Raw genomic sequence first — 71,735 nt, 5'->3', positions numbered from 1 at the left:
CGGGCCGCCATAAATAAAACACTATTCACTGATCCACAGAGAGTCACTGAAACACTGATCACTGACCTGCTGTGATAGAAAAAAATACTCACTCAATTACATTATATCTTTGCTTTTTGTTGTTGTTATTGTTGTTGTTTTTTAAATCAATTTAGTTTTGCTAAGGGACTACAAAACCCATTCAGAAACACTTCCATTCTAGGTTTTACACTGCGACATTTATACTGCGATATACCGTTACCGTAACAGGATTCAGTTTATACCATGATATGAATTTTGGGTCATACCGCCCAGCCCTAATACAATTACTGTTATAGACGGTGTTTAATTTCTAAATCAGGATCACTGAGAGGGTTTGGTTCCTTCAGGTCCACAGGGCCTTGAGCACATGGACAGCTTCACCTATAGGTGCTCACAGTTAAAACTAAACAAAACTCTCATCACAAACAAGAAATCATTTATTTACATTTATTGATATGAGGATCTGCATATAATCATTCAAAATCAGCAGGGTAAGGTGCACAGAAAAAGTTTGCAGCTCTCTCTACCAGCAGGATCTGGCACAGATTAAGTCCTGGTTATACCACCATAAAATAATTGTATTTTGAAACAAATGCAGTATCATGACTTAACAAAGTTGCTTCGGTTAAACTGTATGACCCTGCAGCTCAAGTTCAGAGTGTTTATCTGAACAAGGGTTAGGGTTACTTTGTTCTGAGGCTTTAAGGAATAAAGAAAGAAAAATATCACTAAAATACTAAGAGACCCTTCACTGAGTCCCGTCTCTGACATGATGAACTGTTTGTCCCCTGATTGTCTCAGTTGTGTGTCTGCTCTTGTTTTATTTCCCTGTGTTAACTGCAGATCTCAAACCTTGCTCTCCCCTCCCTCACCACTGACATGAAACAGCAGCACTAAACTGCAGCACAGAGCAGCACTGAGCTCCCCACCCCTCCCTCCTCCTTTATTTACAAGAAATGCCAGCAGTTCTTTTAAGCTCCTATACTGTCCACTGCTCCCCATCACATGAACAAAGAACAGCAGTGTTAAAATGTGTCTGGGTTTAGATTCAGTTGGTTGGAAGTTTTAAGGGAACTCAACATCTTTCAAGCACTTTAATGTTCTTATATAACTTATTCAGTGCTTTCCTGTATTTACAGATGTCATATGCACATTTTTGCTGAGACTGTTAATATATTTTAATGTAGTCCACAAAGGACACAAAAGTCCTACTATTGGGTTAACTGATCTCTTATTAATCATAATCTTATCAAATCAGAAATTAAAAGCCCATTTCTATGAGATACAAACACCGTCAGTTTTGGTAAAATTTCCTTTAACTTACTGATGTTTTTCTCCTCAGAGAATTTCTATGGACCTCAAATAAAATCAATAATCAATCAATCAATAATCAGTCTCCCTGAACTGTTGTGTCTTGCGATCACAACAGTTCACTCAAATTTAACCAGTCCCTGTGAATTCTGCAGGATCTTGCAATTTTTTCCAAAAACTGCAACTCTTCTGCAAATTTGACCAATCATCATTGCTCCTCACAAGTTCTACCAATCACAGCAGTCCACTGCACAAAATTTTTATTTGTTCATACAATTTCATTGCAAAGAATTCCTAACAGTGCAACAAGCATCATCATTTTTCTTTGCTGCTGTGAAATTGCTCATTGCATCATGAAGTACATGATTGCATTTAATTAAAAAAATAGGATTTAATAAATAAATGTAGCAGAAATTCAGAAACATTTCAAGCGTTTTTTAATCTGACCTGATGACACGTTGTGGACACAATATTGGATGCAATATTTTGACTCCTTTGTGAGTGTCCAATATTTCTAAAATTATTTACAAGCTATAATAAATGTCTTGCTGTTTGACATGGTTTCCTATCTATATCTTGAGGAAATCCAGTATACTCTGTCCAATGCTCACCTCAAGTTCCTTGAGGTCTGTGGACCCTTTCTTGATCATAGTGGGTAGGTAGAGGAATCTGGGAATGAACTGTATTGGACTGTACTGTATTCTGTTGTGTTGTGCTTTGATCCAACTCTTTCTGATCCTCAGTCCACCTGTGGACATTTTAGCCACATGTTTTCTGTGAGTAGCGAGTCTATATATATATACATGTGTTTCATTAATAACAATGCCACTGACAGTACCATTTCATGATGTAGGGCAGATGTCAGAAAGAGCCTCAGCGGTCACTTTGCATTTACTTAGAAACTCATTTGCCACCAAATCAACTCATACAGACAACAAACAATATAAATATTGCATTCACAGTACACAAAAATATGTGGAAACACCATGAAAAGCCATTTGAGACATGATTAACAGCTGAAGGGTAAAAAAGACCACATCTAAAAGTGTTGATTTAAAAAAATCTGACCACAAAAAGACCTTTTGAGTCATTCAGTAGAACAATGAGGCATCAATCGTTGCTCACTGAATAAACTTCCATTGTAAACAATCTGTCATGGATGGTCTTCAAAACACAGAACTGTTTGTAGTTTGTCTCTGATTCTCTTTTCCTTCCTCAAGCAGGATAACCCTGACTGAGTCTTCCTCAGTACAAACTCACAGTTTACTTTATTGTCCATGTAGATCAGGGCTGGGCCATCATTTTTCATGGGGGGGGGGGGCACATGAGAACTTGATCAGGCTGCTGATATAGGGTCCTAATTATGGCCAAATCTCTGTGGTCAGAAGTGTTCCATATACTTCTATTGTTTGTTTCCCCTTCTGAATTGTCATGATGAATTATGGGCTGATATTTTGTTGTTTTGTTGGCAATGTCCAAAACTTAATTTTTTATTGTACCATGCATACTGCATACAGGTTGCAGCAAAAGTAGTAGAAGAACATCATAAACATCATGGATGTTCAGCACCAAGTGAATAAAGGTAGAATTTAAAAGAAAAGATACAGTTCATTATCATTACCAGTGAAGCCCTTTCAAAATAAAGGTCTGATAACAGTGTAATGGGAAGCAAAATGCTTCATCTTTTCCATGATTTCCTTGTGGGCCACATAACCTTCATCCTTCAGTGGGCCACATTCGGCCCCCTGTGCCCCCATTTTTCTTTTTCTTTTTTTCTTTTTTTTTGGTGCCTCCTTTACCCAGTCCTTTTCCTCCCTTTCTTCTTCTTTTTTTCTTTTTTAAATTAGACTTTATAGAATTTTTACAAATAAATACAATATCAAAACCAGATCAAGAATTAATCAGTGGGTCACATAATATAACAAGTTACTTACAAAACACACGACAACAAAGAAGCATAAAATTATTAATTGTATCAAATAATGTTTTAGTGGTATCACTTACCCAATTTATTTGCAAACGTTTGTAACGTTCAGTAATATCAGCATATATTCAAATATAGAAAGGGCCTCATCTCGCTCTGCCCAGTCTTTTTTTTTTTTTTCCCCAGTTTGAGAGGTGACCAACCCAGAGAGCTTTTCTTCAGATGGCAGCTGACACATTTTTAACAAAAGCAAACATTAGGTAACCTCTCTGGTCGAGCTGACCAGGTTAACACACTGCTTATTGAGTTTTTTTTAACAAACTGTCAGATGGTGGAAAAATGATTGAAAAAAAGAGGAATTTGGACAGGATGTGGCTTTCTGTGGGTATTTTTGTTTTGCCATTTTTTGACTTCCTCTTTAAAGTGATAGTTCAACCAAGACTGAAATTTCAGTCAATATCTACTAACCCCTGTGCTGATGTGAGGATGGGTGAAGATCTCCAGTTCACAAAACTCTCCTGGAGCTTTAGCAGAAAACCGCTTTGCAGCCAAATCCAGTACAATTGAACTGAATGGTGACCAGTTTTAAAATGTAAAAAAAGAACACAAAAAACTTTGTGCTTGTGTGGTGAAATCTAAGTGTCTGTAGGCTGCGACATTAAGATTTGACACAAAAAATGCAATTTTCAGCACGTTTTTAGCCTAAATGTCAACTGCAGTCTCTCAGTCCTGATCTGTATGCACACACCTGAAGGATATTAGATATTTTTCATAAATGGGTAAAAAAAAGAAACGTGTGAGGAGGAGAGGAATCTTCTTCCTCGGCCTCTAACGCGTGCACACTTTCACCCCTGTATACACACAGTGTTATAAATCTCATCTAAAAAGTCTTACTTGTCATCTATGTAAGTGTTGACATATTTCTTATAGGGCTTTTAAATACTTTTCATTGGTTTAATCATTTTAAAACCCACAGACAGACAAAAAGACTGACCAATAGCACTGATTCATGAAAAAAGACAAACTATGGAGCCATTTTTATTAGTAGTATTTTAAGAGTGTGGTGTTACAGATGTTAATTATTTTTTATTCATGGTGTATGAAGATGACTGAAGGTAATTTTAATAATATATAATATATAATATATATTAGAGTATCTCTTTTAAGGTAAAACAAAGATGAAGAAATAGCATATATTCAAGGTTTTCAATTATATTATGTATTTAAAGTTATATATATATATATATATATATATATATATATGTATATGTGTGTGTGTATTTAGTTATATATTATATTTCTTTGCATTGCACGACTTTCTGAGACAGCCACACAGACAAAACCACAATATTGCACATACACCCCGCATGTTGAATCATTTGCTGTCTTTCACAATTTGGTGATGAACAAAACCTGAAAAATTATTTTAATTTACAGTGAACTCCTCAACAAGATAAAGGAAGTGGAGGAGGAGAGGGACAGGCTGAAAATGAACATGAGTGGTGAGAAAAAAAAAAAACAGTCCAAGCTTTCTGACCTCAGCTTTAGTTCCTCTTTATTTCATCTTCCTATTCTGATGTAAAATTATGTCTCCTCTCTTTACCTCTTTATCTGTAATTTATATTTCCTGAAGTCACCTGTTCCTCTTTTTGGACTTCTTCTAAATCTCTTAACCATGATGCAACGAGTGTATCAGATAACTCTGGATGCAGACACGCAGCAAAAGAAAGAAAGGAGCACAGAGTTCACTTAACAGACAACGTGACAGAAGTCGACTTCTTATCAAATATCACAGTGAGGCAACCAGAGGGATGCAGGAAATGGAGACATCATCTTATGTTAATGAGCGACCAAGACGCTGGCAGAAATACAGTGTTGATGCAAATCAAAGAGGTAACAACACACAGCATTTTATTGTATATGTACTATTAAACAACAAAAGTTTTAGTAGAGTTTTCAGCTACACTAGCAGTTTATATAGGCTCTATATAATATATAGTACTTTCAACCCCGTCTTCTAGAAAAAACATTTGTATATTACTAGTGTCATAGTGATAAATAAATCTAAAACATAAATGCATTGAAGACAAACATTGCACCATGTTTTATATCATAATACAAATGAAACTATTTAATAAATGTATCTGTAAAGTTGCTAAATGACGAAACTGAGCTGTGAATTGTTCACTGAAAATGTCTTTGAAAACTGGCTTGTAGCAATACGATGCTAATGGTTGTGCTTAGGCACTTAAAGCACTTTGTTAAAGGAAGAGTCAGTAGGATTTTCTGAGCTGGACGTAAAGGCATCAGGACATCAAATACCAACATTTTAGTGGGTGAAACGTCCTGAGCTCAGCAAAACAATGAGAAAAAACAAATATTTACAGTCAGAGGACAGAGTCTCTGCAGATACAGCCTCCTCCACATACTTGCAGTGAATCATAAGTGATGATTGAAGGAGATCATGTAAGAAAAAAAAATGCAAATTATACCTTTAAAAGCTTAAGTTAAATATTGTGGTTTTTGGTGAATATATTAAGAGCTGACTTGAAGCATGAGACAAGACATGTTCACTTTTTAATACAAAACAACATTTTTTCTCTGACTTTAACCAATGTGATTTTTATTTATTAAGCATAACCACATTTATATGAGTCTAATGATGTGAACGCTGGCCTCTTGTATCAAAGTGTAGAAATGAAAAAAACATTAAAGAAGTTTATTATCCTTTCATGGGACCTTTAAATTCTAACATAACATGATAACATGCTGTTGTTAGTTTATCTTGTTATGTTTTTACACTGATTCCACATGAGTGTTTTCTGGTTTATTACAACTTGTGTTTTTGTAGGTTTGGGGAGAACATCAGTTATGACATTAGTGCTCACTAAATTAAATTCAAGTTTGCTAAAACCCTCCCCTGAAAAGTGACTGACAGTAGAACCTGTTCCTTGGAACAAAAGCCCTCAGATGGCTTCTCTCTCCCCCTCAGGGGCTTCTTGCCTCAAGTTTTTTTTTAATCTCTAAAAACCTAGTATTTTGCATAAGATCAACTTTATTGTCACATTCTGATGCTGCTTACCCACAACAGAAATGTCCACAGAAATGATTATTTTTATTGTTTTCAGAATGATCATTGCCAATTCATTTTAAATTGTTGGGCCAAAGAGATTTGTTAAAGAAAACTTTCACATATTGTTAAAAAGTTTTTCTTAGTTATTTTTGTTTTTTTGTTAAAACTAATGCACCACCCTACATATGATTCTTCTATTTCTTCTGTTGAGCTCAACAACACATAACAGCCTCATACAGCTGCTGCTGAGGACTTTTAGACTTTTATTGTTGTTATTTTACAGAGAGAAGATGCTGTCACCTGATTTTCCTCGGCTTTGGCATCCTTTGTATCATACAAGCCGCTCTCAACGTTTCTCTACGGCTTGCTTGTGAGTATGATTTTTGGCATTGCACGACTTTCTGAGAAAGTCACAGACAAAACCACAATACTGCACATACACCCCACATGTGGAATCATTTGACATGTTGTTGTCTTTCACAATTTGATGTCGAAGAAAACCTGAAAAATGCTTTTAATTTAAAAACATTTGAAAAATCACTTTAAATGTAACTTTCTGTTTCTCCTGTCAGTGTACTCGAGCAAGGAATCAACCTACTCCAACTGCAGCATAACTCATTTTAGTGAGCAAAACCAAGAGAAGGAGGTGCAGGATTGTGAACAAAGGTACAACAGATTACAAGAACAATCCAACACCTTGACCAGAGACAAAAACCTGCTTAAAAACATAAACAACGAACTCCTCAACAAGATAAAGGAAGTGGAGGAGGAGAGGGACAGGCTGAAAATGAACATGAGTGGTGAGAAAAAAGAAAAAAGCTTTCTGACCTCAGCTTTAGTTCCTCTTTATTTCATCTTCCTATTCTGATGTAAAATAATGTCTCCTCTCTTTACCTCTTTATCTGTAATCTACCCACTATCATACAAACATCTGTATATTTTATGAAGCATTTTCTGTGATGTCTTGTTCTTACTACTCTTCTACAGGCCTTCTTGTGGTTACTAAAAAAACATTGCTGCAGTTTGGAAAGTTAAAGCATAAACTCTTTAAACACATCTACAAAAGCTGTAAATATGCTGGTATTGGAGGCATATTAGAGACAGTTATTGCATCACAGTCAGAGGTTTTATATAAGAAATTATGAGTTATGATTGTAGTTATTATTGTAGATATGAATGTCTTTGTGCAACCACAATTCCAAAAAAGTTGCAATGTCGTGAAAAATATGAAATGATTTGCAAAAACTTTTAGACATATATTAAATTGAATACAGTACAAAAACAAGGTATTTAATGTTCACACTGTTGTTTGTAAATATACACTCATTCTGAATTTAATATCTGCAACACATTTCAGAAAAGATGTTTACTACTGTGATACATCTGTTTTTCTTAACAACAGACAACAATCTGGGTGGTCCTTTTCCTCTTGAACCTGGAGGACACAACGTCCACGATTTCTGAAAACAATCTGAAATGTGAACTCTCCACTCTTTGGTTTTCCCTCTCCCAACATGTTTTTTTAAACGTGTTGCGAGCATCAAATTCAGAATGAGTGTATATTTATAATAACAACAAAGTTCATCAGTTTGAACATGAAATGTTGAAACAAGTTGAAAAGTATCTGCAAGTCATTACATTCTGTTTTTGGTCACATTTTACACAACATCTCAACTTTTTTGGATCTAGGGTTGTAACTGATGACTGTATAGTTGTAGTAGTTGCCAAATGCCTCAGAGTCTAACCTGTGATGTGCTGTTTGTCCCTCTCAGAGCTGAGTGGCTGTGTGTCCCCTCAGCAGTGTCCTGCAGATTGGAGGGAGATCAGCTCCAGATGTTACTTCCTGTCCACTGAAAGTAAAACATGGGAGGAAAGCAGAAGATACTGTCAGAGTAAAGGTGCTGACCTGGTGGTGATCAACAGTGAACAGGAACAGGTACAGTACAGTAAATCTGTGTGTGGATCTGTGTGCATGTGTGTGTAAGCAATTGTTGATGTTGAAGGAGAACTTTTGAAGTTATAGTTACATTTTCTGTGATCTCGACCAAACAGAGGGCCTTGTACCGTCTGGATGGGAACGTTCATCTCTTGTTCTGGATTGGTCTGCGTGACACAGCTGGGACCTTCAAATGGGTGGATGGATCTGTGCTAACCAAACCGTAAGACCTTCAAAATAACTCAGAATGTTTCTATGAGACAGACTGACTCAAATAAGATCATCACAGGTCCAAAATATGAAAAAGACAAATGGAAAACCAACCTTTATTTAATTCACGCACTTTGGGTAGATTCTTTATGAGACATGATCTGACAGGACATGGAAGATTTAAAATGCCTAAACTTAAACAAACACAATGAAAAGTGTGGTCTAGCTGTTAACAATTTCTGAGAACTTTTGATTGAGATTGATTCTGCAGAATCGATATATCGATTCTAATGAGCTGCTCATTTGGTGTCAGTTCCTGATGCAGAAAAACTTGTACTTCAGGTCAGTCTTCACTTTTATGAACACAAGTATAAACTTAAGGGGTTCTCAGTTGTTCCTACTTCAATATATGAGCTTAATGCAACACACGTCTGTGCAAAAGATCTTATATAGTATGAACACATGAATACAGTTCACACCAGAAGCTTAATGATACAATAAGAAACAGTTTTATACAGTATATCTCATGTCATACAGGATCACACATCATCAGGACACTAGACATGAGGGCACCACATTACATAAGCAACAATGTCAATGTCACTTGTCAGTAAATAAAACACAAGCTGTTAGGATTTTATCCAAAGCTCAAGATATCTGTAGCTCCAGACACCCACAGTCAATAAGTAAATAAGTAAATAAACAAGTGAAGGACATTGAAATTCTTCATCAGTTCCTTAAAAAAACAATCGATAATAACTTATCACAAATACGAAACATGTGTGACTGCATTACTTCCTTATGTTTTCAGTACTTTTGTATAATGTTTGTGAAAACACACAACTCTGACTTTTTTATTTAGCTGGTCAATGTCTTATAAGACATGAGAACCGAGCATGCAGCTGTACGGTCAGACACCACCACATCAAACTCAGGAGACAGTGGTGGAAAGAATATTAGAGGTGCTGACTTTTGGATTTCAGCTTGTGACCTCAGGGTTGAATGAACTCCTCAGTACTGATTATTTGGATTTACAGTCTCCACAGGTTGTTCTGTTAGAACAGGTGCGGAAAAAATCAATAACTCCAGGTCACACACACACTTATTGAGATCCATTCATTTATTCCTAATAGTGAAGGTGTGGTTTCTACAAGAAAAACACGTACAAACATTAAGCCACTGTAACAATATAATCACACCTTAAACGTTTACTTAAAAGTAAACAAGCATGATTACAAGTCAAATATTAATAGACACAGGAATATAACATGTACAGTCTTTCCCCTATCCTGGTCCTCAGGGCCCACCGCCCTGCATGTTTTAGATGTTTCTCTGCTCCAACACACCTGATTCACATGATCAGCTCGTCATGAAGCCTCTGCCTGATAGCCTGAAGCCTGATAACCGTTTCTGAGTTTTTGAAGGGTCTGACCTGCCGATTCCGATTTTGGCCGATTCTGATTTTCAGTCTTTCTGTTAAACCGAATATGGAAAGCTCATCTGTGATGGTTTGGGGTTGTGTTAAGTAAGACAGTGCCAAGACACATTGTGGACATGTTCCAGCAGCGTGTCTTCATAGTAGAGTTCAGGTACTAGACTGACCTGCCTGCAGTCCAGACCTGTTTCCCATTGAAAATGTGTGGTGCATTATGAAGCACAAAATACGACAACAGAGAACCCGGACTGTTGAGGACCTGAAATCATTTATCAAGAAAGAGAAATAATTTTACTCTATGAACTTCAACAATTAATGTCCTCAGTTCACAAATGCTGACTGAGTGTTGTTAAAGGAAAAGGGGATGTATCAAAATGGTAAACATATTCCTGTTTCAACTTTTTTTTTGGAATATGTTGTAGGCATCAAATTCAGAATATACAGTACAGGCCAAAAGTTTGGACACAACTTGTCATTCAATGTGTTTTCTTTATTTTCATGACTATTTACATTGTAAATTCTCACTGAAGGCATCAAAACTATGAATGAACACATGTGGAGTTATGTACTTAACAAAAAAAGGTGAAATAACTGAAAACATGTTTTATATCCTAGTTTCTTCAAAATAGCCACCCTTTGCTCTGATTACTGCTTTGCACACTCTTGGCATTCTCTCGATGAGCTTCAAGAGGTAGTCACCTGAAATGGTTTTCACTTCACAGGTGTGCCTTAACAGGGTTAATTAGTGGAATTTCTTGCTTTATCAATGGGGTTGGGGCCATCAGTTGTGTTGTGCAGAAGTCAGGTTAATACACAGCCGACAGCCGTATTGGACAACTGTTAAAATTCATATTATGGCAAGAACCAATCAGCTAACTAAAGAAAAATGAGTGGCCATCATTACTTTAAGAAATGAAGGTCAGTCAGTCCGGAAAATTGCAAAAACTTTAAATGTGTCCCCAAGTGGAGTCGCAAAAACCATCAAGCGCTACAACGAAACTGGCACACATGAGGACCGACCCAGGAAAGGAAGACCAAGAGTCACCTCTGCTTCTGAGGATAAGTCCATCCAAGTCACCAGCCTCAGAAATCGCAAGTTAACAGCAGCTCAGATCAGAGACCAGATGAATGCCACACAGAGTTCTAGCAGCAGACCCATCTCTAGAACAACTGTTAAGAGGAGACTGCGCGAATCAGGCCTTCATGGTCAAATAGCTGCTAGGAAACCACTGCTAAGGAGAGGCAACAAGCAGAAGAGATTTGTTTGGGCCAAGAAACACAAGGAATGGACATTAGACCAGTGGAAATCTGTGCTTTAGTCTGATGAGTCCAAATTTTAGATCTTTGGTTCCAACCGCTGTGTCTTTGTGAGACGCAGAAAAGGTGAACGGATGGATTCCGCATGCCTGGTTCCCACTGTGAAGCATGGAGGAGGAGGTGTGATGGTGTGGGGGTGTTTTGCTGGTGACACTGTTGGGGATTTATTCAAAATTGAAGGCACACTGAACCAGCATGGCTACCACAGCATCCTGCAGCGACATGCCATCCCATCCGGTTTGCGTTTAGTTGGACGATCATATATTTTTTAACAGGACAATAACCCCAAACACACCTCCAGGCTGTGTAAGGGCTATTTGACCAAGAAGGAGAGGGATGGAGTGCTGCCGCAGATGACCTGGCCTCCACAGTCACCGGACCTGAACCCAATCGAGATGGTTTGGGGTGAGCTGGACCGCAGAGTGAAGGCAAAGGGGCCAACAAGTGCTAAACACCTCTGGGAACTCCTTCAAGACTGTTGGAAAACCATTTCAGGTGACTACCTCTTGAAGCTCATCGAGAGAATGCCAAGAGTGTGCAAAGCAGTAATCAGAGCAAAGGGTGGCTATTTTGAAGAAACTAGGATATAAAACATGTTTTCAGTTATTTCACCTTTTTTTGTTAAGTACATAACTCCACATGTGTTCATTCATAGTTTTGATGCCTTCAGTGAGAATCTACAATGTAAATAGTCATGAAAATAAAGAAAACACATTGAATGACAAGGTGTGTCCAAACTTTTGGCCTGTACTGTATGTATATTTACAAAAAGCAATAATATTTTATTTTATTTACAAAAAGCAATAATATTTTATAAATATATATTATCAGTTTGAACATTAAACATCTGGACTTTGTGCCATAGTCAGTTGAATAGGCTGACCAGTATTTGCAAATCATTGCATTCTGTTTTATCTAAGTTTTACTTGGCAGACCTCCAGTGTCATACAAACTGCTGTCAGAGCAGTAATCATTAATATTCTCTATGTCATTTAGATTTTGGCAGTCTGGTCAGCCAGATCGTGGTGGTCCCAACAACGTAGAGGACTGTGTGGAGATGTATCACTTCAACCCAGTGCTGGCCAACTGGAATGACGCCCCCTGTGGAAGCAAGCGACACTGGCTGTGTGAGAGATCCACATGGCAGTAATATCAACCCACTAACGTCAGATTATGTGAATGTACAGATAAATTACTTAATGTGCTTTTGCACTTGATGATACTTGTCTTTGTGGCATATGTTGTGTAACTCTGAGGGATTTTGTGGTACACTTTGTGCTAAAATCGATGTATTTAATGCTTTTTTTTTTTTTTTTTTTTGTAAAGGATTGTCTTCAACAGCTTTTAGTGGGAACTTCCATTTGCAGCCAACATGATATATAAATTTAATACAAGTGAAATGATCAGCTAAGAATCAGTGATGCAGACTATTGTAATGTAATTTAGTCCTCATTTATCCTCTGAGGATGCATTGATTATTTGATTATATGAATATAATTTAAAGTTGGTGCGTGTAGAGTGTTTGTCGCTGAGGTTAAGATGTTCAGCACAACCTGATCAAGATGTTCTGCTGGAGATTTCAAAGCAGCAATTAAAAATCATTCACATTATTCTATTATTAAATAAAAAAGCTTTTTTTGTTTTTGTATTTTTAGTCTTCTTCTTCAGTCTGCAGCACAAATGAAGGAGACAGCAGACAGAGCGAAGAAAAAGAAAAACAAATTATTATTATTATTATTATTATTATTATTAGTAGTAGTAGTAGTAGTAGTAGTAGTAGTAGTAGTGGTGTGTTTTATTTTTTCTTTTATAGAGTTTTGCTCTCCTGTGGAAAAGAAAATCTGTCTGGAGCTGCAACTATTAATTTTCTTTCATTAAAAGATGTAGGGTCATATAGAATTATCTGAAACTTGTCCCCAGCTGACACTGATGTTTATAACAAACAGCTGTAGTTCCTTATTTAGTGACATGTTTAGCTGGTGTGGAAATGATATTACAGCAGAATAAACAACATGATCAATATGATGGAGGAAATCCGACAAGCGACAACAAACTTGGCTACAACTACAGCTACTGCTGACTAAAAGTAAGTCTGACTGTATTATCTACTGTACATCCATCCACCTTCAATCACTTATCTGATATCAGGTTGTGGAGGTAACAGTTCCAGCAGGAGACCCCAGACATCCCTTTCCCACTCTCCATCATGACACACTGACAGTTCAAGACTCTGTACTGTAGTCCTCAGAGAAAACGTGTTGCTGTCTGTTCCATGTAGTTTCAAATATGAATACAGTTGTTAAAATATTGTTCCAAAAGCAAAAGTTATGTTGTCTGTGTGTATTTTGTCCAAAATAAATTAAGTCATTATGTTATCTATTTTCTTGCTTATTGTTTATTTCATGAATAGGATAATTTAGTTCAGGTCACCAAAACAGTGAACAAGTGCAGGTGAGAAAATGAAGTCAGTGCAGCTTAACAGACACCAGAGTGGAAACCTGAGATTCTTTAAACAAAAATTACAGAGTAAAATCCACCAGGAGTAAAATTCAGCATAAATTTGACAGCAGAATTTCTTGTCAGTGCAGTTTTTCAAGAAGGGGAGAGTGGGGCATCTTGTCACATGGGTAGTTATCAAAAGTTTTCTCTCCAAAACCAGATGGAGCTGCGTAAAACAAATCACAACAGTTCCATGTAGTACTCTCTGCTCTTAAGGCTTTCTGTTCTTGACAAACAATGAATCTAATCTGAGGGGAGAACAATTTTCAGAATTTTCAATCAGACAAAAGTATAATAATAATAATAATAATAATAATAATAATAATAACAATAATAATAATAATAATAATGAAATGCAATGTTTGCGTAACAAAATTTGAGAAATTGGTATGATCAGTTATATTGTTTTTGCACAGAATAGTGGAGAATAAATGTGTATTCTGATGCCTAAATTAAGATGTGAAACATTGCGTTTGAAGGGCTTTTCACACTCTATGTAAAATAAAACCTAACAATGCACTAGTAAATTGGGGCACATACACACACATACACAGATGACACTATAAAAGAAGGTTGTACATCTTTATTCTAGCTTTCTATTTGCCAAATAAATTACTCCTCTTATGTACTAGGGTACTGTCTCTGTCTCCTTGTCTCATCTCTGCATCGACTCTCATTTACCATCACATAATCCATGAATGTACGAGATGACCATCCTCTACGAATGGATTCCTTCTCTCACCAGCCATGATCCAGGGCTGATTCCTGGCCTCTTAGCATTCAGGAGGACAATCTTGTGCATCTTGATTCTCAAGGTACAGCCGCTGGAGGACAAACCATTACAGCTCCCACACCACAAACATGCACTGTCACAGCTGGATGACATGATCCACCACCTCCCAGTGACATGAAAATAGTTACAAAGACCACTTAAAAATCCTCTGCTAAACTGTCATTCCAAACTAAGAACAATTAATAAGTTAACATTAATAAGAAGCATCATGAGAATAAACTGAATGCATTAAACACCAACCTCAAACAAATACAGAATTTTGAAAGACTGTCCATTTAAACTCTCACCAACACAAACAACTTGCTTACAGTTTGAAGTTAAAGAATAGGTTCACATGCTTTTCAAATGTGACTTAATAAAAGTAAATTTTGATTAACTAACTTATTCAGTCAGGCAGTAATTAATTATGAAAGTAATCTGATTACAATTTCAAGCAGTTTCAAGCACATCATCCAAAACCCAAGCACTTTTCCAACCTTGGAAACGCTACATCAAACTTCATGTGTTTTCAAGGTTTTCCAGCACCTTTACAGACCCTGTAATTTATACAAAATTCTGAGTTCTGGCTGGGGGGGGGGGGTCAGCTACAAGTAGAGGGGCCTCCAAGGAAAAAAGGTTTGGAACCACTGATCTAGATGGCTTCACTTCAGGCCCTGTGAAGTTTTGGTGACCCCTAGTGGGAGTCTGGACCATCAGTGTATTAGATAACAGACAGCAGAGGGCAGGACATGAAGAAAAGAGGGGGGTGGAAAACAAAGGTTTCCTTGACACAGGACTCTGGAAGCATCTGGACTTCAGAAATATCTTAAAATGTCTGGGTGACGAAAGACTGGAAACAGAAAGATGTCTGGCAGAGGTAAGGGAGGTTAGACTGAGACAGTATATTGTGTTGTCCCTCCATTACACGTGCCCGGCTGGGCAGGTAGCCACCATGGCTACACTCAGCAGTACGCCAAAATATGCCACCAAATTTGGCCAATTTTGGGCTCGCCTTAAAAACAGTAGGAGCGATGAAGCTCCTTCCCAGGACTACATCGGACATCAGACATTTCTTAGAAGTGCACACTTGAAAGGGTGACCCTAAATGGACAGACTGGGACATTGCAGCATCTCTTCAATCAGACATCTTCAATTTGGTGGTGAAGTTCTGGACTGCCAAAGCACCAGACCACAATACTGAACTTAACCTCAAAAGATTTTGTGACATTCTAGACACAAGTAAGTCTCCAGACAAATTTGGAGTATGGTACTTCATACCAACTGGCTCAAGGCTGGCAACAAAAGGGAGGCCACACACAGATATAACTATGAAGACTGTTTTTTTTAACTGAAAAACAAATGAACAAAGTAAACAACTTATGGGATGTGTCTATAAGGAAGTTATCAGTCATGTTAGTAGTGTATGGATGTGTGTAAAAATGATGTATAGTGTGTTGTAGGGTGCAACAAACCAAACAAAAGTAGCAGGCTGACGAGGATGCAGCAGGCCCGGCTGAGAGAGAGAGAGAGAGAGAGTGTGACCAAATGGGTGGTCCTTAATAACCTTGCCTGGTCCAGCCCACAAGGGCAGGTGCCAGCAGGCACTCCCCCTCAGCCCCACCTACCAGGCAACTCCCTGAAAGAGAGAGCATGGTGAGACACAGGCAGGAGAAACTGAACAGGGTCGTCACAAGATGCATAAAGATACCAACAGTCATATCATTCAGATTCCTAACTCTATATCCCTCGGCCCCTACAACGGTTGCATCATCTACCCTGGACAGTCCACCTCCTGTTTCATATGTGGCTCCGTCGACCACCACGTGAAACAATTCCCCACTGTGAAGTGCTGGAGGTGTAACTGCCTCGGCCACAAAGCTAAAGACTTCGCCTCAGAGAGCTTCTGTAGTCTATGTGGTTTAAATGGCCACAAATTCTTCAGCTGCCTGGACTCTTATGCTAAGAAAGATAAGACCAAGCAGCAGCTTGTCTCCATGCCTGAAAGTCAGCAGCTCCAGCTCCAGTTCTGCAGTACAACAGCAGCAGCAGCAACAACAACCGGTCCCCAAAGCTGCAGCCCAGCAGCAGCTGCAGGTCTTTGGCTCTCAATCAGCTGATACTCAACGGCAGCCTCCTCCTGATGACTTCCTCTCTGAATCAGGTGAGGCCAGCTATGATCAGATCATGGACAGTGATGCTGAAAGTCACTTTAGTGAAGATGACCATAGGTACAAGAGCTCAAGTGAGAAACTTGAGCAAACACAGCAGCTCTTGTAAGAGACACCTCACTCTCTCTGAAGACACCCTAAATAATAATCTCTCGAAAAATCAGAATATGTTTCCAACAGACATTGTAAGTCCCGCCAATGACAATTTTGATTTGATATGAAGTATTATTACATATTCACATTAATAAATAAATAAATATTTAACAGTATTTGTGAAGCATTTTAATTAATGCATTGGACTCCCCTATAAATGCCCTTTGTTACATCCCTCACCTCGTCACTAACTTTCTGGTAGACCCTGTTGGAAGATCCCATCTGAAGGCGCTATCCAAATTTCCTCACTGACCGAATTCCCTTAATCTGTATCTAAATAGTGTTGAAACCAGAATATTTACAAAACCCCACTAACTGCTGTTTAACCCATAAATAAACCCAAAGATAATTATAATCAATAAATATACAAATACAGCCGACTCCCAAGTCCCCCTCCTCCTATCTTCACACTTGGTTCTCTCCCGCAACGTTTAACAAGCCACCTGTACCCGGGGGGACTCTTTTGGCTGAACACCCTGGAGTGGACACAAGGAAAGACAGGTGAGTAACAAACAACTAAAACAATGTTTAAACTTATGCACTAGCACACACTTTGTCACAACATTTAGAACGTCTCTTTTATTGCACAGAATTCAGAATGTAATTTAAATCATTCCTGATCAACTATGAACAAATGGAATCTCAACCGATACAGTTGGAGTGTCGTGACAAAAAGTCTCAGAAGAAAGGCCAGTGAGGTCTGGGCTTATTGCCACAACACCTTAACAGTCTTATCAAAAAAAGAAAAAAATATATACAGTTATTACTCTTTTGTCAAAGTTCAGACCATCATTAAAGGTGAATCAAGATCAGTCACTGGAGGAGCAACTGATTCTGCCATATAAAGTTTATTGATCTCTCTGGTATAGAAAAATCAACAAACATGAGCCAAACCCGGGATTAGACTGAAGAAAAGGTTCAAAACACTCTGTCATTTGGAGGCTCCTGGGAGCCTCCTCCCTCTTTTAACATTTCAACTCACATTCAAACATATTTGTGTATCAAATATTCTCTTATGTAATTCATATTGTAGCAAATTCCTACTTGCCACTACAGGAGCCTAATATCACTCCACTCACTGCTCTTTCAGGCAGAGCCGAGAATCAACTGCAGCATCTGCAAGACAACACACAATCACTCATGGTTTAACATGACACATGCTATCAATAAATAGAGCCAATAAATACTCTACAAAATGTGCAAATATGCAACGTGCAAATTGTTCTGTGCAAATTCTGCTAATAAAGTGCAAATATCACTATCAAAGTGCAGAGTGTCATTATTAATGTGCATGTAATTGTTTGTTATAAAGCACAATTAATAGCAAACCACATTGTGCAATATTCATAAGGCAGAAGCCATCAGTCAATAGTAACGAAGCGCTCTTTGTCACATCCCTCACCTAGTCACTAACTTTGTCTGCATGTCTGATGTCTGATGTCATTAAAGGGAATGTGATGACATCACATACCCTGTCCTTTGATCTAGCATGGGCTCTATGATGTCATCAGTGTTAGGTTATAACCCTATCACCATGTCATTATCAACATATTTTGAAGAGTATTCACTGAATCTTGGCCGTCATTTCTCCAAGCTGTCACAGAAGCACGACATCAAGTTTGGTGCCGGCTCTCTGTGCAGTATGGAGGAGGTGGCATTGGCTGTGGAGGAGATCATCGGGCACAGCTCGGAGGTGTTCTTGTTTTTAGAAAAAGTGGAGTCCGTTCCTGCTGCGTGGCGGAGGCGGTCAGCTGCTGCAGGGTTTAATGGAGCTGTTAATATCTCTGGCTTGGGCGGAGCAATGGCTGAGCATCAGGTGGAGGAGAAACAGAGCCAGGATGGTGATCGCACTGAGGTGAGTAGTGAGAGGGAAAGAGGGGCAGGTGAAGGTGTGGAGATGGTAGTCGAGATGACAGGTGAGTTGGGTGAGGTGTCACGTGAGGTGGCAGGTGAGTTAAATGAGGTGACAGGTGAGTTGTGTGAGGGGGATCCAGCTGCTGAGGCTGGAGTTATGGAGGCCTGTGTGTCTGAGTGGACACCTGCTCCTGCAAAGCGGCGCAGTAAACGAAAGAACGCGCTGAATGTTGTGGTGGGCCGTAAAGCTGGTCGACTGGGTAGTAGACTGACTGCTGCAGACAGCAGTGACAGTGCAAGGCTGTGTGTCTGACTGCAGTGAAATGTCTCACAGCCAGACAACTGCCAGTCAGGAAAACAATTTGTATCCTGCAAAAATGTTTACATTGTTCCTGCAACTAACCAAAGGCATGAAGGGCCTAAATCTAGAAGCTCGCATTTTATAACTCAGCAAAGCATCTCATTAAAAACAGAGCAACATCAGATTTCACTGATCAAGAGATATTCAGATTGAAAAAGAGATGATTAAAGTGAGAAAGCAACTTAGTTTTTAATGATGATGAGGCTGTTGGTTTTATTTCTATTTATTTATTCTATTGTTTTTGCTTTTAACATCCCCCTCACAATGGATTCTTTTAGAGTGCGGATGGAGCCAGAGAGGCAAAGAAAAGGGCACTGGTGTTTGACACAGCACAGATAATACATATTGATGTATTGTTTTTACAAGAAACTCACAGTGATGATAGTAATGAGGCAGACTGGAATAAAGAGTGGGAAGGACAGGTGGCTTTCAGTCATAACACCAAACTAGGTGGTGGAGTGGACTTCTGTTCTCCAGAACTTTTACTCCATCCTCCCCTGAGGTCGAGCATGTTGTAAAGGGGAGATGTCTTTTAGCCAAAGCACAGTTTGAGCATCATACTCTGTTTTTTATCAATATTTATGCTCCAACCAACGATACAGAGAGGAAGAGCTTTCTAGAAAAAATTAATACTAGATTGAACTGCTGGGGCTCAGAGGATTTTTTATTCTTGGGTGGGGATTTTAACTGTACTGAGTACGAGTTTTTAGATCGTAACCATGCAGAGCCTCATCCGGCCTCCCAACACACTCTGAAGCAGCTGGTCTATTCTCCTGGCCTTGTGGATTTGTGGAGAAGGATGCACACAGACTGCAGACGGTACAAATGGCCCCACCTGAGAGAGTATAGGACCTCCTTAGCCAGACTTGACCATTTTTATTGTTTTAAGCACCATTTTAATGTTTTTCAGGGGTGTAAAATTATGCCAGCTGGTTTTACTGATCATTCTTTAGTTTTATGTCATGTTGCTATTTAGAGCATTTTACCCAAGAGCGCATACTGGCATTTTAATTTGGTTTTAACATTTGATAAAGGTTTTAGAGAGGCTTTTTGGGACTTCTTTTAGATGCAGGAAAGATGATTTTAGATGTCTTAGGCAGTGGTGGGACCATGGCAATACTGAGATAAAACTCTTGTGTCAGCAGTATACACTCAATGTCACATGAGACACCTGTCGATCTATTAAAGACCTGGAGACTGAGATCGTGGAACTACAAACAATCAGTGATTCCACAGGAAAATGGGGATATATTGAAATCCTCAAGTCCAAAAAAACGGCTTTAGCCAACTTGCTAGATACCAAGATACAGGGTGCACTGGTCCGGTCCCAGGTTCAGAATATCACATAGATGGATGCTCCCTCTAGCTTCTTCTTTGGCCTGGAGAAAAAGCATGGACAGAAAAAAGCAATCCACTCTCTGCTCTTTGACACAGGACAGGAACTCACTGAGCCTGGTCAGATAAGAAGGTGAGCTGTAGATTTTTATTCATCCCTCTACACCAGTGAGTATGAGGAGAATGATGCACTGTTTGAGGGGTTCTACAGTGAACTGTCTCGGGTCTCTAAGGAGACTAATTCACAGCCTGATCGGTCACTACAGATGGTGGAGCTGCCCACTACTCTGCAGAGTATGTAAGGACGGAGGGCTCCTGGCATCGATGGCCTGATTGTTGAATTTTATAAAGCCTTCTGGAACATTTTAGAGACGCTGACATCAAGAGACACTGGCATGTGCTTCAAGTAGAAACATCTTTGAAGGACTTCTGGAAGTGTGCACCACTTTTCTCATTTAGGAGAGCACCTACTATCAAAAATATTATCATGCACAAAAACATGACATCAAATAAAACCACATGGCTGACAACAACTGGTATGTATGGATGTGGTAACTGTGCCTGCTGCAATAATACAACAAATACAAAATCATTTAATCATCCCCAGGGAGGAAAATTCATATTTGGGAATTTATAAACTGTAAGTCGACCCATGTGGTTTACATGTTATCATGTCCCTGTGGGCTAGAATATGTGGGACAGACCAAACGACCCCTTAAACAACGTATATCTGAGCACAAAACTGCAAACGGTACAGACAATATGGATTATTCAACTACAAAACATTATGTTGAAGCTAATCACGGTTCAACCTCTTCATTGAGGTTCTGTGGGATTGAGAAAGTCACGATACCCACTGGAGGAGGAGATATTCTAAAGAAAGTGGCCCAAAGAGAAATGTTCTGCATATACACACTCAACACTATGGCACCAAATGGACTTAATGATGATTTCAGTCTAAAATGTTTAGGATTTTATTTATTTATTTATTTAATTTCATTTCATGTATTTATTTATTTTATTTGTTTGTTTTCTTTTTCATTCATTGATTCATTATTATTATTATTATTATTATTATTATTGTTATTATTTATTTATTTATTTATTTTTCACACGCAAGGCAGAATTTAAAGGTGGTCAGTAATAATGTTCTGTGAAACGTAATGTTATATAGAAGTGAGTTACTGAGGCATAGATAAAGAAAAGTGATTGGTTCTTAAATAATTGGGTCCCGCCCCCAGCTGTGTTCTTTCTCTGACCTTGTGTATATTATCATATTGAACCTGCATAGTACTACAAACGCTCTGATGAAGGCTTTGTGCCGAAACGCCTAAGCGTTTGTTTTTTGTGATGTGAGACAAATAAATAACTGAAATGTGAGTATTTTGTCCTCACAGACTTAAGATGTGCTCCCTTTTTGATTTTTTGGACTTGTTCACTGGATTTTGGGTTCAGCGCTCCACTGAGGATCTCATTGTTGAAGCGGAACCTCCTTCTCTGAATTGATGCACATACTGTCATTACAGTGTTAATGTACAGTGAGCAATAGAGACCTGCTCCCTGTACATGATCTTAGATGACACTTAAGGCCAGCTGCAGTACGTGTTTGAGGAGGGTTACATGGAATAAAAAAAAGGCCATGGACGTGAGGAACAAGTGCTGATGGAGCTGCAGCTCCAGTTACAGTTAATACTGTACACTTCTGTGCTGCGTGATTTTCGGTTTGTGTACTTTTAAATATTTACTCAGGAGACAGAGGCAGCAGAGGTGGGGGGTCCTGCTGTATGAATATCACGCGCTGTTCAGTCATTATATTGACTGACCTGAAAAAAGGTGAGGATTTTCCCTCTAAAATCACAAACTTGATGAGTTGAAGAAGCTCAACAGTCAGGATGTCCGCACGGTGCTGTCCAAGGTGCTGATCCTGCGCTCGGAGCAGAGAAGCTGCGTCTCTGTCTCTGTGTGAAGATCTGCACTTTTAAATGAACAGACTTTTTTTTTTCTAAATATATTCCTCATTATTGCAGCAAAACAACGAGGCTTCATCAAACACACGGACTCTCTGTCTCTCTCGTTCTTTGTGTTTTTTCCCCTCATGTCCTCACAGCGAATTTTAACAGAACAGTAGTCCACATGTGGAGGACTATACTGTCTCCTGTTATCCAGGGGATTTGGCTGAACTGTGTAGAAAAAGATGGGATTCCACAGTTTCAGGGTTTAACCCTTTTTATCGCGCTCTGAGCTCAGATAATCTGACCTCAGAGCGCGCTGGATGCGTGGCTGTGCACACGGCTGCAGCAGCATGTGTGTGTGTTGGAGAGGGAGGTGGACTGTGGACTGTTGCACACAATGGTTCTGGAAGTCACTAATAACTTATTCCGACCTCTGTGAGTTGACCGCATCACTGCAGTTACTGACGCTGCTGCGCCTGTTGGCAGCCTTAATGAGCGGAGTCTCCTCCACCTGCCGTGTGACGCACCTTTTCTTACAGATGAGGACAGACAACATGACAGCACCATCAACCGGAGTAACCGTCGCGTGCCCTCAGCTTCACTGTTGGAAATACCAGCCATGATTTCCCTGATAACTTGCCTCTTAGCGTGCATTCAGGAGGACAATCTTGTGCATCTTGGTTGTCACGGTGCAGCTGCTGGTGGGCAAAACTTTTGTAGCTCCCATATCACAAACATGCACTGTCTGCACAACTGCACAGCTGGACATGAGACACCACCTCCTAGTGACAAGCAAATAGTTAGGATGTCATTTAAAGTCCTCTACTGAACTGTCATTACAAACTAAGACCAATAAGTTAACATTAATAAGAAGCATCATGGGAATAAACTGAATGCATCAAACACCAACCTCAAATGCAGACATTTGAAACTCTGTCCATCTAAAGTCTCACCAACACAAACAACTTGGTTACAGTTTGAAGTTAAAGAATAGGTTCACATGCTTTTCAAGTGTGTCTTCAAACAAAACTCACATTTCCAAAATGCACATTAAAAGAACTGTTGGTCACTTGATCACCAAGAGTAACAAGTTGAAAGTAATCTGTCTGAAATGTCAAAGAGTCATTGTTTCTTACCTTACCTCTTAATGAAAACCAAGTCCTGTCCAGTCCAACTGCATCTTTTGACCCTCTGAAGCTGTGTGTGTCCTGAGTGTTCTAAAGGCTCCCTGTTATATATGGTTCTAACCAGGTTCTAGAATGTTGACGAGTCATCAGAGGAACATCTTCAAAGGAAGTCTGTGACGTCACAGAGGCTGACACACACACACACACACACACACACACACACACACACACACACACACACACACATTGTATTGTTATTGTAAGATCACTAATATAATGACATAATTACATTATTATAAGAATAAATCATTATAACATGGTAGTATGATATAATAGAAAGACTTGTGTCAGGTGAGTAAAAGTATGAGCTCAGCTCTCCTCAGTGTTTTCTTGCAGCTTGTTGTTTGGATGTTGTCTGCTTGAGTTTAGCTGCTGCTTCAAATATCAAAGGTAGTCATCAGTTTATTAGTGGAGTGAAGAGCTGGGAAGGAAACATTAATATTCTTACTTTAACCCTTATGCCCTCCTCGGGCATTTTTGTACATTTTTCTCAACTTTTTTTTTTTTCATTTGGTGATCATTTTGGCTGTGTTACAGCTTGTGGCATGATTTTTTGTAAGAACTTTTCTTTTGTGTAAAATTTTTCAAATCCAGTGTCTTTTACATGTCATTCATACTCCCGTGACGCATTTTGCACCCTCTGGACACCTTTGTGGCAAAAATGGCCATGTACAGAAAAACTGCTATTAAATCATCATACATCAATATTTTTTTCTGCTTTTTTTTCATAAATCACATAAACAACTTAAGACTTGCTTAAAACTACCAAACATTTAATCATTTTCAGGATTTTAACCCTTTAAATGCCAGTTTAATTATTTGAATTACTGATGATGTTTTACCAAAAAACACACACACACACACACACACACACACACAAACCCACAAATCACTCTTAGGGCCCCCTGGTAGTCACATGGCTCCATAATATAATGTAATCTAATGGCAAAAATACAAGAATTTCATACATCGGCCTACAATGGGAAAACAGTTGAATTTGGTGGAATATGGTAAAAATGTCAAATATCACTACTTTTCTTCAAAATGAAATGCTGACATTACAGAATGTATGGTTTTATACTGTAATGGCAGTGAGATTAAAAAATGTGTTTATAATGGAAGTCAATGAGCCATTTTTGGCCATGAAGGTGTCCAGAGGGAGTATCTGGCACTACATAAAAAATACTAATGCAATCAAATCAATTTTGTTGATAATCTTTGACACATCCAAGACTCTAATCACCACCAAAGTCCCATCCCCCTACTATTTATTATATGGAAAAGAATTAATTTTTTGTGATTTTTTGGTAAAAAAATCATCAGTAATTCAAATAATTAAACTGGCATTTAAAGGGTTAAAATCCTGAAAATGATTGAATGTTTGGTAGTTTTAAGCAAGTCTTAAGTTGTTTATGTGATTTATGAAAAAAAAGCAGAAAAAAATATTGATGTATGATGATTTAATAGCAGTTTTTCTGTGCATGGCCATTTTTGCCACGAAGGTGTCCAGAGGGTAGTAAATTTGAGGAGGGCATAAGGGTTAAGTTTGAATGAAACCCAACTGGTTGTGGATATTATATAATATTATTATATATTAATAATATTATTATTAATGTTATTTTATTTCATTTCATTTATTTATTTTTAATGATTTTTTCTTCTTTTTATTTATTATTATTATTATTATTGTTGTTGTTATTATTCTTATTCTTATTCTTATTCTTATTATTGTTATTATTATTATTATTATTATTATTATTGTTGTTGTTGTTGTTGTTGTTGTTGTTGTTGTTGCGCTATTATTTATTTATTTAGTTATTTATTATTTATTTTTCACATGTAAGGTACAGTTTAAAGGTGGTCAGTAATAATGTTCTGTGAAACGTAATGTTATATAGAAGTGAGTTATCTGAGGCATAGATAAAGAAAAGTGATTGGTTCTTAAATAATTGGGTCCCGCCCCCAGCTGTGTTCTTTCTCTGACCTTGTGTATATTATTATTGTCCTCACAGACTTGAGATGTGCTCCCTTTTTGATTTTTTCACAGTATGTGCACGTTATAATTGTCAGTCCCAATAACAATACAACATATATTACGATAAACAATTTACATCCTAACCAAACAAAGATTTGAACATTTACATTAATATTTTTATGCACTATAACATAGTAGTAAGCTAGTATGAGGATTGTAACTACACTGGTCCAAAGAAAATAATGGCCACGCATCATGTCTTTTTGAGTTTTATTCCATGTCTTTATCCTCTGCAGACACCGTGAAAACTAGAAAAATAAAATACATGAAAAAGAATTTGAAAAATAAATCTCTTATTATTTTAAAGTCTCTCAACAAATGTCCAGCATTTAGACAGGCTCAACAATAGACTTTCACATGAATATCTGATATAGACAGGTCCCGACACGTTAGCATAACAACAGAAAACATATTAAATTGTCCATTCAGGGTCACAAATGTTAGAAACAGATAAAAAACAAATAAATGTAAAATAACAGTTACCGTGTGAACCTCTTGGATCATGTAGAATATTATGTTGAGGCCAAATGTACTTTCTTTTCAACCATGTTGGCGCTCCGCTCTGTAGGCAGCACTTTACTGTTTTTACAGAGAAATTCTTTACAGTGTCATTTTACATCATTAGAACAAAGTTGTCTCAGTCCTCTGATGTCTTTTGTCTTTTGCTGAGAGGTGCTGCCACCTAGTGAGTTTAAAATGTGTCTACAACTGTTCATTTGATCCAAACCTGTTGTCATCATGACTGATGTTGATGATGTCACTGGAGAACAAATACATTTGTGTATTAAACTGAATAAAGGTGTGATATTGAGACTAAACCTTTGTCAAAGGTGAAATTAATTTCATTCTCGGTGTACAGAGGAGGGAAAAGTGTTACTTCATTGTACTTTTATAAACCAATTTCATCCTACAACACAGACTGATTGAAGCACTAAAGCCTTGTACTTGTTGTACTTGTAAAGCCATGAAAGTCAGTCTACTGACTGCTTTGTATTATGTTTTTATATTGACTTTTTATTTGCTCCCAAGTCAGTTTTATACTGCGCTCTGATGGACTGGTGTGTTATTCTAAATGTACCCATATAAAAAAGAGAAAGCTGCACTCACATGTATATAATTCAATACATTTAATCATGTGTCTGCAGATCAGATGACAGACAGATGATGACTAAATGTATTAAATCATATATAACTCTCACACACCATAAGAAATAAGAATAGTCTATATCTAAGCAGAACATTCATTTAACTGAATACACAAATGTAATGATGGTCAGATGTACTCGTGCTCTACTGATGGAGCAGTGATATTATACAGCCCTGTGTCCAGCTGAAAACATCAGGCACCCTTATGAAAATACCCACAATTCAAAATACCTGCTCTTAACTTACGCCTTGAACTGTTTTTAATGTGTGATTAATGTTTTGTGTCACAAATATTTTACTGTGTGTTTTCTTTGATCATTGTAATCTTTGTAAAGTGTCTTTGAGTATCCTGAAAAGAGCTGGATAGAAGAAACATATGATCCTTATTATCATTATTCACACAGTCTGCAGTTTTTTGTTTCTCTTTTGCTGACTGTCCTTCCTGCATGTGGCAGCTGCAGGAGTGTTTCCTTCAGTCTGGATTATGATGGATATGATCTCCTTCTTCTTTATTATTTGTCTAATATTATGGTTTGCTCTTCATTTGTCAAATATGCCTGTGTGCTGTCAGTAGTCTTGTTGATGCTGAGATCGGTGAGATGCTACAAATGCCACCCTGTTTATGTGAACATGTTTGTGTCTATATTGGGAAACCTTGGGGTGACTTACAGAGTTGATAACCAGCTTCATGTGACGGCTTCTCCTTGATGGTCTTTGTTAGATTTAGTCGAGTCAGATCACTCAAAGATACTCTGGGTATGTTGAACCTGCTTCATAGTACAGGCTGCTGCTCCATCACAGGATCAAGCTGTTGCACTTGAGGGGACTGAACTCTGAGCTGACAGGACACAACAAGCAAGACTGGAGCAGGATGAGGGGAGGTGGGCTGTGTATCATGATGCTTCAAACACAAACTCAGTCAAAGATGATGGACAATGTTCTCCACATGTGGAACTTCTTCTGTGAAGACGTCCACCATATTATCATCAACACCTTCAACTTTTTGCTGCTGTTAACATTCAACCTGACGCAAATTCAAGAAATGCAATACAGAATTATTTCCTGGATGTTTAAGTGTAAAAGTTGCTTTATTTTATTTAGTTTTATATTTTTATTTGGTTCCATTCTGAATTCAGTAGCATGAAGGAACTACAACTCTCATTTTGTTGTGTAAGCCTGTGTTGTATAATGATAAAAATGACCTTGATACCTTGATGTCAGCGCTGCTCAGCCACTTTTCAAACTCATTTCTCTCCTAAAATGTTTGGAAATGAATCCAAGCTCCATCAAAAGCCGTTTTCAAACAAATTCAAAGGTAAATCAGTGATTATTATTATTTTTTAAAAGATTCTGGACATTCAGGCCTGCTGAATTTTAATTCAATATTGATCAAATCTTAACTTTAAATATAAGTGACACAAAAGTCCATTTTAATGAAATGTATCAGGTGCTGTAAGAAACATTAGTATTTGATGCATTATTTCCTAAAAAGAACAGCTGTCTCTTGGGATGACTGTCATTTCCACCACACTGGGTAAAATGTGTAATCAGGGAGGTTTTTTTGGGGTTTGTGTACTTGGTGATCACAGCATCAGTCATTTGACAGGGGACACATGACCAGAGGACTGAATTAGCTCCATGGAGGGAACTGAAATCACAAAATATCAAGGTCATTTTTTTGTTTTTTTGTTGTTTATTTTGATTATATTTAAAGCTAAATCTAAAAAAAGACACTAGCATGCTAATATATCAGCAGATATTTGATATTTGATAAAATGTCATTTCCACAACAGTCATTTTCAACTCTCTGTTGATGGAAAAGAGATATTATGATGGAAATGACTGCCTGTGTTTTAAATGCTTATATAACTATATGTCCTGTCCTCTTCATACGTCTTGCATAAATGGACAGGCAGATAAACTCCATCCCTAATTACCACGCAGACAGCGATGTAACATGTTGACCGTCTTTAATGAGGAAACTGGCAGTAGAGTAACGCTGACAAAGAAAAGAGATACAGTTACAATGTGTCCAAATCCCTATTACAATATATATAAAGGAAGCATTAAGTGCATTAAACAATACAAATAATTTCCAACTATACCACAAGTTGGCCACAGGAAGCATAATGTTGCTAGCACAATATATCTTAAGCATATTTGGCTGTGGCTGACATGAATACACTATGCACATGTTTATCTCCATAAATCTATCAAACATGTCAAATATATAAAAATATACATAGAAATGAATAAATAATGAAACCAATGTCTATTTTTACACACCAACGATGCTTTCAAACGCCCGAACACCAGGATGATGTCCGACTAAACAAAAACGCAAGAGCTTTTCCCTGGATCTGACATGGAAGCCGTTTCTCAATATGCGTTCTTCTCCGTACTTCTGTTCTTGTGTACTTGAGAAACGTCATCAGTCTCACTCCAAGTACTGTTCCAATTCAAAAGTCTGCATCTCGCCAAGTACAGTCAAATACCCGGATGTGTTCTTGCCCCGCCCGTTTTATCGAGGATGCATCGGGTGGTGACTTGTGTGGACTTGGGGCAGCCATGTATCCCAGAATGCATTTCGCAGCAACAATGGCAGAGCAGAGGACCCACAACTTTAAGTTACAAGTGTCGAAATACTACTGTTTTAGAACCATGGAATGCAATTTTAAGATTATTTTATGCGAGAATGTAGACATTAAAACTACAAATCTGTGGTCGATTCATCACGATAGCGCATAGTTTAAAATTTGCTCCGACGTTTTCGGAGATGTGTCGTCCTGCTAACGGGACGGCCAGCATACCTCGCCAGCTGGCAAGATGACCGGGCTGTTAGCATTCATGTTACCCCGCTAAAACAGCCTTATCCCGGCATGACCTTTTGAAATTGGCCGCTGGCTCTGATGTCTCTATAGTAGTAAAACGAGATATAATTCTTTTTCCGCACATTTAAACCAAAAGATACAGGGTTGTGTTTTATTTCATATTTCGTTTTATTTCAAATATACATTAATGGTGAAAATAACTGGAAGTGGGTAAGCCAGGATGAGCTGAGATGGTGACATCATCAAGTACGCTACTGTCCCAATAGCAGAATGACCGTCCTGTGTCCTCCCGTCCTCAAGAGACTGGACTCCCAGATCGAACTTGCTAAGTCCGAACTGCCAAGTCCGTAAGTCCGAACTTGGCGTACTTGGTATTGAGAAATGGCTGGAGAAATATCAGTCGCCTACTGATGATGTCATCACCAAGAGACACACACCATGTGATCTACATGACTGCTATAAAAGTTAACCAGCAGGGGGTGCTAAGTGACAACTAAACATACTGATTAATAAAATAACACGGGTAAAGCAGAACACTATAACTTATATAACTAAAAATATTCTATGTTCAACCAGCACTTGTTTTGTAAAAGAGGAGTGATCTGTTTAAATGTTTCATATACTTTAGTTTTACATTGTGTTTTAAAAATCAAATTTAATTTATTTATTTTATCTTCTGTTTTAACTAACTTTGATTTAAAACTTGAGGACAGAAGTTTTTGTTTGTTTCATTTAAACTTAAAAATGTATATTTTGTCAAAATTATTTTCTGTTTGATTTCATTTTGAAGTTCTCACAGATCATAAATGTTTGTTTACAGATGTTTCAAGCTAAACATGACAAACTGTCTTTTGTAGTTTCTTTCTACCAACAGAAAATGTTTAAAAATCAGAAAATAATTTCCTTTTATACGTTTGCTCATATGATTGATGATATGATGATTATAATTGAAATTGAGTCATATAAATAGTGAGTGTGTATATATATATATATATATATATATATATATATATATATATATATATATATATATATATATATATATTAGGGGTGGGACTCCATAAAAAAATAATAGAATTAATTAGAGACTTTGTTATAATTAATCTCAATTAATCGCATTTTAATGGGATAACAATATTTGCCACAAGAAGTAACAATTTTCAATTTAAATGGATTTTGGTATATGATTAAACACATGCATACATTTAAACAAAACAATATTGTTTATTTTGCATCAGTCTGACAATGGCACTATAAATCAAATATTCAAGCTTTCACAGAACTTTATTTAAACTCAGAAGCGTTTCAGCAGCGCAGCGTTTTGCCCGTCTGATTATGTTTACTTGCTCTGATTTCGTTGATTAAGTTCTCTTTCCTTGCTTTTTGTACTTCTACCGTGGATAAGCAGGCTACGTATTTTATTTATTTTCTCTCTTTATGATCGCGAGTCTGCGCGGGGTCTTTTATTTTGAAAATCAACCGGATTCTCCCCTGTTTTCCGTGCCTGACTTCCTACCCGTTCGACCTGCTCTGTGTTATTTGACGCTCCATCCGTCAAAAATAGACTTGCTGTGTATTCTCCGCAAGGGCGTAGGAATGAGTTTAACATTGGGGCGACACATATCGGAAACCTGACAGATCCGTAAATGGTTTGAGCAGAAATGTCATAAATTAACTACAGTGCAAAACATTCACAAAATGCTATGTGGTTTTTTCTTCTTTTTTCAAATGTTTCTTGGAAAAACAGTGTTGTGCACACCTATATTAATGCATGTATAATATATGTATGTATATGTTTTATGATCTTAAGATGTGGGCAAACGCCACGCCCACTAACCCTAAGCCTAACTTGAACAAAATGGCTTGAGTCTTTAAAGTATAATAATTATGTAATTCCAGGGCTGTACACTTATTTTATCAGGTGGCAGCACTAGCAGTAGCACAGAGACACATAGTAGCACACACAGGTGAACAGTTTAACATGTTTTATTGGTCAAAATCCATTTCATATTGGTCAAAAATGCATTTATTTACTCATACACTGTTAACTGTGTTTACAGCATAACCTAACCCTTACAGTAAAAGTTTTCACTACTTTATTTTAATTTATTTTATCTTCACAGATGCAAATCTATGGTATGGTTCCTGAGCATAAAGGTGGCCCATTAAAAAAAACGGGGGAAAAAATTCACTTATTGGTCACTGTGGAGTAGCATTTCACCATATAAATGTGCAGAAATAATGAAATAATTATTGAAAATTTATCTTTAAAAAATCCTCACCTGTTCTCCTTTCTGGATCTATTATAATCAATAATATGATTTTTAAACCTTACCTCACACCCTGAAGCTCTACCTGGCTCTCTTATCTCTTCCCTAAATCTATCACACTTCTTCTCATGATAAAATTGTTTATGTTTAAAAAGTAACAGGCTAATACAGGGGTGTCAAACTCAATTTGGTTCAGGGGCCACATAGAGCCCAATTTGATCTCAAGTGACCAGTAAAATTAAAGCATATTCTATCAATTATTCTGCCCATTAATCGAGTAATCAGATAAGAAATATTGTGTTCTGCATTTTTTTCTATTACATTACTTTTGCTTTATTTAAGAACAATGGTAATATAGAAAAGAGAAGATAAGACAGGTCTATTAAATGAACAACTATAAAGTACTAAAGTAAAGTAACTTTACTTTTAGTGTTTTTACTTTACTTTTTAATTTTTTTAAGTACAAAGGTAAAAGTAAAGGTACTAATGTCTGCAGAAACGGCACAATTTTGTATTTTTAACTCTTTATTTGAACAACTTTCGCGAGATTTGTGTTCGTTATTTCTTCTCAAATAATCAAACTCGCGCGAGCTTTCGCGGGTCTAGAGTTCCCTTCTAGACACGACCCTCTCTGTCTCTCTGTCAAACTAATGACAGCAGACTGTCTGTAAACAGCACGATGTTAAACTCTGCAGTGTTTCACACAAAGACTTTAAGATATGGTTTATAAATATGAATGTAAACTAACAACAAGACGTTATAAACAAGCCATATTCATGACAACGTTCCCTACAGACCGTTTTACCTCGTTCAAAAGAGTTTCAGTCATCAGACCGCCTGCTGTCACCTGCTGCTGTCTCCCGCCTCTCAGAGCAGGTGAGGGAGGGTACGGGACAGTGACATGACGCTGTGTTGCACTTTCAAAATAAAAGCACGTGAGTTAAAGATTTCAAAATCAAATATTTTTCTCCTCCGCGGTATAATTTTGGGTGGGACAAATGCGCCTGTCTCCGATATTGGAGGGGACACGTCCCCCTCGTCCCCACCGGTTCCTACGCCTATGATTCTCCGTGGAGCGGCGCCTAGCCGCTTCTGGGACGCTGCTGAGACGCGCGCAGCTGGTATAAATTACAGCATTGACTAGAATGGCAGCGTATCAGTCCGAGTGCCGCGACGCAGCCGCGCTTGGTGTGAATTAGGGGTCAGAGTGATTGGTGAAAGAGGAACTCGTGCACTGACAAACTTTCTGTGTTGTCTGGAGTGCAAACTACGATTTTTTGAAGCGTTTTTTTTTTTTTTTTTTTTCTATTTCTGTAATTAATTAATCGTCATTAACGCGTTAAAGTACCACCCCTAATATATATACAGTGGCAAGAAAAAGTATGTAAACCTTTGGAATTAATAAATGGTTGACCCCCCCCCCCCTCCCCTCCTTGGCAGCAATAACCTCAACCAGGAGTTTCCTGTGGATCAGACCTGCACATCGTTCAGGAGGAATTTTAGCCCATTCTTCCTGACAGAACTGCTTTAGCTCTGTCACAATCTTTGGACGTCTAACGTGTATGGCTCTCTTCAAGTCATTCAATAGCATCTCTATTGGGTTGAGGTCTGGGCTCTGACTTGGCCACTCCAAAAGGCGGATTTTGTTTTTCTGAAGCCATTCTATTGTAGACTTGCTCCGGTGTTTTGGGTCATTGTCCTGTTGCATCACCAACTTCTACAGAGTTTCAGCTGACATGCAGACATTTTCACATTATCCTGAAGATCTTTTTGATCAACTTGGGAATTCATCTTCCCCTCAATGATTGCAGGCTGGCCAGGCCCTGATGCAACAAAGCAGGCCCAAATCATGATGTTTCCTCCACCATACTTTATGGTTGGGATGATGTTTTCATGATGATATGCAGTGCCCTATTTACGCCAGATGTAGTACCGTGTGTTCTTTCCAAATAGTTCAATCTTTTTTTCATCAGTCCACAAAACATTATCCATGTGGAGTGTCACTGGCTCTTTCGCAAACTTCAGGCATGTAGCAATGTTGTTTTTAGTAAGCAGCAGCTTCCTTCGTGGTGTCCAGCCATCAGGGGCTCTGCCAGGGGGGGGGGGGGGTTAGGACGATTCTAAGGGCCCGGGCCTGACAAGGGGCCCTTTGAGGGCTATCAATATTATTTTAATAGTATTATCTATCGTAGGTTTTTGAAATGAAATATTTCTTTTCATCTGTTAAAATAAGCAAATTATATATGGTTGTGATTTGCGATTAAAAACAAAATCATTGAATTATGTATGATTCTCATTTCATCCCTCTGTCTTTTTACGGAATGGTATGGTCTGATTCTGGCAGAGGGGCACGTGAAATGTGCATGCTCCGTAGATGCCAGTAAAGCTACTCAGTTGAAATGCGATCAGGTGCGTAGGCAACATATTAGAACACGTGTCAAACTCAAAGCCCGCAGGCCACATCCGACCCGCGATTCAATTATATACGGCCCGCGAGATAATTTCATGTGTCTATTATGAATGGCCCGTCGGTAAATAGCACTCCCACCACTCATACTACAAGCCCCACAATGCACTGCGACAGCTGCCGCGCAACTCGAGTAATAAATCAGCTCGCAGTCGCGAAGACGCGAGTTTCTGTCAAACGACGATGTAAACAGGTTTGTCTGTTTAGACAACTGACTCAGTGCAAAGAAACACAAGTATATGAGGATTGAGATGAACTGCAGCTCCACCTGAAACCAGGTAAAAATAAAAATAAGAGAGAGAGAGAGAGAGAGAGAGAGAGAGAGAGAGAGAGAGAGAGAGAGAGAGAGAGAGAGAGAGACAGACAGACAGACAGAGAGAGAGAGAGAGACAGACAGACAGACAGAGAGAGAGAGAGAGAGAGAATATAGACAGATGTGACGACTTGATATAAAAAACTTTTTTATGATCATGAATCATAACATTAATGGACACTTCTGTGGTGCTCGATTTTTTTTTACTCCAAGTCTGATTTGTGTACTTTTAAATACTTAATTGCTGCATTATTGTAAGTCATGATGAAGAGTTCAGACTCTGTCTCTCCTCTTCATCTCCTCAGTGTGTGTCAGTGTGCAGTTTAACCTTTTCCTAAAATACTGCTGGTTCTGTGGTGTTAAATTTTAAATCTTTAGTCTGCAGTTCGCCAGTTGACTTTTCTATTGAAGATCTCAGTGTGTTTTGGCCTTAATGTTAAATTGAGCAGGTCAGCATGTTCATCTGTACCTGATGGGCTGATGGGTTTGTAATATTATTACATGAGCATATATTTTATGTCAAATGCAGTGCCATTGAGGGTTTGCATGATTAAAGTGTGTGATATCTTGAGTGCAGACAAAAAGCAAGCATTTCAAATGTAACCCCCACCTGGAAATGTGAGCTTAAATATTCTGAGCTGAAATATTCATTGTTTTCCTTTGTTATAGTTGAACAAAAAAATGTAAATCTTATTTATTTTATTGAGGAACAACATCTTTTCTCCCTCCAGCGCAGCGAAGAATTTGCGTCTTCCTTGTTAAATAATGTGAAGTATTTCTACACGCAGGTGTCAGACGTGGTGTTGTGTGTCTCATTCAGATGGTAGATCCACAAGTTAGTGTCTTAATGATGAGAGGTGTTTGAATTGATGACACTTTGTGATTGTTAAGTGATGAATTAAAGCGCTCCGTGTCCTCGACCCGTAAGAGAAACACAACACACACACACACACTGCATGAACAGTAAATGTGAAAAGTAATATTGCACGTGCCATTACTATTTTATTTTGCTGTCAAATACTTTCATTAGTGTATGGCTATATTACAAGGACATTTTTCCTGCTGCTGCGATGATTCTATTTTTTTCTTAATATGAAAACCTAATTAGAATGTTTCACAAATATTGTTAAAACACCACTTAGTAATTCCTGTGAATATGTAATAATATGATATAACCAACAAATGAAATATTTCACTGCGGGGACTAAACACATTTGTCGGAAAAACATTTTCAGATAATTATTATTGTTATAATAGTGATATTTTATTTTTGGGGGAGTTATAATTGAAGTAACTGAAGGTGTTAAAGCTCGGAGCAGCAGAGGAAGAGTGTCTTCAGAGAGAGTGAGGTGGCTCTTAAAAGAGCCGTTGTGTTTGTGGAGCAGCAGCAGATAGTTTAAGCTCTCTCTCCGCGGATGCGACGGGCCAGCTGGATGTCTTTGGGCATGATGGTGACTCTCTTGGCGTGGATGGCGCACAGGTTGGTGTCCTCAAAGAGTCCGACCAGGTAAGCCTCGCTGGCCTCCTGCAGAGCCATGACAGCGGAGCTCTGGAAGCGCAGGTCGGTCTTGAAATCCTGAGCGATCTCTCTGACCAGGCGCTGGAAGGGCAGCTTGCGGATGAGCAGCTCGGTGGATTTCTGGTAGCGACGGATCTCTCTCAGAGCCACGGTACCGGGCCTGTAACGATGAGGCTTCTTGACGCCGCCGGTGGCCGGGGCGCTCTTACGGGCAGCCTTGGTGGCCAGCTGCTTCCTGGGAGCTTTGCCTCCGGTGGATTTACGAGCGGTCTGCTTGGTTCTTGCCATCGTTCCTTCTTTCTCTCGACAGAAGTATGAAAAGTAAAGACACGAGACACGCTGCTCTTAAACTGTGGGACCGGCTGGGATCATGACGCTGCTTCAGACCTCCGCCTCCTGATTGGTGAGAGGCTCCTCTTGGAGCTCAGCACCGACAGGAGGGGCGACCCACCGCCCGAATCTCCGCTGCTGATTGGAGACAAATGTGTTCAAAAAGTCCGCCACAATCCAGAGCGGTCGACCTCTGCTGGAGGCTCTGCTGTGGTTGGTCTGACGGACCCCAGACCCCGTCCGCGCGCGCTCCCTGAGCATATAATTGGGGTTTGACTGTCTGGTCTTCAGTTTCTGTTAGTCTCGACTTCGGAAAGTATCCAACAATGAGCGGACGAGGAAAGACCGGTGGTAAAGCCAGAGCTAAGGCAAAGACCCGCTCCTCTCGTGCTGGGCTCCAGTTCCCAGTCGGTCGTGTTCACAGGCTGCTGAGGAAGGGCAACTATGCGGAGCGTGTGGGTGCCGGCGCCCCCGTCTACCTGGCGGCCGTGCTGGAGTACCTGACCGCTGAGATCCTGGAGTTGGCTGGAAACGCTGCCCGCGACAACAAGAAGACCCGTATCATCCCCCGTCACCTGCAGCTGGCTGTCCGCAACGACGAGGAGCTCAACAAACTCCTGGGTGGAGTCACCATCGCTCAGGGCGGCGTGCTGCCCAACATCCAGGCTGTTCTGCTGCCCAAGAAGACCGAGAAGCCCGCCAAGAAGTAAAGCTGCTGGATCCTCAACCAGACCCCAAAACGGCTCTTTTCAGAGCCACACACTCTCCTCATAAAGAGCTCTGTCTTATGTCTCATGCACACAAACACACTGGAACTCTCACCATGTCTTACTAATGTTGTGGAACTCTGAAAATCATTTACAACCACAGTGGCTTTTCACCACACATCATCTTCATTAAGCTGCAGGAGTTTACAACAACTTTCTTTTCATTTCCTCTCGCAGTAGCGGCTGTTCTCTCCGCCATCGATCAAGTAACGCCAACTATCCGTCATTTAACAGTCCAGTCAGTGAAAACACCAACTGTTACAATTATTACTAAAATGACAAATCAAACACAACAGACAACATGTTTTCTCTGAGGGAAACTACATTACAGTCCACAACTGTCAGTGCGTCATGACGCGGAGTTAAAGTACAGTAGATAATACAGTCATCACTCACAACATGTTGAACAACACAACATGAAGAAATTCAATATTTCAAATGTTTCACTCTCTGCTCTGTAAATCACTTTGTAACTTTCTTGTGACAAGCGCTTCTTCAACTTTTGCAATATATTAAAAAAAACACGCATTTAGCATTTTTTCTTTTCATCACACTTACTTGACATTAAAATAAACCTACAAAAAATAATGGTAAATCAGTCATTATTTTTATGATATAAAAAGTGGCCTTTCACGTGTGATTTTTTTTTGTCTCAAAGACATCCAACTCTGCATAATTTTTAAATTGAATATTGATCTAATAAAAACCGCCCATTTTAGTGAAATGTATCATGTGTTGTAAGAACTATTAGTATTTTATGTCTTTTTTCATAAAAAGAACAGCTGTCCCTTTGTGTCACCCTCATTTCCACCACACTGGATAAAATGCAGATTCAGGGAGGAAAAGACATACTGTGATGGAAATGATGATGTCAGTGTTATAAATGTGTTTTATTTGGGTTCTACAACTACAAATATTTCATGTTCAGTTAAAATGTTCAAACACTTAATTACACTTAAATAGGTCTAACATATATGAGCTCATTACAATTGTGGTCTTTAATTCAACATCTTCTCACTCGTGACTGGATTATCTACTCTACTTTGATCCCACGGAAGTTTCTCCGTCATGACGCACTCAAAGTTCACCAGAGAAAACGTCCTGCTGTCTCTTCCCCGCACTTTCTAATATGAATACACTCGCTGAAATATTATTCCAGAAACAGATGATTAGTTTGCTTTAATGACTTTTCTGGATGTTTTCAACATCCAATAGTCACCATGTTTTCCCTCTGTCATTTTGTCCATAATGAATTACCGTCTGCAGTCAAGTCACTGCAGCGCTTTAAATGAAATAAAAATAAAGATTTAAATGTGCTCTATTTTCTTGCCTGTTTATTTCAGAAATGAAGTTCAGGTCAGCAAAATAACGAACAAGCGCAGGAGAGGAAATGAAGTCAGTGCACCTTAACAGACACCAGAGTGGAACCCTGAGATTCTCTCAACAAATTAACAACATTTTGAATTTACAGAAGAAAATCAACAATGAGTCAAATTCACTATAAATCTGCCTGGAGAAATACAGAGGAAGAATAAACAACATGTAGACCTTCAGACAAACAGCTGTCGACTCTTTCAAAAACACTTCTACAACTACACAAAAAATAACTAACAAGGAAAAGAACTCGGTGCATTTTAGCAGCAACCAGAATAGACACCCGAATTTCCTTTCAACAAATGAAGAAAACGTTACAGGATAAAATCCGTCAGGAGTCAAATTCATCAAAATGCGGCAGAGGAAGGAAAACATTTTTCATGGCGTTTTTTTTTTTCGAGAAGGGGAGAGTTGGGCATCTTGTCACATGGCTACGTTGACAGACGTTATATCTCCAAAAACACCGTTGACAAGTCATTTTTCTCTTGACGTGCAATAAATGTGATCTGAGGTGAGAACAATTTTCAGAATTTTCAATCACCTAAAAAAAATGAACTAAAATGAAATATTTATGTAATAAACCTTTCATAAATCAGTGCAGTCAATGATATTGTTTTTATACAGTATAGTGCAGAGTAAGTGTGTATTTTGATACCTAAATTCAAGTCATATATTAAAGCTACTTTGTGATATAGCGAGCAACAACACATGTAACTGAGGCAAGTTGTCTCAGTGACTTTGCTGCAAATGGTTACATGTCACAATTTTCCCCAGTGTGCAGATCTGACCACAGCCCTGAAGAAACTGACTCTGTTAGCTGCTACAGTTGATTATTATTAGTTTTAATCATATTCACTTACTGAAAGTGTTAGTGAGTTTAAGTCACATTTTAGTCTCTTGTTTTTGATGCTTTAGTTGTTTTTTGTGCTTTTTGTTCAAAACTGTTTATTCTTCATCCTTAAAAATAAAATTCTTTCATACATGTGGATCTTAAATCAGCAAACTTCCTCTCATTGTTACATCTATCACCAGCTCATGTTTCAACCCACCCCAGCGGTGGGGCAGGTTGTAAGAATGGACCTGCTCATGTGTCACATTAACACACATAATCTGTGATTGTGTAGGAGACGTCCAATAGAGTTTTATATGTAGTAGACACATCTGAGCGCTGTGCATCAAAGCTTGAGAGATCGAGCACCAACAACCACTGACTGACTGATGGTCAAACAAAAAGTGTCACTAACAACCCCGGTCTCCCCTATTATGTACAAATACATGCATCGGTGATGACAGGATGCTTCTTTACTTCTGGAGGGGCTTTAGAGGGTCTCTCTGTTCTGGCACATGCGCAGTGTCGAGCACAAGTCAGCCAATCCTGTGTGAGTAACAGCCCACTACTCTTCACCTCATGCACATACATATAGAGCCTCTTGATCGCTCTCAAGTCACTCGTTTGACCAGTTTGGTTGGAAACGAAAATGCCTGAACCAGCGAAAGCACCGAAGAAGGGCTCAAAGAAAGCCGTCTCTAAAGCCACCAAGAGCGGCAAGAAGAGGAAGAGGACCAGGAAGGAGAGCTACGCCATCTACGTGTACAAGGTTCTGAAGCAGGTCCACCCCGACACCGGCATCTCCTCCAAGGCCATGGGCATCATGAACTCGTTTGTGAGCGACATCTTTGAGCGCATCGCCGGTGAGGCCTCCCGTCTGGCTCACTACAACAAGCGCTCCACCATCACCTCCAGGGAGATCCAGACCGCCGTCCGCCTGCTGCTGCCCGGTGAGCTGGCCAAGCACGCCGTGTCTGAGGGAACAAAGGCTGTGACCAAGTACACCAGCTCCAAGTAAACCCGCTACACTCACTCACTCACTCCAACAACACAAAGGTCCTTTTTAGGACCACACAACACTTCAACTGAGAGCGGAGCTCCTGATTCTTTCGTGTCTTCTTTCGTATGATGGATTTAACGATTATTATTATTATGTTAGTGAAACCATTTGTTGTCTTTCTGGAAGGTTATTTCCTAAACCTTACACCTTTTGTTGAACAAATAATTCTCATTCCAATAAAACCTTTACTCACTATTATCTCTTCACTAAGTCATGTTACCAATCCATTTGTCTTTTCAATGATTAAAGTTATATATAATTTTATATTATCTTAAACGTTATTGCAATGAAATACAACGAAATTAAGTTGAAATTAAATGAATAAATAAATTCAGATTCTGTGGGGCAGAGGAGAATAAAAACAACTTAATGCCCCACCCCAGATTTACTTTACTACTCAATATTAAATTAAATAAGAAAATAACTAACAATATAGTAATAATATATCATAATTGAGTGTTTTCAGTGTACAACAGTCTAATAACCACTTTGATATCAAGTATTTAATTGTAAAAAGAATTTATGATAGTCTGTGATTTTCATGTTTGTTTGTTTTTTTACAAATTCTATTCCAAGAAATTAACCCCATCTTCCTCACAATCTCACCATGTTGCACAAACATTTATTTTGAAATAATGTCAGTGATATTCCTGATCCTGATAACTCCTCACTTTATCACAACTGTCTGTATATTTTTTTTTCAATGAATTTACCCACCATGCATCATATCTATCATTATCAATAAAGTTGTGAATGTGAATATGATGTAAAAAATAATCTGACTGGAAACTTGTTCAGATATGGTCAAACTTTGAAGAAGTTGCTCACAAATAAACTCATAAAATATTAAGTGTGACCATGTTTGATTTGACAAAGTAAACAACTTTTAGATGGTCACATGAAGCACAGGTACAACCACTTGTATATTTTTCTGTGCAAGAAATGTCCAGAAGAACAAATGTAATGCAGGTACAGATCAGGATTTCAAAGTAAAAAGATTCATAAATGCAGGCTGTTGATAGGTGGCTGTTTCTTTGTCTTTAAACCCTCTCACTTCTTAATAATTTAATCATCCTAAAAAGTGTTTTGAATATGTGAAAACTTTGTTTTGGAGCCATGAAATAGAAGAAAGATAATGAGCTCTTTAAAACCTTCTCTTCTTTCTTTCTCTTTTTTATTCTTTCTTTTTTAATCTCCTGTCTTGATTTTTTCAGTGGACTTTAATCTAAATGTAATGATCATATTCATTTATCACATCTTTTTAAAAATAATAATGATTAATACTTCAGATGGGATATTTACATTTTGTTCAGGAGCTGTGATGGCTTTTTATAAAATTGAATTTTGGCTTGATGTATTTTCTTGCTGTTTTCCTTTTCTTTGTTGTTTGTTTTTTGTCTTTTTTGAATGAAGAAGGTTTTACTTCTAAATGTTTATTAATGTCAGTATATCACCACCTGTATGGATCATTTATAACTGCTGTGTGTGGAATTAAATGTTAAATCATGAAACACTGAATGATGATTGTAGTATTTTAAAGAACTTCACTAAGTCTGATTTTACTATGAATAATATTTAAGCTGCTTATTGTAGGTAACTGTAGATTATCAGTAAAAATGAAGTAAAACCACAGTCAGTATCAGTGTCACTGTCACTTCATCTGGACAATATTCTCTTTTAAAATGTAATAATTTTCTAATCAAGAAAATCAAAAGGAACAATTTTCACTTTCAGCTGTTAAAAATGCAGGAATGACCACTGAGTCACCGCCCAGTGAAACTCCCTCCATCTGCTCTCTATCAGGTCCTCAGAAAGTCTAGAAATACAGACTGTCTGTCCTCAAGCAGCAGACTCGATTCAGTCTGTGAAAGAAAAAGCGAACGAAATGTCTGGCAGAGGAAAGGGAGGAAAAGGACTGGGTAAAGGAGGCGCTAAGCGTCACCGTAAAGTTCTCCGTGATAACATCCAGGGAATCACCAAGCCCGCTATCCGCCGTCTGGCTCGCCGTGGTGGAGTGAAGCGCATCTCCGGTCTGATCTACGAGGAGACCCGCGGTGTGTTGAAGGTCTTCCTGGAGAACGTCATCCGTGATGCCGTCACCTACACCGAGCACGCCAAGAGAAAGACGGTGACCGCCATGGATGTGGTGTATGCTCTGAAGAGACAGGGACGCACTCTGTACGGCTTCGGAGGTTAAAGCGCTCATTCTGTGTCTTTAGAGAAAAAAACCAAAGGTCCTTTTAAGGACCACACACTCACTCTGTCAAGAGCTCAAGTCCTTCATCAGTACTCTTATCTTTTAAACTATCATTTAAAGGATCAGTGTGTAATAATTACGGGAATTTATTGACATAAATGGAATATATTATACATAAGTATGCTATTTATTATTATCAATCAACTTATACTCATAATCTTTGTTTGCTTTACGTTAAATAGCCATTTATAGTTACATACTGTCGGGTGGCCTTTAACCATGTTTTCTGCGGCTGCGCAGAGCGGACGCGTTACGTAAACTCCGCAGCGTAAATACGGGCGACGAAGAGGAGGACAGACAGCGACGTTTACTGGCAAACTATCTTGTTTTCTCAAGGCTGACAGCCACAGTTTTGACCAGTGGATGATCATAGTTGTTATTTACCACAAGAAAAAGAAGCAGACTGTGAACTCTTGTTTCTCAAAGAAGTGAAAACATGAAGAAAACAAACGGCAGCGTGAGAGGAGACGACAGAAAACAAGGACTAACATCGGTGTGGCGTTTACCACATGGAAATCACTGATGAGGAACTGTTTTCACAGCAACACCGAAGTTGCCTCTTTTCTGCTGGACAGGTAATTCATCCTACACACGTAATTTCACTTTATGATGAGATAGCTTTAGCTAACGATATAACATGGCCACGGACATAACGCTAATTATTCACACAAGTAACGTGTTCGTCCTGTGTTTCTGTCGATAATATGTTTGTTACCACGATCGTAATTTTGCATGTTGTTTCAAAAGTATGATCAGGAGCTGAAATATCCGGTGGTGTAACAGAGATTAGCTCACGGCTGCTCGAAGTTATTGTCTATAAATGTGTAGAGCTAATGTGACTGTAGCTGACTGCTGGTTTATGAGTTATAGCTATAATTTAGTGTGGTTATGTTTGTCCAGGTGAGCCATTCCTCTCTGCACCGTCGGATGTAACAGGATGTGTTACAGGTGTGTGTGACTGTGTCACGTAGCTCGTATTTTCTTTATGTTTCTGGAGCTATGACAAACGTCCTGTAACATCACCTCCTATGAAGAGAAAACCTTTTCATGTCTCAGCTGCAGCTTTATCGACGCTGCTTCTACTGGCACAGACAGGTTAGTCATCACAATGAATTAACAGTGCTGTCCTCACAGGTCTGATTATCAACCTAACAGCACTTATTAATAGGTTTTTCATTAATAGTTTGTTTAATGTTATATCTCCATATGCGTCAGGTTTAGAAAATGCTGTGGTTATTTTTTTTATTACTATATTACTTGTATTACTTGCCTATAATGATGTTAGATATAGTCATAAAGTTACTGTATATTACATCAGGGGTATTTAACCATTGTTGGCTAAGAGTATGTAAGTTTTCATCAAAGCAAAATAAGAAAAAAATCAAAACTTGTTTTCACTAATTAGTGCCTCATATCTGGATGATGGCTGCTAATCAACTGAATCATCAGGTGTGGTTTTTGTTTGGGATGAAAATCTGCATACTAACATCTTCATAGAATATAGTTTAATACTCCTGTATGACATCACTGTATATTTTGTTTCTCTCCTAATGGCAGCAAAGGTAGAAGGACAGTCCATTCTCCTCAACTAGCTGAAAGTAAGTACTGTAAGTCATTTGGGATGCCACGATGGAGGAGCCTTGGACCAGATGACCCCAGAAGGTTCACTTTGGTGCCCCCCATGCATGGATCTGCCACACCAGAACTGGTGCAGACACAAGTCAGGAGAGGTCTATGTAAGTGACACATTTATTTGCCTTTAATGTGGAATATTAACCTGCCCTGTAAATTATACTTTTGGTGAAATATTAGTATTTCCACACTGCATAAAACCAAATAATATTCTGACTAAATGCATCTTGACACTGTCTTCAACAGGACGGACACTCAGTACAGCTGCTGATTTGGAATGAATTAGACAGGAAGTCACCGTGTTTCATCCAACAACAAAAAGCTGAATCAGTGTGTTTCTCAGGGAGGACCACAGGATGAAAGAGCTGGAGCTCAACGATAACCTCCAGAAACTCACAACTTTTAGTGTTCAAACAGACAAATGTCTCAACAGCTTCTTCTGTCTTTATCCAAGTCAGCTCTGATGAGGACAGAATAAGTTGTCAAAATGTTTGTGTTTGTTGACTAAAAGCTGCAAGTTATGATTGTACACCAACATTTCTCCTTCTATTCACAACACAAAGCAGTGTTCTTTTTTATAGTTATCTTTTCATTCCAAACTGTGAGGTACAGCTGTCCTCTGTAAGGCTAATACACATCAGTGTAACCTGAAGTACAAATGTACATTTACAGACATTGCAGGGAAGTATTGTTATGATTACTGTATAATTGCAAGCATGTTTATATGTATATCACTGCAAAAAATAAATCATGTACATGATGATCAACTTTTTTTTTATATTTATTGTCCACATTTCAGCCAAATAAATAATAGCCTAATAATATCAACATGTAAACAACAAATGTCATGTAATAAGTAGCTCAAACAGGGTGATTCTCAGTTAGGAACACAGAATGATAAACTCACAGCTTTTAGTCTTCAGTTCAAAAAGACAAATGTCTCATCAGCTTCTTCTGTCTTTATCAAAGCAACTCTGATGAAGACAGAACAAGCTGCAGAAATGTTTGTCTGAACACTAAAAGCTGGAGGTTTATGATTATCAGACAGCATTTCTTCTTGTATTATCAAGACTGACAGGGATGACCAAGACTGTTTATATAAATAATTTATATTGTCATTTTTGTCAGTGGTGTTTTTTGTGTGTGTTTTTTTTTTTTTTTTTTTTTTAGATTAATCTTTGACCCCTGTAATGGTAATATACATTAGTGAAGCCTGAAGTGGTCATGAAAATGTACCAACACTGCAGGAAAGAACTTCATATAAAAGTACATATTTATATGTATATAATTGTAATAAATACAGCAGGTAAATCTAATTATCATCATTTATTAATTGCACTTACAATTCAATGTAACATTGAATTACAAATAATGGACTAAATAATAAACTATACATGTAATATTAGCAGAAAAATATGAAAATATGGAACATACTCTGCAATATATAAATAATTTATATAATCTAGAACAAATAAAAATGTTGTTTGATTCCCTGATGTTATATACACAGGTTAGTGAGTACTTGTGGTCCTGTATTGACACTCCAGAGGGCCTGGAAGGACACGCGAACTTGTCCCTGATGCTCCAAACACAGCAGCTGCTGATGAAAAGTCAGTTTCCCTGCACTAAAGAGCCATGTAGCCAAAAAATAAAATGCCTACAGGCTGTGTAACGATACTCCCTGTTGTCAACCAAAACCCCTCAACATGTTCCTACAGTTACCACAAGTACACCATGATACCCTGGTAAAAGGTGGGGCACCATGTCTGAACTGATGCATCATCAGGGCATCAAACAGTCCTGTCTGCCTCCTCATGAGCTGAGTGGTGAGCTGCCTGTGCTCCTCCAGGGTCTTCAACAAGTCTCTGAAGAAATAATACACAGGAAAAATACATTCAAGGTTAATGAGATGTTTGATATTATGTTGGTAATATGCTAATATCACTGCAGTTTATGATGTACAGGCTGTTCAGAGTCAGAGTAACACGAGCTGAATGATGCTGTTCCTCAGCAGTATTTATTATCATTCAGTAACATCCCAAGTAATGATGACTCGCGTTACTCTGAGATTACTCGTTACTCTGAGATTAAACTAAATGCTCCCACATGGAACAGCACCAGGACTGTTTGGGAACTGGATTTAGATGAATCAGTCTCAGGTGAACAGTGAGACTCTACTATCACACTAATCAATTCCTCATCTTTCTGCATGAGGTTCAGTTTAATATAGTTTAAATTATTCCACCAGTTACATTACTCAAATGACAAGTTGGCCAAAATTGACCCATCTGTTCATCCAGATTGCCTCAGATGCCATTATACTCCAGTCTCTCTGGGACATGTGTTCTGGACCTGTCCATTCCTGAATATCTTTTGGTCCTCAGTTTTTGACTGTTTTACATCATTTAGCAATACATTGGTTATGCCTAATCCAGTCACTGCAAAGGAATGCAGTCGTGTTTCCTTACAACCCCCTCTGTCTGCAGTAGTAAAGTAGTATTTGAACACACTGAGGTACCATACCCTCATGAGCATTATTTGAACAGTATTGTACTGCAGAAAGTAGTGTGTTGCTATAAAAAATGGTGAGAAAAGGCAATTAACAATGGAAGAGAGACAGACCATCATAACACTTAAAAATGTAGGTCTTTCCTAGAGAAATAGTGGAGAAAGTCAAGGTATCAGTGAATACAGTTTCCTTCACCATCAAAAGGCACTCAGAAACTGGGGGAAACTCTGTCAGGAAGAGGTCTGGCAGACCCAAATCCACAACAGAACCACAAGACAAGTTTCTGAGAGTCATCAGCTTGTTTGATAGGCAGCTCACAGGACAACAGCTTCAAGCACAGCTGAATAGTGGTCACAGTCTCTCTCTCTCTCTCTCTCTCTCTCTCTCTCTCTCTCTCTCTCTCTCGTTTCCTTTCTGTCTGTTGGTTGTTAGAATCAGGACAAAGTGGAATTAGAGCCCAAAGTTCAGTTTGCAACAACGAAAAGCAAAGAGGAACCGAAGTAAGTAACATGTTGTGTCTGTGTGTCAGTCACCTCTGCTCCGTGTCAGGACCATGGACAGCACAGCTGTCAGGCTGCTACACACAACAGCTCACAGAGCATAGTGTTAATTAATGTTCACAAATTATAATGTAATGTGTGAATAAACTCACAACATTGGAATATTTTCTCTATTATTATTATTTGAGGAGCATCATGTTTTAGAGCTGCCCTCAAATGTTCCAGATTAGACTTTCAGGGGAGTTGATGATCTTTTCAGGTGAGCCGAGCTCCTCTTAGCTTCCCCGTAATTAGAAGCATGTTCTTACCTTACCTCTTAATGAAAACCAAGTCCTGTCCAGTCCAACTGCATCTTTTGACCCTCTGAAGCTGTGTGTGTCCTGAGTGTTCTAAAGGCTCCCTGTTATATATGGTTCTAACCAGGTTCTAGAATGTTGATGCGTCATCAAAGGAACATCTTCAAAGGAAGTGTGTGACGTCACAGAGGCTGACACACAGACACACACTTGAGAACTTACTTTCTTCCATGTGACAATCAGCCTGTTATTTGCAAAGAATAAACCTGCTTCTAGTTTCCGATGACAAGCTGCACATCAACATCCACTGCTAATGAAATGTACTAAATAAATGAAGACAAACAGCAGAGGAAGAGTGTCTTCAGAGAGACAGAGTGAGGACATGTGACAGCAAACCTCAGTCCAGAGGATTTTGTCCCTCCAGCGCACAATTTGCATCTTCCTTGTTAAATAATGTGAAGTATTTCTACACGCAGGTGTCAGACGTGGTGTTGTGTGTCTCATTCAGATGGTAGATCCACAAGTTAGTGTCTTAATGATGAGAGGTGTTTGAATTGATGACACTTTGTGATTGTTAAGTGATGAATTAAAGCGCTCCGTGTCCTCGACCCGTAAGAGAAACACAACACACACACTGCATGAACAGTAAATGTGAAAAATAATATTGCTGGTAAAAAGGTAATGTTAAATTTTGATGTAGAAATATTGTATATCATTTTTATTCCGTATATATTCAGATTAAACAAGGGATTTCAGTTTATGGTATGATTAATGAACAAAGTGGGTATTATACTGCTATACACTCAATTAATAAACTCACCTGAATAAACTATTATTATTATGACTTACATTGTCACAATGTTATCTCAGATTTTGAAAACGCAAAATGATATATATATATATATATATATATATATATATATATATATATATATATATATATATATATATATATATATATATATATATATAATATAAAAGTGGGGTCCTCAAGGGTGCTTCTTCCTTCTTCCTCCTACAGGCAAGGTACCACCACCAAATCTGAATTTAATAAAAATGTAGACTTTGTAGCAGAAAAGGGTAATTTTTTTTTAAGAAACATTATATATTTATTAATCAATTTAATTCATGTTTTACATCGTATTTACCTCACATTAAACAATAAACGAACAATATGGGGTTATAAAGGTTTTAAGAGTAATTACAATATTGCGAGGCAACCAATAATTGTTTTCACTGTGTGAAATAGTGATTATGCTGTGAAAATTAATGGTGGGTAAAAATCTGTTGTGACAAAGTGAAGAAATGTTGTGAGCCAGAGCCAATGGGATTTATTTGTTCAGTTTAAGTTGTAATGTTTGGGATATCTTCCGAAACTGTACAAACTTGAAGAAAATCATTAAAACCGTCAAACATTTTAAAACCTGACGAAGACACGAAAGTTAATCAATTTAAAAATAAATAAATAACCACGGAGTTTATTTATTCAGTGTTCATGTAGACTAGATTATTTCAATTAATCAATTTCGTTGTATTTGGTTGCGATAAAATTGATATACATTTTCTTCACTTAGAAAGAAAAAAAAAAAAAATCGTTAAATCCATCAAACTCGATTCATTCTCAGTTAAATCCAACATGTGATGAAGACACGAAAGAATCAGGAGCTCCGCTCTCAGTTGAAGTGTTGTGTGGTCCTAAAAAGGACCTTTGTGTTGTTGGAGTGAGTGAGTGAGTGTAGCGGGTTTACTTGGAGCTGGTGTACTTGGTCACAGCCTTTGTTCCCTCAGACACGGCGTGCTTGGCCAGCTCACCGGGCAGCAGCAGGCGGACGGCGGTCTGGATCTCCCTGGAGGTGATGGTGGAGCGCTTGTTGTAGTGAGCCAGACGGGAGGCCTCACCGGCGATGCGCTCAAAGATGTCGCTCACAAACGAGTTCATGATGCCCATGGCCTTGGAGGAGATGCCGGTGTCGGGGTGGACCTGCTTCAGAACCTTGTACACGTAGATGGCGTAGCTCTCCTTCCTGGTCCTCTTCCTCTTCTTGCCGCTCTTGGTGGCTTTAGAGACGGCTTTCTTTGAGCCCTTCTTCGGTGCTTTCGCTGGTTCAGGCATTTTCGTTTCCAACCAAACTGGTCAAACGAGTGACTTGAGAGCGATCAAGAGGCTCTATATGTATGTGCATGAGGTGAAGAGTAGTGGGCTGTTACTCACACGGGATTGGCTGACTTGTGCTCCAGACTGCGCATGTGCAGGAACAGAGAGACCCTCTAAAGCCCCTCCAGAAGTAAAGAAGCATCCTGTCATCACCGATGCATGTATTTGTATGTAATAGGGGAGACCGGGGTTGTTAGTGACACCTTTTGTTTGACCATCAGTAAGTCAGTGGTTGTTGTTGCTCGATCTCTCAAGCTTTGATGCACAGCGCTCAGATGTGTCTACTACATATAAAACTCTATTGGACGTCTCCTACACAATCACAGATTATGTGTGTTAATGTGACATATGAGCAGGTCCATTCTTACAACCTGCCCCACCGCTGGGGTGGGTTGAAACATGAGCTGGTGATAGATGTAACAATGAGAGGAAGTTTGCTGATTTAAGATCCACATGTATGAAAGAACTTTAGTTTTAAGGATGAAGAATAAACAGTTTTGAACAAAAACCACCAAAACAACTAAATCATCAAAAACAAGAGACTAAAATGTGACTTAAACTCACTGATATTTTCAGTAAGTGAATATGATTAAAACTAATAATAATCAACTGTAGCAGCTAACAGAGTCAGTTTCTTCAGGGCTGTGGTCAGATCTGCACACTGGGGAAAATTGTGACATGTAACCATTTGCAGCAAAGTCACTGAGACAACTTGCCTCAGAGTTACATGTGTTGTTGCTCGTTATATCACAAAGTAACTTTAATATATGACTTGAATTTAGGTATCAAAATACACACTATATGCACTATACTGTATAAAAACAATATAATTGACTGCACTGATTTATTAAAGGTTTATTACATAAATATTACATAATGTGATTGAAAATTCTGAAAATTGTTCTCACCTCAGATCACATTTATTGCACGTCAAGAGAAAAATGACTTGTCAACGGTGGTTTTGGAGATATAACTTGTGTCAACGTAGCCATGTGACAAGATGCCCAACTCTTCCCTACTCGAAAAAAAAACGCCATGAAAAATGTTTTCCTTCCTCTGCCGCATTTTGATGAATTTGACTCCTGACGGATTTTATCCTGTAACGTTTTCTTAATTTGTTGAAAGGAAATTCGGGTGTCTATTCTGGTTGCTGCTAAAATGCACCGAGTTCTTTTCCTTGTTAGTTATTTTTTGTGTAGTTGTAGAAGTGTTTTTGAAAGAGTCGACAGCTGTTTGTCTGAAGGTCTACATGTTGTTTATTCTTCCTCTGTATTTCTCCAGGCAGATTTATAGTGAATTTGACTCATTGTTGATTTTCTTCTGTAAATTCAAAATGTTGTTAATTTGTTGAGAGAATCTCAGGGTTCCACTCTGGTGTCTGTTAAGGTGCACTGACTTCATTTCCTCTCCTGCACTTGTTCGTTATTTTGCTGACCTGAACTTCATTTCTGAAATAAAGAGGCACATTTAAATCTTTATTTTTATTTTATTTAAAGCACTGCAGTGACTTGACTGCAGACGGTAATTCATTATGGACAAAATGACAGAGGGAAAACATGGTGACTATTGGATGTTGAAAACATCCAGAAAAGTCATTAAAGCAAACTAATCATCTGTTTCTGGAATAATATTTCAGCGAGTGTATTCATATTAGAAAGTGCGGGGAAGAGACAGCAGGACGTTTTCTCTGGTGAACTTTGAGTGCGTCATGACGGAGAAACTTCCGTGGGATCAAAGTAGAGTAGATAATCCAGTCACGAGTGAGAAGATGTTGAATAAAAGACCACAATTGTAATGAGCTCATATATGTTAGACCGAAATGTTGTGACTTTGAGTCTTGATCGTGTTATTTATTCTGCTGTAGTATCATTTCATCACGAGGTTCAGTAAATATTTACCTTAATAATGCACTATAACTGTTTATAACAAGACATGAATGTTAAGTGGAGACAAGTGAAGTGATTAATACGCGCGCGCCCCCGGATGGATGCCTTTAACGTGCTTTTAAACGTCAAGTCGTATAATTAATATCCTAATGTTTGTTGTTGACAATAAAAAGAGGAAGAGGCTCTTTAATGATGACGTGGTGGCTCTTAGAAGAGCCTTTTGTGTGAAAGTTTGTTTAAAGTGATGACAGCTCACTTCTTCTTGGGTGCTGCCTTCTTGACTTTAGGCTTGGCAGCCTTCTTAGCGGGGGCTTTCTTGGCTGCGGGGGCCTTCTTGGGGCTCTTGGTGGCCTTTTTGGGGCTCTTGGTGGCCTTCTTGGGGCTCTTGGCTGCTTTCTTGGCCGCCGCGGGTTTCTTGGCCTTCGCCGGAGACTTCTTAGCGGCTGCTGTCTTCTTTACGGTCTTGGGTTTTTTAGCCGCCGCGGGTTTCTTGGCTGCGGCCTTCTTGGCTTTAGCAGCGGGTTTCTTGGCTGCAGGCTTCTTGACTTTTTTCGGCTCAGCCGCCTTCTTGCTCATCTTGAAGGAGCCGGAGGCCCCGGTCCCCTTGGTCTGGACCAGAGTTCCCTTAACCACCAGCTTCTTGATGGCGGTCTTGACGCGGGCCTTGTTCTTGTCCACATCGTAGCCTCCGGCAGCCAGAATCTTCTTGAGGGCGGCCGCGGACACGCCGCTCCGCTCCTTGGATGCGGCCACAGCTTTGACGATGAGTTCACTGACGCTGGGACCAGTCCTCTTCGGTTTGGGAGTCTTCTTCTTGGCTGCTTTAGCCGGAGCGGCGGCGGCTGGAGCTGGAGCTACTTCTGCCATTTTCTCTCTCAATGATCTGATCCTGATCACGACAACACGAGTCTGACTGGACTATGAAGAGTCCAGAGCCGGAGGCTGCACTTAAACACACCATGAGAACCGTGGAGACTCAGTCCAGGTGCCCGTGGCTCCTCTGAGCGGTGTGAATGTCGTGTCACTTGTGTTTTCTCTTCATCGATAAAAGAGTCCAGACTAAATGTGGGACAAGTTCTGAAGACTGACAGTGAAGGAGTCGATAGTGGACTTGTGTCTCTTCATATTGACGTCATGCAGAGCTCTGATGCTCTCTGCTTTTTCTTTGAGGAGCCTCTAAAACTCACACATTCACCGCCGCGTCCAGCGCTGCTCAGACACTTTTCTCACTCATTTCTCTCCTAAAATGTTTGAAAATCCATCCGAGCTCCATCAAAAGCCGTTTTCAGCTGCTCCACGTGTTTGTTCACAGACTCCAAGTAAAAACAAGCATCTGTTGATCATCACTTTGTAAGAAAGTCAAGTTATTCTGGTAGCAGCAAACACACTGATGATGGCCGAGGCTTCTGGTGCCAGACTTGTATCAGAGCTGCTCACTGTGGCTGTTTTCTTCAAATTTTCTTCAAACATCTCAGAATAACTCAGCATATATAGAGCAGATCATCATTCATGATATGATTTAGATTAAATTCATATTAATCATTCAGTATAAATCTGTAAAGTGTTTTTTTTTTCTGTTATCACTGATTTACACAAACTAAGAAATGTTTAACAACTTAAAACTAAATTCTAAAAACAAACAGATTAAATAAAAATATTAACCTCATTTGTAAAGTTATTTCTTATTCACAATTTTAATGCTGCATCATCTATTTTATTATTTTTATGTCCCTATTCTTGCCATTTTAGACAGTATTGTTTTGTTTGTTTGTTTGTTTTCACATCATGTTTTGTGTTTCCATTAAAAACCTGCTGACTTTCCAACCTGTCTGTTTTCTTTTGCGTGTGCGCGCGCGATTTTTTGTAACATTAACTGCTCAATTTAAAAAAAAACATAAACAATTTCAGAATTATTGTGTTATTTCTTATGAATTTTCCTTCAAAATATGTGTTGTCATGGAGATGATGTGATGGAAAAGACCACATGTGTTAGAAATGACATGTGACAAACAACATTGTTGAACAATGTTGACTTTGATTATTTCTGACATAAAATAATATCCATTTTCAAAGTGAACTTTGTTAACTAAACTTAAACCATTAATGCACATTCAATCAGGTGACAGAAAATTCATTGAAAATGGACTTTTATGTTCTGAAACATACAAGCTAATTGTATAGATTGGACTTACTACAAGTACAATAGAAAACAATTAAAATAAACAAAGACAGTTTGTCATTTTTAGATGTACACATCTGGAAATTATAGCTGCAACAATTAATCAAGTCTGTAGGAGTAAATTTTTGAGAAAATAAGTCCAAATTCTGTGATTTCAGTTTCTTAAATGTGAATATTTTCTGCTTTCTTTACTCCTTTATGACATTAAGCTGAATATCTTTGGGCTGTGAACAAAACAAGACATTTGAGGACGTCATTCTGCGCTCTGAGAAACACTGATCCATATTTTTCACAACAAACATTTATTAATCGATTCATCAAAAAAAGAAAAGGAACAGATAAATTTGTGGATTATGAAAATAATCCCCATTTTAAATTCCATGTGTTTAAAAGGCAACTATTTGAAACTAACATTATGATCTATGAGTTGAACTTCAAAATGAAATCAAACAACTTTTTACAAAGTTTTAAAAAGTTTTTAAGTTCAGAGTGAAACTCCTGTCTTCATAGGTTTTAAATGAAAGTGAGATCAAATGGATTATAAAATGAATTTTAAATGTACTTTTTAGGGTTTCTTCTTCTCCTTCCTTCATGGTCCACAACAGAGCTAATTAAGTGTTTGACTGAACTTTTTAACTGAACATGAAATATTTGTAGTTGTAGAACCCAAATAAAACACATTTATAACACTGACATCGTCATTTCCATCACAGTATGTCTTTTCCTCCCTGAATCTGCATTTTATCCAGTGTGGTGGAAATGAGGGTGACCCAAAGGGACAGCTGTTCTTTTTATGAAAACAGACATAAAATACTAATAGTTCTTACAACATATGATACATTTCACTAAAATGGGCGGTTTTTATTAGATCAATATTCAATTTTAAAATGATTCAGTCTTTCTTTGAGATATCTCTGTTTGAGACAAAGGATATATCTCAAAAATCACACGTTAAAGGCCACTTTTTATATCATAAAAATAATGACTGATTTACCATTATTTTTTGTAGGTTTATTTTAGTGTCAAGTAAGTGTGACAAAAAGAAAAAAAGGCTAAATGCGTGTTTTTTTTAATATATTGCAAAAGTTGAAGAAGCGCTTGTCACAAGAAAGTTACAAAGTGATTTACAGAGCAGAGAGTGAAACATTTGAAATGTTGAATTTCTTCATGTTGTGTTGTTCAACATGTTGTGAGTGATGACTGTATTATCTACTGTACTTTAACTCCGCGTCATGACGCACTGACAGTTGTGGACTGTAATGTAGTTTCCCTCAGAGAAAACGTGTTGTTGTCTGTTGTGTTTGATTTGTCATTTTAGTAATAATTGTAACAGTTGGTGTTTTCACTGACTGGACTGTTAAATGACGGATAGTTGGCGTTACTTGATCGATGGCGGAGAGAACAGCCGCTACTGCGAGAGGAAATGAAAAGAAAGTTGTTGTAAACTCCTGCAGCTTAATGAAGATGATGTGTGGTGAAAAGCCACTGTGGTTGTAAATGATTTTCAGAGTTCCACAACATTAGTAAGACATGGTGAGAGTTCCAGTGTGTTTGTGTGCATGAGACATAAGACAGAGCTCTTTATGAGGAGAGTGTGTGGCTCTGAAAAGAGCCGTTTTGGGGTCTGGTTGAGGATCCAGCAGCTTTACTTCTTGGCGGGCTTCTCGGTCTTCTTGGGCAGCAGAACAGCCTGGATGTTGGGCAGCACGCCGCCCTGAGCGATGGTGACTCCACCCAGGAGTTTGTTGAGCTCCTCGTCGTTGCGGACAGCCAGCTGCAGGTGACGGGGGATGATACGGGTCTTCTTGTTGTCGCGGGCAGCGTTTCCAGCCAACTCCAGGATCTCAGCGGTCAGGTACTCCAGCACGGCCGCCAGGTAGACGGGGGCGCCGGCACCCACACGCTCCGCATAGTTGCCCTTCCTCAGCAGCCTGTGAACACGGCCGACTGGGAACTGGAGCCCAGCACGAGAGGAGCGGGTCTTTGCCTTAGCTCTGGCTTTACCACCGGTCTTTCCTCGTCCGCTCATTGTTGGATACTTTCCGAAGTCGAGACTAACAGAAACTGAAGACCAGACAGTCAAACCCCAATTATATGCTCAGGGAGCGCGCGCGGACGGGGTCTGGGGTCCGTCAGACCAACCACAGCAGAGCCTCCAGCAGAGGTCGACCGCTCTGGATTGTGGCGGACTTTTTGAACACATTTGTCTCCAATCAGCAGCGGAGATTCGGGCGGTGGGTCGCCCCTCCTGTCGGTGCTGAGCTCCAAGAGGAGCCTCTCACCAATCAGGAGGCGGAGGTCTGAAGCAGCGTCATGATCCCAGCCGGTCCCACAGTTTAAGAGCAGCGTGTCTCGTGTCTTTACTTTTCATATTTCTGTCGAGAGAAAGAAGGAACGATGGCAAGAACCAAGCAGACCGCTCGTAAATCCACCGGAGGCAAAGCTCCCAGGAAGCAGCTGGCCACCAAGGCTGCCCGTAAGAGCGCCCCGGCCACCGGCGGCGTCAAGAAGCCTCATCGTTACAGGCCCGGTACCGTGGCTCTGAGAGAGATCCGTCGCTACCAGAAATCCACCGAGCTGCTCATCCGCAAGCTGCCCTTCCAGCGCCTGGTCAGAGAGATCGCTCAGGATTTCAAGACCGACCTGCGCTTCCAGAGCTCCGCTGTCATGGCTCTGCAGGAGGCCAGCGAGGCTTACCTGGTCGGACTCTTTGAGGACACCAACCTGTGCGCCATCCACGCCAAGAGAGTCACCATCATGCCCAAAGACATCCAGCTGGCCCGTCGCATCCGCGGAGAGAGAGCTTAAACTATCTGCTGCTGCTCCACAAACACAACGGCTCTTTTAAGAGCCACCTCACTCTCTCTGAAGACACTCTTCCTCTGCTGCTCCAAGCTTCAACACCTTCAATTACTTCAACAATGTTCTCCTAAAAAAGTCACACAATGCTTTTGCGACTGACATTAGTTCTGTCAGTGAGGTGAAGTTTTGATTTGTTAGTTATATGAAGTGTGATTATATATTCACATGAAAAACTAAATTGTGTTCAGACAATATTTGTGAAGTATATTAATTAACTCAGTAGATTTCCTTACCTATCAATTAAGAAAATAAAAAGGCAGCTTATTGTTAAATCTTACTTTACTGCCTTCTACCATAGGTCCCATCTATGAGGGGTCGTTGGCTTACAAAGTTAAAGTTGGGGGTACGGGTCGAGGACACAAAGCGCTTTAATTCATCACTTAACAATCACAGAGTGTCATCAATTCAAACATCTCTCATCATTAAGACACTAACTTGTGGATCTACCATCTGAATGAGACACACAACACCACGTCTGACACCTGCGTGTACAAATACTTCACATTATTTAACAAGGAAGATGCAAATTGTGCGCTGGAGGGACAAAATCCTCTGGACTGAGGTTTGCTGTCACATGTCCTCACTCTGTCTCTCTGAAGACACTCTTCCTCTGCTGTTTGTCTTCATTTATTTAGTACATTTCATTAGCAGTGGATGTTGATGTGCAGCTTGTCATCGGAAACTAGAAGCAGGTTTATTCTTTGCAAATAACAGGCTGATTGTCACATGGAAGAAAGTGAGTTAAAATCGACAACATTTTGTCACGATACAAATTTCAGTCATTTTAAATTCACTTTCTTGTTTCACTTCCGGTCTTAAACGCGGGATCAAATTTTCATCGGGCTGCTTCTCTGGATACACGAGACGCGTGTAAAGATAAAGATCAGCGCGCGCCTGTTTATATTAGAATAAACAACCAAAAGAATAACGTCACATAGTTAAACCTGAATCTGACATATGAACCATATCAACAAGAATATATAAACCTACAACAAACATCTGATGAGGAAAAGAGTTTTGTGCTGTTTTCTATAACGTCTTATTAAAGATACATCCTGGAAATACGTCATCTAGACGCGCTTTGTAACAAGAACAAGCAAGTTCTCCCTCTTTCATTCAAACAAAAGTCAGTAATGGTGACGACAGGAGATTATAATTAGAAAGAGAGAAATAATTCCAGGGAGGTTTTTAATGTTGGATTGTTTTTATCCAGGTGAAAAGTACCACATAATAAATGTATATCTGCCCCTTTTTGTTTTTGATTGTACTCAAGTGTGTGTGTGTGTGTGTGTGTGTGTGTGTGTGTGTGTGTGTGCAGCCTCTGTGACGTCACAGACTTCCTCTGATGATGTTCCTCTGATGACTCGTCAACATTCTAGAACCTGGTTAGAACCATATATAACAGGGAGCCTTTAGAACACTCAGGACACACACAGCTTCAGAGGGTCAAAAGATGCAGTTGGACTGGACAGGACTTGGTTTTCATTAAGAGGTAAGGTAAGAACATGCTTCTAATTACGGGGAAGCTAAGAGGAGCTCGGCTCACCTGAAAAGATCATCAACTCCCCTGAAAGTCTAATCTGGAACATTTGAGGGCAGCTCTAAAACATGATGCTCCTCAAATAATAATAATAGTGAAAATATTCCAATGTTGTGAGTTTATTCACACATTACATTATAATTTGTGAACATTAATTAACACTATGCTCTGTGAGCTGTTGTGTGTAGCAGCCTGACAGCTGTGCTGTCCATGGTCCTGACACGGAGCAGAGGTGACTGACACACAGACACAACATGTTACTTACTTCGGTTCCTCTTTGCTTTTCGTTGTTGCAAACTGAACTTTGGGCTCTAATTCCACTTTGTCCTGATTCTAACAACCAACAGACAGAAAGGAAACGACAGGGAAGTGAAGGGACAGTCAGTGAGGAGAGAGAGAGAGAGAGAGAGAGAGAGAGAGAGAGAGAGAGAGAGAGAGACAGAGACAGAGACAGAGACGGAGAGAGAGAGAGAGAGAGAGACAGAGAGAAACAGAGAGAGACAGAGACAGAGAGACAGAGAGACAGAGAGAGAGAATTTTATATTAATTTTGATCCATTTGCAAAAACTGGGTCCAAATCCAAAATGAGTTAAAGTGGTAAATAAAAACTCCCACTCAAACCTATCAAATGCCTTTTCAGCATGTAAGGATGCCAATGATAGGATCTTTAGCTGGTCGATTCAAACATTAAATGCAATAATCCTCTCATGTTGTCAGTAGCTGACCTGTGTTTCATAAATCCCACTTGATCGGGATTGATGATTCTCTGCAGCACTTTTTCTAAACGTAAAGCCAAGATTTTAGTTAATATTTTACAATCTAGATTGATCAAATGCACTGATTGGGAGGATCTGTTGTATCCCTACCTGTTTGGGGTATTAATGATATTAATGCCTCGTTAAAGGTTTGGGGAAGGACTCCTAATTCAAAGGCCTCACTATACACTTCTTGCAATATTGGAGCCAAAACATTAATATATTCTTTATAATATTCGGCCAGGAATCCATCCAAACTGGGTGATTTCCCTGTCTTCATGGCTAAAATAGCAGTCCTGACTTCGTTTTCAGACACTGGATCATCTAAGGATTCTGCCTGTTCAGAGGAAAGTTTGGGCAAATCCAGTTCGGAGAGAAACACACTGATCTCCTCATGATCAACATTAATTGATGAAGTATATAACTCTTCATAAAACCCATACAGAACTTCATTTATTTCTTTCGCTGAGGAGACCGCTGTATCTCCCTTTTTAATTGCTGTTATTACATTGGATGAATTTTGTTGTTTAAGCTGTCTGGCAAGTAATTTTCTTGTCTTTTCCCCCTGTTCATAAAAAGCTGTCCTAAGTCTAAACAGTGCATACTCTTCTTTTTTGTTATAAATTTCCTGTAATTGGAACTTTAATTTACATATATCTTGGTATAGCTTATCTGAAAAGTGTTCTGATATTTTTAGTTCTAGATTTTTTATCTCAAATTCCAGCTGCTTTATTTTTTTCATACTCTCTTTCTTCTTTTTAGATGCTTGTGCTATAATCTTTCCCCGTATGTAGGCTTTGGAGGCCTTCCATACAGTTGTTATTGTGTCTATGCTACCAACACTGATTTCAAAAAAGGACTTCATCTTGAAGTAAGCATACGTTCATTGTCCATCTACCCTACAGAACTCTGTCAATATTTGTCTCAACAAGACAGCGACATTACTGAGTTACAGTCACATCATGACTGTTGAAACTAGACTTCAGTCCAGCAGGTGGCGCTGCCAAAGAGTGACTCATCAACCGCCATGAAAGGACAAAGAAGAATAGACCCGCCTCTATTTTCTATCACGTCCTCAGTGAACATTTAAATGAGGGGTGTTGCGATGTTTTTGGTGTGTGTAGACAGCGGACATCATTCTTGACTGTGCACATTGACTGTCTACTGACGTTGTTGTTTCTCACGACTCACTTCGGCAGTGCTTGCGAACGTGCTTGTGAAACTCCGCAAGTTTTTCGATGTAAAAAAGACTAAATGTCATTGATCCAATTGCGTGCTGTTTGAGCTACCAGCTCTATATCTGCACTGATACGCAGACGTTTAGCTGCAGGGGAGCAGCAGCAGGGGAGGAGGACGGCTGGACCACATCTTCTCACTAACTTGCCTTGCCAGTGGTAAGGCGCGTTAATCCTCAGGTGCTGTCATTTTCACTTCGGGAAAAAGTCACCCAATCACCTGTTTAAAAATAATTCACTTTCACTCTCACCAACTCACCAGAATTTTTTATTATTATTAGTTGATTTATTCTACTCTGTTTTCCTCCTGGCTACTGCTCCTTCTCAGATGGGCACAACTGTACTTTTATATACTGGAAATGTTTAATTACAACTCCAACTCCGCCTTTTAAAGTATATATAAACACAACACTTAATTATTATTATTGATACTTATTGTGCCTCATTTTATCCACATTGCCCCTTTTAATTATTTCAACAGACTTCTATTCTAACTTTTAATCTGAGATATTGAAACTTCATTACTCTATATTCATATTGTTCTGCATTTAATTATCTTAGCATACTTTTATTATTACTTTGAGATATTGAAATATTTATCATAATGGCAACCAAGCAAGTCTCAAAAACACTGACACCTGATCAGAGGAAAACAGTGTGGTCAAAAGCCTTTGACTCCAGAACAAATCAAACCAAACACAAACAAGCTGTTGATTCATCCAAACAAACAAAGCCAAAGCCGCAACAAAGCATTAAACCCAAACCACCTCTCATTTCTGCTGACCTCCACCAAGATCCCAACCAGAGCCTGGATAATTTTATTGAAAATGCTCTACAAAATATCGAGCAAATGGAAAGATCAACAAGTGCCCCAGACCCACCTCTGGTCAGCCACAGCTTGGACCGCGACAATAAATCAGAGGAGATTTTGAAAACCATCTTTGGACAAATTCAAACCCTATTCAAAGACCTAAGTCTACACATCCAAAAGACACCACTTGCTCCATTTGTGCCAGAGCTGCAACAAACATTGACAAGAATGAATAATTTATTACTAAATGAAAATAATCCAGCTGCAGTTTGTAGACACAAAACATACGCACAAATTGCGACAGAAAATCACGATGACCAGGACTTTATACTGGTACAAAACCCAAAGAAACGACTCAGACCCAGTACAAGCCCCAAAACAAACACACCACCTGGAAGATCACAGGAACGGATCAACTCACCCCCACCAATAATCATAGACAACATCAACAGAACCGTTTTCAAAAATGAAAAGGACATTGCAAAGGAGATAATGAGATGCAAACCAACAATCAAAGTCCAAAAGCTGGTCAATTTGCAGAGAGGAGGGCTGCTGGTTTTCCCAAAAGATCCAAGCTCAGTGAACCAGCTCCTGGCTCCATGGCCTGATGATGCATTCAAAAGCACCAACCTCAGCGTAAAACTGGCAAACCATCAAAGCAAGACAGAGTCAAACCAAACTACCAAACAAGTTGTTATCAAAGGACCATCCCCAAATATCACTATTGAACAAATCAAAGAGGAACTGAACCACCAAGGCATCCCAATTCAGAAAGCTCACCGCATCATAAGTAGGAAAACTGAACAACCAACAACCTTCATCAGAGTTCATCTCTCCAACTCTGAAGACTCTGTCAAACTCCTCAGCGAAGGATTCTTCATGGATCTTTTCCACTACCGTGTGGAAAAAGCTTTCACAACAACCAAGATAAAGCAATGTTTTAATTGTCAAGGTTTCTTTCATACAGCCCAGCAATGTAAAAATGAAACTAAATGTGTCAGATGTGGGGCAGGTCACTCACATAAATCATGTGAAAGACCAAAACACGAACCTAATTGTGCCAACTGCAGTGGCAATCACTCTGCTGCCTCCAAGCAATGTCCTACCTACCTGTCCATGATTCAGCTCAATGGTTTCTCCAAGGACCAGCCTCTCCCTCGTCTTCATCCCAGCCAAAAAACTCCTCAACCCCTGACACAATGCCCTGCTCTGCAAAATGACCTCAAGACTCTATGCCAGGATAAAAAACAATATGAAGCCATTTGGAAATGCCTTGAGAAGCATCTTCAGTAAACAGTTAACTCATTTATTCCTTTATTGTATATGCACCAACTTAATATTTTACATATAAACATAAGGGGAATCAGATCAAACAAAGAAGAGCTTCTCCACATCCTACAGGAAAATGATGTTCATGCAGCTTCAATAAATGAAACGTTTCTCTCCCCACTCATAGACTTCTCCATACCAGGCTATGACATTTTAAGAAAAGACAGACCTCAGGGGAAAGGTGGAGGAGTGGCCCTGCTCATTAAAAAAACAATTGCCTACGATGAGACCATTATCTCACTAAGCCCAGATCAAGTCCAAAGCAATGAATATATAACTGCAAGAATCAAACCCTGCCCTGACTCTAGTATACTCCTGACGTCAATTTACTGTCCTCCTGGTGTAATTCCTTCCATTTCTCTTTTCCAAAAGATTCTTCTCCAGGAGAAGAAAGTAATTATCATGGGAGACTTAAATGCAAAACACTCAGCTTTTAATAATAATAGCACAAATCAATCAGGTACTGTACTAAACAATATAATTGAGCAGAGTGATCTAGTTGTACTGAACAACGATGAACCAACATATTATTCCACAACGCACAACTCGGTGGACATCTTAGATCTTTGCCTCTGCACCCCTGAATTAGCTGGAAGAGTAACAGTGTTTTCTGTCTGTGGTGACATCGGCAGTGACCATTTACCAATACTCACCTCACTCAGCCTTGAAGTCCAGGCTATTAAAAAACAGCCAAGATATGACTATAAATCAGCAAACTGGCAAGCATTCAAACTCTCTACCACCAACCAAAGTGTCCAACTTCCTCCATGCGACCCAGAACCTTCTGCCATGGACCAAAGATCCATCTTGCTCGGACAGATACTCCTCACTGCCAGAGAAAGCTCTGTGGGCCTCAGAGGAGATCCTAAAGGCCCAAACAACCTCCCCCCTTCTCTGATACGCCTTATTAAAGTAAAAAGAAGACTAAGGAGAGAATTTATGAAAACAAGGTCTCTGGAGATCAAACAAAAAGTCAACCAACTACAAACACAAATACGGAAAGCAATTAGGAGGGAACGAGAAAAGACATGGAACAGATTTTACACAGACTTAAACAATGACCCAAATCCCAAAACATTCTGGCAAAAGATCAATCAGCTTAATGGAAGAAAAAATAATTTGAGAAGCACAATTTTAACACACAATGGCCAATTGATTGATGAAGAAAAAGAAAAGGCAAAGGTTTTTAAGGAACACCTGCAAAATGTCCATTCATGTCCAGATGACCCCTTGTTTGACCCGAGGTGGAAGGAAATAGTAGAGCGTCAGATCTGTCTACCCACCCACTTACCACTCAAAGATTTAGAAACCAATCACCCTTTAATGAAGATGGTTACAACAACTGAACTCCAGGAGCACATTAAGAAGCTCAAAGTGAAAGCCCCTGGAGAAGACACAGTGGACAACCGGCTTATCAAGGAAGCATCAGCAGAGTTTCTCACCGTTCTTGCAGATTTGTACACACTTTGCCTCCATGTTGGATACTTCCCAAAACCCTGGAAATCAGCTCTGGTGTCTATGGTCCCCAAACCACACAAAGATCCCCACCTGCCTGTCAATTACAGACCCATTAGCCTCTTGAGTAACCTTGGCAAACTTTTTGAAAGGGTTCTGGCTGACAGGCTCCAGAGACATTTCGATGCCCTAGGAGTTTTGGGGGTCCACCAGGCAGGATTCAGAAAGGCAAGAAGTTCAACCGACAATATCCTAAGGCTGGCAGAAGACATCCAACGAGGTTTTAATAAAAAAGAAGCAACTATCGCAGTATTCTTTGATATTGAAAAGGCTTTTGATAAAATGTGGCATCAAGGACTCATATACAGGCTGCTAGACAGTAATTTACAACTCCCAAAACAAATGGTTGTACTTTTAAAAAGCTTTTTAACCCAGAGAGAGATTGTAGTGAAAGTAGGAGCATCAATCTCCAAGAGATTTACCCCAGAAGCTGGCGTACCACAGGGCTCAGCACTCAGTCCTCTGTTGTTTTTAATATACATAAGCGACATCTATTACCCACCCAGAGGAGAAGGACAAGTTTCCCAGTTTGCTGATGACCTCTGTTATTGGGCGTCATCAAAAAACCTTTAACATGCTGCAAAAAAACTTCAGAGAAGCATCACTGAGATGGAATCCTGGGCAAATATGTGGAGGGTCAAACTAAACCCCTCAAAAACACAGTGTGTGCTCTTTTCTAAACATTCTCGTAAAAATAAGCAGGTAAATCTTAACCTATATGGACAAACTCTCCAGACCACCCCCACAGCAAAATTTCTAGGTGTAACATTTCAAGAAAATATGCAATGGACAGCACACATAGCTGAAATTGAAAAAGAGGCGCGAAGGAGACTCAACCACCTGAAAGTGCTCTGCAGAAAACAAGGAGGAGCCAATCCTGAAACAGCTGTGAGGGTGTATCAGTCATACATCAGACCACTGTTTGAATATGCAGTGCCTGCCTGGTGCAACGTAGGGACAACACAGCTCACAAAACTCCAGGTTGTCCAAAACATCGCCATAAAAATGTGCTACAGACTACCAAAATATACAAGCAATAAATACACCCACAAACTATCTGGCCTCATGACCCTGCAGGAAAGAATTGCCGTCCTGGGAAGAAAATATCTACAAAGAGCTGAAAACAATCCTTCATTACAACAGACCATACAGGAGGAAAAGACTGACCCACCAAGATACCTCTGTAGCACTCCCCTGTCTGTCTTACTGAAGTACTGACACAGAAGACTGACACCATTACATAGTATTTTAAGGGCTACAATTTTTAATTTTTAAGGTTCTTATCGTAAAAGTTTTTATTTAATTATTTATTCGTTTTATTCTTTTTATTATCAGACTCTCTTTTATTTTTAATTATGGGGCAATTGTGGTGTTCTTTTATTATTTGTACCACTTTTATTATAATCAAGAAAATGGGGATAAAAGGAAAGAAAAAGAAAAAAAAAAAAAGAAAATTGAAAATTAAAAAATTATGGTGATTGAGGTGAGGTGATGGTGAATTAATGGTGAATTAATGGTGAACTTGGTAACCTCTTCTTCCCATCCAATCCCCCAGCCCAGACCAACTCCAATTGGAAAACAGGGACTGGAGAGGACTGCTAGTCCTGAGCTGTCCCTACAGGAACCAGGCTTATCTGTTCTGTTTTTGGTACACTGATCATTTACTGTCTGAAATATCAGGATGTCTGGCAGAGGAAAGGGAGGAAAAGGACTGGGTAAAGGAGGCGCTAAGCGTCACCGTAAAGTTCTCCGTGATAACATCCAGGGAATCACCAAGCCCGCTATCCGCCGTCTGGCTCGCCGTGGTGGAGTGAAGCGCATCTCCGGTCTGATCTACGAGGAGACCCGCGGTGTGTTGAAGGTCTTCCTGGAGAACGTCATCCGTGATGCCGTCACCTACACCGAGCACGCCAAGAGAAAGACGGTGACCGCCATGGATGTGGTGTATGCTCTGAAGAGACAGGGACGCACTCTGTACGGCTTCGGAGGTTAAAGCGCTCATTCTGTGTCTTTAGAGAAAAAAAACCAAAGGTCCTTTTAAGGACCACACACTCACTCTGTCAAGAGCTCAAGTCCTTCAATATTAACATGAGTACTCCTATATTGATTATTACAATATACTATTTACCTAAAGTTAAATCCAACATTGATGACGAAGTGAAAGTGGCTACACAGTTATACACTGCATGAATAACACACAAAACGTTAAAATTGTTGATTAAAATGTTTAGTGGTAAAGTAAATCTGGGGTGGGGCAGTAAACTTTTGCCCTAAATACCACCCCAATATCTGTTTTTACTTATAATGTTGTTGTAGATTTTGTGTAATAAAAGTAATACTTATTTTTAAAAAGGTATTTTAATTATGTATTCCTTTAATAATTAGTAGTTAAAAAAACATTGCAAATGATACAGACATGTGTATGTATGTATGTATATATGTATATATATATATATATATATATATATATATATATACATATATATATATATATATATATATATATATATATATATATATATATATATATATATATATATATATATATATATATATACTGTCTCTAACTTTTTTATTCATCGTGTCTTTTGGGTGATCAGACATCCTGAAAACATCGGGACAGTCCTGTTTATCACTAAATGACCCGTTTTAATAGATCATATTTGGGCCATTTTACCAAATTCGTGCAAAGTCCAGAGTTGGAAACACATTTTCAAAAGTTGTTTTTTTCCAAAAACCTTGTCCATACATATATTGTACCATATTTCTGTGGTTCATATCTAGTAAAGGCACAGTCAAATTTCATATATTAATGTCTGCCTGTTCTTCAAATGTTTTTCCGCTCCTGAAATGTGTCACTACTGTAACACAGCAAAACACTGCAATAAAAACCATTATATTAATCTGTTAATATTGTGCGTCCATACACCCTCTAAAGAATAATTTTAGTAATTTATTATGAAGGGTTTTAAAACTACATCAATTAAAATTATTTTTTGAACAAATTTCAAAGTTTATTTTCTAAGACTCATCGAAATTTAAATGCAATCTTTTTTGTAAAATGAATTTCACTGATCAAAGAGATCTCAGAGTTAATCAGTTATAACACTGAATGTACATTTAACCAATAGTTATCATAAAATGTTATTTAATGACTCAATTCTTATTTTATTTTACAAAACACAGTGTTACGGTAGTGACTGCACTGTTTTCGTCGTGACCAGTAAAGTATTTTGTTTGCTAGGTTGTATTATATCCCCTCAACCTTATTACTTAATATTAACTCATAACCTGCCTTACAATGTGAATTTTATAAACACAAATGTTTATAATCAATAAAATGAGGTCATTTACTATTGAAGAGCCATTTATTTTACATTACTTCAACATAGCAGCGCATCTACTGCAACATGACATTAAAACATCTAAAACAAATATACACACAGCAGAAGTGTTATGTGCTTGGAAGTGCATTAAAGAACAAAAACATAAAGTAGAGCTCCAGAAAGAGAAAAACAAAAAAGAATAAAAATGATCTAGTTATTCACATACTGAAATGATAACCTAACTGTCCACATACTGAACACATGCTGAACACCCTAAGGCTAATGTATTTTTTCAATTATTGCGGTCAACACTCTGGGGCTGATCTGGACATGCCTCTCCGTGACCTTTTCTATGGCACCGTTTTTCTATATTTTTCTTTCTTCCGTTCAAGTTCTTTAATCTTCAGCTCAAGGGTCTTTATTTTTCTGTGGACACGCATTACAGAACGTCTCTTATTAGTCTCACTAGAAGTGCGTGGAAGGTGAGGAGGCATGGGAGAAGACATGGCAGAAGGCGTGGCAGAGGGTGTGGGAGGTGGCGTGGAAGCCGTACACAATCTCTCCATCTCTCTTTGACTTTTCACCAATACCCTGTGATGTTGCTGTCTTTTTCGCCATGATCTTCTGACCTTCCTTTGCTCCCTGTCAGATAAATCACCGATAGATTTGACCTGTCCTTCTTCCTTTCATTTCTTGATTCGTTCTTTTTCCTTTTTTTAAATATTCTTCGTACTTCTCTGGGTCTTCCCTCAATCTTTTTCTGTATTCTCTCACCCTCTCTGCTCCACTCTTTTTATGTTCTTTTGGCATTGCTGCTTGCTTTCTCCCAGCTTAGCTGTATAATGTCAAATATAAATCAGCATTATCTTCATGTTTTATCATATCATACATTGTTTAGCACTCTGAGATTCTTAAGAATGAAATGTGCTTTACAAATCGTCGACTCGTGTTAAGGTTGTGACATGAAAGTGTGGGACAGCATTTTTTAAAGCATGTTTTGTAAATTAAAAAAAAAAACTTCAAAATGAATCTAAATATTTTACATTCTGTTTAAAATAAACCAAATATATATTTTAAAATACACCATTGGAAAAAATTACAAAATTATTTTAAGTATTATTTTCATGAATTGAAATTTAGGGCTTAGAGATTGGGACAACTACTTCCCATTAGAAAGTACCTAGGAAAGTAGCATAAATGATGATTTTGTATATATTTAGATTAATTACTATCTAGTTACAGTCTTGTGTTTAACTAGATCATAAAGTTATTTTAGTAAATATAGAAGGTCTGAATTCCTAATTGTTTTGTTAAATAGTTTTTTTTATTGTGGGACAGCAATTTGCACGAATTCGGTAGAATGGCCCATTTACAACATCGGTGAAAACATTCTGATCAAATTAACCTGGATAATCGCTCAGTTAGCTGACACACATTTTCATCTCTCTACTTTTCTTCCTGTGTCAAACAGAAACAGACTCATTGCTGCCATCCTGTGGTGACTCATCTAAATCACTCGTTTTATTTGAACCCCCGGTTATGAAGGGATGGATACACACTGATTAGAGTTTAAAAGGTGATTTAAATGGAAAACATCCTCATATTAGCTTACTACAATGATATAGTGCATAAAAATATGAATGTAAATGTTCAAATCTTTGTTGGGTTAGGATATAAATTGTTTATGGTAATATGTGTTGTATTGTTATTGGGACTGACAATTATAACATGCACATACTGTTAAAAAATCAAAAAGGGAGCACATGTCAAGTCAAAGGAGGAGGACAAAATACTCACATTTCAGTTATTTATTTGTCTCACATCACAAAAAACAAACGCTTAGGCGTTTCGGCACAAAGCCTTCATCAGAGCGTTTGTAGTACTATGCAGGTTCATTCATTCATTTTCTGTAACCGCTTAGTCCGTAAGGGTCGCGGGCTGCTGGAGTCTATCCCAGCTGACATTGGGTGAGACGCGGGGTTCACCCTGGACAAGTCGCCAAAAATCGCAGGGCTGACACATAGACAGACAACCACTCACACTCACATTCACACCTACGGTGTCACCAATTAACCTAGCATGCATGTCTTTGGACTGTGGGAGGAAGCCGGAGAACCCGGAGAGAACCCACGGGGGATCGAACTCGAACTCAGGACCTTTTTGCTGTGAGGCGGCAGTGCTAACCACTGCACCACCGTTCCGCCCACTATGCAGGTAATATGATAATGTATACAAGGTCAGAGAAAGAACACAGCTGGGGGCGGGACCCAATTATTCAAGAACCAATCACTTTTCTTTATCTATGCCTCAGATAATTCACTTCCATATAACATTACGTTTCACAGAACATTTTACTGACCACCTTTAAACTGTACCTTACATGAGAAAAATGAATAAATACCTAAATAAATAAATAATAGCGACAACGACAATAATAATAATAATAATAATAATAATAATAATAATAATACTAATAATAATAATAAAACAGAAAAAGAAAATAAATGAAATGAAATGATTAAAAAGAAAATCCTAACCCAAAAAACATTTTAGACTTACATGGCATAAAAAAATTCCATGGACGTGAGGAACAAGTGCTGATGGAGCTGCAGCTCCAGTTACAGTTAATACTGTACACTTCTGTGCTGCGTGATTTTCGGTTTGTGTACTTTTAAATATTTACTCAGGAGACAGAGGCAGCAGAGGTGGGGGGTCCTGCTGTATGAATATCACGCGCTGTTCAGTCATTATATTGACTGACCTGAAAAAAGGTGAGGATTTTCCCTCTAAAATCACAAACTTGATGAGTTGAAGAAGCTCAACAGTCAGGATGTCCGCACGGTGCTGTCCAAGGTGCTGATCCTGCGCTCGGAGCAGAGAAGCTGCGTCTCTGTCTCTGTGTGAAGATCTGCACTTTTAAATGAACAGACTTTTTTTTTTCTAAATATATTCCTCATTATTGCAGCAAAACAACGAGGCTTCATCAAACACACGGACTCTCTGTCTCTCTCGTTCTTTGTGTTTTTTCCCCTCATGTCCTCACAGCGAATTTTAACAGAACAGTAGTCCACATGTGGAGGACTATACTGTCTCCTGTTATCCAGGGGATTTGTCTGAACTGTGTAGAAAAAGATGGGATTCCACAGTTTCAGGGTTTAACCCTTTTTATCGCGCTCTGAGCTCAGATAATCTGACCTGAGAGCGCGCTGGATGCGTGGCTGTGCACACGGCTGCAGCAGCATGTGTGTGTGTTGGAGAGGGAGGTGGACTGTGGACTGTTGCACACAATGGTTCTGGAAGTCACTAATAACTTATTCCGACCTCTGTGAGTTGACCGCATCACTGCAGTTACTGACGCTGCTGCGCCTGTTGGCAGCCTTAATGAGCGGAGTCACCTCCACCTGCCGTGTGACGCACCTTTTCTTACAGATGAGGACAGACAACATGACAGCACCATCAACCGGAGTAACCGTCGCGTGCCCTCAGCTTCACTGTTGGAAATACCAGCCATGATTTCCCTGATAACTTGCCTCTTAGCGTGCATTCAGGAGGACAATCTTGTGCATCTTGGTTGTCACGGTGCAGCTGCTGGTGGGCAAAACTTTTGTAGCTCCCATACCACAAACATGCACTGTCTGCACAACTGCACAGCTGGACATGAGACACCACCTCCTAGTGACAAGCAAATAGTTAGGATGTCATTTAAAATCCTCTACTGAACTGTCATTACAAACTAAGACCAATAAGTTAACATTAATAAGAAGCATCGTGGGAATAAACTGAATGCATCAAACACCAACCTCAAATGCAGACATTTGAACCTCTGTCCATCTAAAGTCTCACCAACACAAACAACTTGGTTACAGTTTGAAGTTAAAGAATAGGTTCACATACTTTTCAAGTGTGTCTTCAAACAAAACTCACATTTCCAAAATGCACATTAAAAGAACTGTTGGTCACTTGATCACCAAGAGTAACAAGTTGAAAGTAATCTGTCTGAAATGTCAAAGAGTCATTGTTTCTTACCTTACCTCTTAATGAAAACCAAGTCCTGTCCAGTCCAACTGCATCTTTTGACCCTCTGAAGCTGTGTGTGTCCTGAGTGTTCTAAAGGCTCCCTGTTATATATGGTTCTAACCAGGTTCTAGAATGTTGACGCGTCATCAGAGGAACATCTTCAAAGGAAGTCTGTGATGTCACAGTGGCTGACACACACACACACACACACACACACACACACACACACACACACACACACACACACACACATTGTATTGTTATTGTAAGATCACTAATATAATGACATAATGACTTTATTACAAGAATAAATCATTATAACATGGTAGTATGATATAATAGCTTTTATAATAGTATCCACAGCTTTTATACTATATTAGTTTTTCACATTTTTCAACTGGTAACAAACAATTTCTCAATACTGAGTTCACATTTTTACATTTCTTCATATAGTCAGGACAACAGAAGTCAATTCAATGTTT

The 71,735-nt window shown here is 38.9% G+C and overlaps 9 protein-coding genes and 1 pseudogene across 9 annotated transcripts; 6 read left to right on the top strand and 4 right to left on the bottom strand.

Annotated features, from left to right (window-relative positions):
• Window positions 1–4,605: 4,605 nt before the first annotated feature.
• On the top strand, window positions 4,606–12,502 carry LOC146330810 (asialoglycoprotein receptor 1-like). Its single transcript, XM_084714335.1, has 6 exons — window positions 4,606–5,149; window positions 6,613–6,699; window positions 6,902–7,129; window positions 8,102–8,265; window positions 8,382–8,488; window positions 12,224–12,502. Exons 1-6 carry the CDS (start codon window positions 4,963–4,965, stop codon window positions 12,375–12,377), a joined length of 927 nt encoding a protein of 308 aa, XP_084570461.1. The 5' UTR covers window positions 4,606–4,962; the 3' UTR covers window positions 12,378–12,502.
• A 23,417-nt stretch (window positions 12,503–35,919) lies between these two features.
• LOC146330809 (histone H3) lies at window positions 35,920–36,420 on the bottom strand. The gene has a single exon (XM_084747228.1). It carries the CDS (start codon window positions 36,375–36,377, stop codon window positions 35,967–35,969), a length of 411 nt encoding a protein of 136 aa, XP_084603354.1. The 5' UTR covers window positions 36,378–36,420; the 3' UTR covers window positions 35,920–35,966.
• A 290-nt stretch (window positions 36,421–36,710) lies between these two features.
• Window positions 36,711–37,179, top strand: LOC146330808 (histone H2A-like). Its single transcript, XM_084747446.1, has one exon. The coding sequence runs from the start codon at window positions 36,746–36,748 to the stop codon at window positions 37,127–37,129; it is 384 nt and encodes a 127-aa protein (XP_084603572.1). The 5' UTR covers window positions 36,711–36,745; the 3' UTR covers window positions 37,130–37,179.
• A 2,832-nt stretch (window positions 37,180–40,011) lies between these two features.
• On the top strand, window positions 40,012–40,445 carry LOC146330807 (histone H2B 3-like). The gene has a single exon (XM_084714329.1). It carries the CDS (start codon window positions 40,039–40,041, stop codon window positions 40,405–40,407), a length of 369 nt encoding a protein of 122 aa, XP_084570455.1. The 5' UTR covers window positions 40,012–40,038; the 3' UTR covers window positions 40,408–40,445.
• A 1,822-nt stretch (window positions 40,446–42,267) lies between these two features.
• On the top strand, window positions 42,268–42,700 carry LOC146330806 (histone H4). The gene has a single exon (XM_084714327.1). It carries the CDS (start codon window positions 42,335–42,337, stop codon window positions 42,644–42,646), a length of 312 nt encoding a protein of 103 aa, XP_084570453.1. The 5' UTR covers window positions 42,268–42,334; the 3' UTR covers window positions 42,647–42,700.
• Window positions 42,701–49,344: 6,644 nt separating this feature from the next.
• On the bottom strand, window positions 49,345–49,768 carry LOC146330805 (histone H2B 3-like). The gene has a single exon (XM_084714320.1). The coding sequence runs from the start codon at window positions 49,754–49,756 to the stop codon at window positions 49,388–49,390; it is 369 nt and encodes a 122-aa protein (XP_084570446.1). The 5' UTR covers window positions 49,757–49,768; the 3' UTR covers window positions 49,345–49,387.
• Window positions 49,769–51,882: 2,114 nt separating this feature from the next.
• Window positions 51,883–53,404, bottom strand: LOC146330804 (histone H1 pseudogene; annotated as a pseudogene).
• Window positions 53,405–55,458: 2,054 nt separating this feature from the next.
• On the bottom strand, window positions 55,459–55,922 carry LOC146330803 (histone H2A-like). Its single transcript, XM_084747388.1, has one exon. It carries the CDS (start codon window positions 55,890–55,892, stop codon window positions 55,509–55,511), a length of 384 nt encoding a protein of 127 aa, XP_084603514.1. The 5' UTR covers window positions 55,893–55,922; the 3' UTR covers window positions 55,459–55,508.
• A 322-nt stretch (window positions 55,923–56,244) lies between these two features.
• Window positions 56,245–56,718, top strand: LOC146330802 (histone H3). Its single transcript, XM_084714314.1, has one exon. It carries the CDS (start codon window positions 56,261–56,263, stop codon window positions 56,669–56,671), a length of 411 nt encoding a protein of 136 aa, XP_084570440.1. The 5' UTR covers window positions 56,245–56,260; the 3' UTR covers window positions 56,672–56,718.
• An 8,827-nt stretch (window positions 56,719–65,545) lies between these two features.
• Window positions 65,546–65,953, top strand: LOC146330801 (histone H4). Its single transcript, XM_084714311.1, has one exon. It carries the CDS (start codon window positions 65,592–65,594, stop codon window positions 65,901–65,903), a length of 312 nt encoding a protein of 103 aa, XP_084570437.1. The 5' UTR covers window positions 65,546–65,591; the 3' UTR covers window positions 65,904–65,953.
• The last annotated feature ends 5,782 nt before the right edge of the window (window positions 65,954–71,735 follow it).

This window comes from Lutjanus erythropterus, chromosome 3 (genome assembly GCF_056507025.1).
Source record: "Lutjanus erythropterus isolate fLutEry1 chromosome 3, fLutEry1.hap2, whole genome shotgun sequence".
Classification (NCBI taxonomy): domain Eukaryota; kingdom Metazoa; phylum Chordata; class Actinopteri; order Lutjaniformes; family Lutjanidae; genus Lutjanus; species Lutjanus erythropterus.
Note: the sequence above shows the minus strand (reverse complement) of the source record. Positions and strands in the feature narration are given on the sequence as shown.

Bases quoted from the DNA above. Each gene is read 5' to 3' on its own strand.
- LOC146330806 (XM_084714327.1), top strand. From the start codon at position 42,335: ATGTCTGGCAGAGGAAAGGGAGGAAAAGGACTGGGTAAAGGAGGCGCT.
- LOC146330805 (XM_084714320.1), bottom strand. From the start codon at position 49,756: ATGCCTGAACCAGCGAAAGCACCGAAGAAGGGCTCAAAGAAAGCCGTC.
- LOC146330809 (XM_084747228.1), bottom strand. From the start codon at position 36,377: ATGGCAAGAACCAAGCAGACCGCTCGTAAATCCACCGGAGGCAAAGCT.
- LOC146330803 (XM_084747388.1), bottom strand. From the start codon at position 55,892: ATGAGCGGACGAGGAAAGACCGGTGGTAAAGCCAGAGCTAAGGCAAAG.
- LOC146330807 (XM_084714329.1), top strand. From the start codon at position 40,039: ATGCCTGAACCAGCGAAAGCACCGAAGAAGGGCTCAAAGAAAGCCGTC.
- LOC146330801 (XM_084714311.1), top strand. From the start codon at position 65,592: ATGTCTGGCAGAGGAAAGGGAGGAAAAGGACTGGGTAAAGGAGGCGCT.
- LOC146330802 (XM_084714314.1), top strand. From the start codon at position 56,261: ATGGCAAGAACCAAGCAGACCGCTCGTAAATCCACCGGAGGCAAAGCT.
- LOC146330810 (XM_084714335.1), top strand. From the start codon at position 4,963: ATGCAGACACGCAGCAAAAGAAAGAAAGGAGCACAGAGTTCACTTAAC. The intron at 6,700-6,901 runs GTGAGTATGATT...TTCTCCTGTCAG, and splicing joins CGTTTCTCTACGGCTTGCTT to TGTACTCGAGCAAGGAATCA. The intron at 8,266-8,381 runs GTACAGTACAGT...TCGACCAAACAG, and splicing joins TCAACAGTGAACAGGAACAG to AGGGCCTTGTACCGTCTGGA.
- LOC146330808 (XM_084747446.1), top strand. From the start codon at position 36,746: ATGAGCGGACGAGGAAAGACCGGTGGTAAAGCCAGAGCTAAGGCAAAG.